Genomic DNA, 70,183 nt, shown 5'->3' with positions numbered 1-70,183 from the left:
AAGCCGGGGACTCTGGAGCTATTGGTCCAATGAGATGCAGTGGTTTGTTCAGCCTGGGGTCAGATTGGGAAGGGGCTTCTGGGTGGTCACCACTTCTCCAGAGGACAAGGGGAGAAGCTGCCTCCTTGAGAGGACAGGCTCCTCCTGGGGCCATCCCGCGTATGGCCACTAAAGACAAGGACAGCGAACACCTGCCAGCAGTGCTGGGGGTGGGAGGGCCGGGGGCTCCAGGGGAGGCAAGGGGAGGGCAGCCCCCAGCAAGGTGGGGCTGGCATGTCCTTGTGACAAAAGCTCCAGCTCCCCGCCCTCCTACCCTGTCACATTTCCCACCCTCCTGTGCATCGAGACCACAGCCTGCCCTCCCCTCCCCTTCACACGCTGGGAGCCTGGGGAAAGATGTCCACATGCTCACACACAGGTATGAAAGGGTGAAAGGAAAGACCCCAGACTCTCCTTTGAAAAACCAGGACCTGCCCGGGGCTGTTCCCCGTCCCCTGATAGATGGAGGGAAGAGGCCCTGCAGGGGACTGGGGCAGGGCTGGGGACAGTGTCAGGAGCACTTCCAGACACACACAGCCAGGGTCCCCCCGAAGTACAAGTAGAGGAGGTTCTTCACCTCATGTGTGATCTCAAACCCAAAGCCCTCGCCGATGACCACGTGCCAGGAGGAGCCGAACTTCTTGTCCATGGTCTCCTTGATCATCTTGGCAGCGCTCTGGAATGGAGAGGACACTCGTCAGGGGGGAGGAGGGGGCACAAGTCAACCTCCTCTCTGGGAAGCAGAAGTCTTGGCAAGAGAGGAGCCTGTGGCCCTGCTGCTGTTCTGCTTTGGAACCTGCAGGAAAGGTTTCCACCCTGGCTGCACCCCCGCCTCTGCCAGGGGCTATAACACAGGGACAGAAGAACAGACATGACCCCACCAGTCAGGAAGACAGTGGTGAGGGCGGGAAAGCAGACACAGGTCTGCAGACAGAGCTCTGGGTCTGAGCTCTGGCTCTGCCCCTTACGGCTTGTTTTTGGTGTCAGCACAGCCAGGCTGTGCTCCAGGCGGGTTGTCCCTGACAACCTGAGAGCCTAAGAGCACCTTGCGGATTGTATGGGATTGTATGCGACCATCCTCACTTCGAGGTGTCGGCTTTCCCTTCAGGGCACAGAAGGGCTTTTCCCTAATGGGTTTAGGGGCTCTGAGAAGAGAAGGCAGACTCCTTCCCTCAGTTATGGCAACAGCCCCCACTCCTTCCTGTGCTGGTTCTTTCAAGAAGCTTCTTATGGGGGATCCCTGGGTGGCGCAGCGGTTTGGCGCCTGCCTTTGGCCCAGGGCGCGATCCTGGAGACCCGGGATCGAATCCCACATCGGGCTCCCGGTGCATGGAGCCTGCTTCTCCCTCTGCCTATGTCTCTGCCTCTCTCTGTGTGTGTGTGTGTGACTATCATAAATAAAAAAATTAAAAAAAAAAAAAAAAAAAAAAAAAAGAAGCTTCTTATGGCACGATGTCTAGGGAGGGGCAGAGGAGCCTGCCTTGCGGGGGCAGTCCCACGCTCAGGTGTGTGCTAGCACCAGCACTGTGCCCGCACCACCTTGGCACACATCCTTACGAGTGCCCAGGGAGGATGCAGCATCTGACTCCCCATTACAGACCAGGACACCGGGGCTCAGAGACGAGAAGGGGTTTGTCCAAGGTTAAAGAGCTTGGAAGGCTGCGGACAGCATGTGAACCTGGGCCTGGCTGGCCTGAGGCCCAAGCTCTCATGGGCCGGGGGCTGCCTCCCCACTGGCTGCCATGATACTTTCTCACTCATCCCCAGATTGATGAAGGGTGTTCCTGCGTCAATGCCGACTGGCCGTACCCCCAGCACCCAGAACAGTGACTGGCACGAGAGATGGTGTCTCACATCTTGTCTGAATGGATGAATGGATATATGAATGAATGCCTGGCCAGGCGCTGTTCTCCACTGGGATGGAGCCAAGGGGAAAGGTACCCTATTCAGCAGGACTTCTGAGACGGGGACTCCAGGCAGGGCATTACGGAGAGCCCTCTGGGGCTGGGCATGACCAGCAGACCAGTGCCTGGAGACAGCACCAGCCTCTTCCCTTGCCGGCCTTCCTTGGGCTTTCAATACTTCCAAAGGTGCTAGCCAGGTCCCAGTAAAACTCTCTGGAGCTGGATGTGCGGACTGGGGCCACTCGATTCACCCACGGGGGTCACCAAAGGCACAAGAGGCCGCCTGTACCGATGGCAATACCTCGTTGTTGTTGGAGAATTTCTCACAGGCCGTGACACATAGCTCCATGGTCTCCACTCGCATCTCCTCTGGCATGTCCGAATGCTAGAGACAGGGCAGGGGGACAAACAGAGAGAGGCTTAGCCCGTGACCTGGTCTTCTGGGCTGGCCTCTCTGTCCCAAGCTTAAGGCATGGACACTGGGTAGCTGCCCTGGCACAGCCCTGGGCAGAGCCCAGAGAGTGACCCATTTCCTGACTCGGGGTGTGTGGCTGGGGGACAGAGGGCACGGAATCCAGTAGAACCAAGTGGGCTCTAATGCCCAGGCCCCTCTGCGAGGGCATGAAGCTTCATCAGCATCACATTCCAGCCAGCAGACATGGGGAAGGAGGCTAGCCCAGGCAGGAGGGGATGCCGGTTACAGAAATAGCTTATAAGCGGCCCCAGAGCACAGCTGGATCTCACCTCAAAAGTGTGAAGAGACAGCTTGGCTGCTCTTGATGGTCCTGGTTTTTCCTGCCTCTGGCTGTTCTCTCATCCACTATGCTGGATCCCCCTCCTCCTCCTGACCGCGGGAGGATCCTGGGCTTGGTCTCCACCCCCTCTCTTCCCCAGCAATCTCGCCTCTAGGAGATCCCACCCTATCCTGTGGATTTGTGTATCTTCTACATGGGGAGGGTTCCCACATTCCCAGCTATAACCTTTTTTTTTTTTTTTTTTTGGCTCCAGACTCCTATGTCCAGCTGTCTACTTGACAAGCTCACTAAGATGTTTAAAAGAGAACTCGATTTTCCCCACAAACCTACTCTTCCTCTATCTTCCTACTCTTGTAATTGACACCAATTTCTCATCTAAGCTCGGGAGTTAGCTTGACTATCGCGGGCCCTCGTACTTGGCTCCCAACGCGCCAGTGAGTTCTACTGCCTCGACCTGACTGTGACCATGTCCACCTCCACTCCATGACCTCGACCCAGTCACCCCCTCATCTCTCTGGGCCCCTGCAGTAGCATCCTCATTGGTCTCCCCCCTTCCACTCTGGTTCCCTAAAACCCATTCTCCTTACAACAGCTGGAGTGATCTTTTAAAAACCAAACAGGTCACATTACTCCTCTGTTTAAAACATCCACGGTGGGCAGCCCGGGCGGCTCAGTGGTTTAGTGCCACCTTCAGCCCAGGGCGTGATCCTGGAGACCCGGGATCGAGTCCCACGTCGGGCTCCCTGCATGGAGCCTGCTTCTCCCTCTGCCTGTGTCTCTGCCTCTCTCTCTCCCTGTGTCTCTCATGAATAAATAAATAACATCTTTAAAAAATAAATAAATAAAACATCCACTGTTCACCTTTGAACTCAGGATAGAATCCATGCTCCTCACCACATCTGTCACAGTGGCTGGCGCACCTGTGAGATCTGGCCCGCTGTCACTCTGACCCTCATGTCCTGCCACCCATCTCAGCACTCTGATCCAGCCACCGGCCTTCTTTCTGTTCCTCCAAAACACAGAGCTCACTCCCAACTTGGGTTTTCTGTGCTCGCCGTTTCTCCTGCTTGGAATGTTTTTCCGCAGACATCTGCAAGGCTATCTCCCCAACTTCATTCACATCTCTGATCAGAGAACTCTTTCCAGAAGCTAACCTCTACTCTCTAGCCCCATACACCTGCTTTATTTTTCTTTAAAGCACTAAGGACCGGAATTATGTTCCTTAAGCCTCTCTTTCACGTGGCCTAGGCTCTGTCTTGTTCCCGGCTACATCCACAGTGCCTAGAACAGTGCCCAATGCGTGGTAGGTGGCCTAAGTAAAGACTTGTTGAATGAATGAATGGATGACGGAATGAAGTGCTGTTGACCTCTAGATCAGAGCCCACGGAGCCCTTGCCTTTCTTCTTCCGCTGTCATGTGGGGAACCAGCTCCTTGCCTCACTCCGAGGCTGTGTGGCCCTGCCGCCCTCCCCTGGGGCTTACCCTGACCAGAGGGAAGGTCTGCAGTCGCTTATAATCAGCCTCCTCTTTCTTCCCTTCTGTCTCTCCCATGATCCTTCCACCGTGACCCCTGAAAGGAGGGAGTGGGGCTCTCAGGAGGTGCTGGCACTGGCAGTTACGACACGCCTGGGAGATTCGGGAAGCAGGCCCTGCCAACTGGGTGGGAGCAGAAAATGTCTTTCCTCAAGGGGTGCTGTAGAAAACAGGAAAAACCAGGAGAAAGAGTTGGCTTTAAACCTATACATCACAAATTAGAAATGTCTCACCGACAATGTGACACCTCCCCGTCTTAACTCCTCCACATCCTTTTCCAAATGGCCAGCAAGTCTGCAGACAGGAGGATGAGTCAACACGAGCTGCTGGGACCCGGTGGTTAAGAACACACTGGTATGCTGCTATAAGCCCACACTGTCATTATCAAGACAAATACTGACTGCGGGCCAGGCTGAGGATGGAGCCTTGAGCTCGCAAGTACCAAGTGCAGCAACTCTCCAGGCGCTCTAATGTACCTGGTCCTTATTTCCTAGCACACATGGTGAGAAAGTTAAATGTCAAGGTCAAGAGCGACAATCCTGGGCTTATGGACAAGCAGGTGCCTCCTTCCACAGGTCCCCGATCTGAGGAAGGAATGGGAGCAGCTCCGGTCCTCCTGGGCAGGCCAGGCTCCCAGCTCAGGGCTCCCTGTCCTGTCTGGCTGGTCCAGAAGGTATAAGGCCTGGGTGTCTGTGCTGGTTCTACTGTTCACCAGCCACGTGGCCTTGGGCCTCAGATGCCTCATCAGTAACACAGGGGTGGTCACATCTCTCTTGGGGCTGGAAGAGATCAGATGAGACACTGTATGTAAAGCGCCTAACACACTGCCCAGCACGTGGCTACATACATGAGACGTGTGTGCATATGAACAGAAAGTTATAAAGCCTAATACATATTTTTGGATTCTTTTCTTTCCAGATCTAGTTATGTAATAACAGATGGGACTTTTCCTAAAGAGATGAGCCTAGATCCTAAATGTCTGGGAGCATTGCTAGAAATCCTGGTGTTTTTCTTTATTCTACAATTCAATTTATCCTAGAACTCAAAGACTTCTTCACTTCAGAAGAATGCGTACAAACCACCGTGCAGTCAGCCCCGTTTAACCATCTATGCTGGACAAATACAACCTGGTAATGTTGCTCCAGTATGTCTCACATTTCCAATTAGGTTTGAGTCACCAAAGCTGGAAGATACTAGCAGAGTAATTCACGGGCAGTGATGACAGGTGACACCTGCTAGGTGTCCAGTCCCTAGCACTCTACTACTGCAGTGACCCCACAGGGGAGGCCTGTACAAATGGAGGCCTGAAGCTGCTACTTGGTCAGCCTGAAGTCTTGCTAGTGAGCTGCAGACCTGCGCTTTGACTCTGGGTGGGCCCTCCTCACAGCGCCAACAACACGGGAGCCACCACCAGCATGGTTCCTGTGACCCTAGCACATTTGATGTCTGACCAGTTGGTGACCATGTTCTAACGTGAACTCCGCCCTTGTGTGGCCAAGTGCTGAGCTTTCTATGTTCTTCTGGGCCATGCTCTCAATTTTTGCCCACTCTCTGATGTCTTGGAAGCCTTCTGCGCCACCCCATTTGGTGGGCTCCATCGAACAAGGTTGGAAGCCTGCCACCGACTCTGCCACCACGCAACACTGGTATTTTCTGATTGCCAGTGGACAGACGGCTCCTCTTATCTCATCAATTCTGGACATGTGGAGCACTCAGATATTAGCAACTTCTGTTTCTATGTGGAAGCTGGCAAATGACCAGGCACCACCTCATTGTACTTCCTCCTCCTCATTTCTTAGTTCACAAAATTCAGTGAATTGTTTGGTCTTTGCTCATGAATGTTAAGACCCATCTCCAATTCCATCCTGTCCTCCTGGCTTTCACAAAGGCCACTTGCTTGCTGCATTCTCCACGTTATCAAGGTGTCACAGAGGTGGTGGCCATGGCAATGACCAAAGGCAAAGGGCTTTAGGGTTTGCTGACTTGCCAAGATTTTCGGCTTAAAATGATGAACACTGAGTCCTCAGCAGCTGCAGGGGCCTCTTCCACCTAAATATTTCAATTTGATCCAATTTATTCTCAGGGCTCACGTGTGCCGGCCTGGAGTGGCCTGGGAGGGGATCGAGGCAAGTGTGCACGTGCAGGCCCTTAGGAAGGGCAGGGCTGCGGCTGCTCGGATTCTGCTTCAGTGTATGGAATCTTGAATGAAACAGGACTCAGAGGTCAGAGGTATTACCAAAGTCATTCTTCAGGAACGAAGGGGTAAAAGCCACTGGGACAGGTATATATGGGGGGGCAGGTGCGAGTGGGGAACCAGGAAGCAGAGTATTTAGGCTTGAATGCCTGTTCTCTAGGCAAAATGAATTCTGGTCTCTTCCTTACTTTGTAGTCTTGGGCAAGTAACTGAACCTGAGCCTTGGTTTCCACCTCTGTGAACTGGGATAAACCCATCTTCTCGTTCTTAGAGATCCGGGTTGAGCATCAATTATAGGCATATAAGTATTTGGAAACTGCAAAGTCCCATGCACTTTTCTCACTGTGCTGCTCTTACTACCACCCTGCCGTTAGCCAGGACTTTATCAACATCATTCAAACACGTTTATATTAAGGACTATGATTGCAAATGGCTTTTCCTAATCACTATCCATACTTCTGGGGATCCAAAAGGGAAGAGACTTGCAGAATAAAAAGGAACAGTTAAAGATGATGCGCTTCCAAATACAGAAAGGTAGGAGAATCTTTTATGATGCTGTATCATTATAGTGCAGCTATAGTCATCCAGCCGCAATTTAAAACCCAGCTGGAAGAACGCTACCAAAAATAGCCGCCCCAGAGTTTTTAATAACCTTATCAATCTTCCGTGCAAACGTGTGTGCCTGACAGCTCCAGGCCAGAAAGAAGTCGCATCAGGCCTAAAAGAGAGCCCTTTAATAATGTAAGTGTGCCCACGGCCAAGGTCCTTGAATCTGCTGGGTACCAGTCCCGAGATGTCCTTGTGCACAAGGCTGGTGGCAGTCGTGCCCTCTGGCCCCTTGCTCTCCTCCACGCCTGAGGGCCTCTCTGTGTGCTTTACACAGCCTCGCCTGTGTCTGCTGAGAGGCTTCTCCTAGGCAACAGGGGGCACAGACAGGGCCCTTCCTGTCATCACCTTGAAAAAGCCAGTGGCCCTTCGCTTTCTGTGCCCTGTTCTTTTGTGACACTGACCTCAGTCGTCATGTATTATTTTGCTTTGGAAGAATGCTTAAGGGGGTTAGGGGATGTGAGAGGGTTGGGAGGAGAAATGAAGGATTCTGGGAAATGAGGCCCAAAGTGTCTGCTAGTCCTCTGAAGGTGCCCCCAGCTGCTCAATGCCCAGAACACTCCTGGCCTGTGGAGTTCGGGGTACCCCCAGTAACCATCAGGATCTGAGAGATGGCAGGCCACACTCAGAGCAGGACATGGCGGTTATTGGGTGCAGGTTCCACAGGCAGCTCCGGATTCACATCTCATCTGGAAATTGGGATGAAGCATAGACTACCTCACGGTAAACGTCAGCTCTTGTTGCTGGTACAGTAGGAGGGGGACCTGCAACTTCTTTCTTCATATACTAGTTCAACTAAACATCTAAACATTCAGCCAAACCAATACTTACTGAGTGGTCACTCTACAAACCACAATAGTAGCATGGATGGACAAAAGTCACAAGAAAATTCTGTAGAACAAGCTGTGGCCAGCGCTAGTGGTGTAGGTACACTGGGTTTTCATTCATTGTTTCATTTTTCCCCATAACCACCTGTGAGGGCAGCATCCACTTCTCGTTCTCAGATAAGGCACTTGGGGCTCAGAGAGGTTTTGGGGCTGGCCAAAGGGAACACAGCCAGCCATGACGGAGCCAGGATCCAAACCCATACCTACTCTTCTCATTCTATCTTCTATGCCTTTTTCCCGGCCACAAGCAAGTCGGAGACAGACAGAAACGCAAATAGTTTCAATTCTCAGCATCCCAGTCCAGCCACCTGTCTAAGATGTGCCTAGCCATATCTGGGATCCACACTTGTGTACCTTGGTTATCCTTATGCCTTTGCTGGCCATGTCTACCCTCTGCCTTCTGGCAAACACAGAGCAAAGCTGGCAAAGGAAGGAGAAAGAAATCTAAGGGCCTGGGAGCATTCATCCAAGATGATGGTGAGGTTAGGAGGCAACAGGGATTTCATCTATGGATTTCATAGATCAGTTTAGAAAGGGGGGAACAAACGCAGGATTGCATTTTTAAGTTATGCTAAGCAAGAGAATTGAACACATCATCTACTATAAAGGAAGGTTTTAAGAGTTAGGAGGAGATGGTTGCAGAATAAAAGACAGTCCTCAGAAAAGACAGTTACCTTTCACACACACATGTGCGCTCACGTGCATACATACACACACACAGGAGGTTGGTGCTGGTGGTGTTGTTTTTAACACTGCCCTTATTTTTTCTCATTTTCTGAGGTCCACTGAACACTTCTGCTGTGCCTTAGACTATGCTGGAGGAGGGGGGAAGACAGATGAAGAGATCAAGACATTTTCTTTATGCGTAACCTAATACAATAAGCAATACTGACTCACGTGGTACCCTCTCACCAACATACCCAAATCTGGATGAAATCCCAAACATTTTTGTCAATATGCAAAGTATAGCAAAAAGTCAAAACCATCATAGCTATTAGCTCTACACAAGAACAGATGCTTCCCACAGACAGTGGATTACGCAGTTTCCCACCCCCCCTTTCCCACTCAAGAGAACAGATTTGAACGTAAGGGACTACGAATGACATTATTACAGAAATAAATTGGAGTTAGCACTCATTATTTATTTTTATCATTCACAATTACTAATTACCGGTGACATCTCACAACCAGTCACGACTTAGCAGCGTGTTGAGTCCAGACAATCACCTGAGGCTGAAAGACCTTATCTATTCTCCTGTAGATGTCCCAGAGCACAGAGACCAGTGTCTGGCACATGGCAAAAGCCCAACAGATATCTACATTGTGATTAAATTATATTTCATTTGCTCCCTGGGAAAGGAGCAGACCTATTAAATCCATCCACTATTTATGGGACACTGACCTTGAGCAAGGCAACAGGATAGGTGTTCTAAATCCAGGATCTTACTTACGTTCCCCCCTCCCCAATAACTCTGTTAGACAGGCACTATCATCCCTACTTTTCTGATGACCACGGTGGCTAAGAAAAGGAAAGTGACTTTCTAGCCGGCTAATAAATGGGAGGAGCTAAGACTCCCTCAGGTATATAGGTCTTCAAGATGATGCCTTTTCAACGACTCCACTATAAGCAAGAGACGGTGTCTGCTTTCAAGGAGCTTATAATCTGAGAGACCAACACACATATACAAGGAACTAACCATGGTTCACGGCAGAAAGCAGTACATGCCACAAGGCAGGTGCAGAGAAAGGGAGGAGGGGAGTTCTAGAAGGGGCAGAGGAGAGGAGAGCAGACACATCTTGGTGGCATAGGCAGCATTTGAGTGGGAATCCTGGCAAGTGGACCAGGGTAGAGAGATGAACAAACACAGTGATATCAAAGCAGAAAGCTCAAAGCATTTTCTGGAAGGTCCAGTGGTCAAATTTGGCTCGAGGACAGAGCCTGACATAGGAGAAAAAAGCCTGGAGAATAAATACTAGGGTTGGGTTGCTGAAGTATAGAAGTATTAGAAGGGCTCTAATACCTAACCTTGTGGGGAATGAGAAGCCCTTTGGAGGTCTCTTGGGGTTTGGTGACATTGCATTGTTTTCAGGCAACTACTCTGGTGGGCTGGGCAAACCCAGAAAAAAACTGGAGGTAGGGACACCAGTCAGGAATCTACGGCCCTGGCTCAGGTGACAGGCACTCAAGACTTAAAGACTTGAGCCAGGATGGTAGCTTCAGGAATGGAGATGTGAGGTCCTTGAGGACGCAGAATCAAAGCAACTTGACAACTGCCTGAGTGGGATGGGCAATGGCAGAGTGAGGCACGGTGGCCACGTGACTGAGAAAGACGGCAAGTCAGAACAGATGGACAGGTAAAGAAGTGGGCCAGTTTGGGGATCCCTGGGTGGCGCAGCGGTTTGGCGCCTGCCTTTGGCCCAGGGCGCGATCCTGGAGACCCGGGATCGAATCCCACATCGGGCTCCCGGTGCATGGAGCCTGCTTCTCCCTCTGCCTGTGTCTCTGCCTCTCTCTCTCTCACTGTGTGCCTATCATAAATAAATAAAAATTAAAAAAAAAAAAAAAAAAAAAAAAAAAAAAAAAAAAAGAAGTGGGCCAGTTTGATTTTAAAACTGAGTTTAAGTTGCTGGTGAGACATGCAAATGGAGGTGTCTTGTCAGGAGTAGGTAACTACCAAATCACGGATTGTCAGGCACGAACGGAAGCTACTGAGTCCAACGACGGCGGCAATACATCACACCCTACCCTCACCCCCACCCCCACCCCGAAGCATCCCTAACCAAGGAAGCCCAGGAGAAAAATCAGAGCAGGAGGCCTGGATTCAAGGGTCACATGAAGAAATGACGGCTGACACTAAGGGAGCTGGTGACACTTCTCAGAGCCAGAAGAACCAAGGAAGTAAGAGACAAAGGAAGTGAAGTAACAAATACTAAACCTCCCGTGGACTGGACTCCTCATACTTCAATTCCTATTACCCTCAGAATTCCCCAAGGAGATAGCCTAACGCATCCTGATTTTATATATCCTCAGCCTGGAGCCCAGGGAGGTCAGGTAGCTCCCTAAGGCCCTGTAATTGGGCATCCAAATCAGGTCTGCCAAGTTCTGTTCACTGCACCCGGTAACTTCCGTGGGCAGCACATCCTCACGGAAGCCTATGGCTGGATCAAGAATCACATTCTAGGACGTCAGAGTCCAAGAGGCCTTAGAGATTATTCAATCCGACTTCTGTTTACAGATGGGGAAACTGAGGCCCAAAGAAGGAAATGACCAGCCTGGGGTCCCCGCACGTCACCAACTGTCCCAGTCAAGCAGTCTGGGCCAAGACGAGCGCGACCACCCATCCAGCCGCGGGAGTGGGGGGATTATTTCGCGAAACGTTGGGGGAATCAAGGTCGTGGTGGGGTGGGGTGGGGAGCTCGGGTCAGGGAGGCTGGGGCACCGCGCGGCGGGCCGGGGCTTCGAGTGTGTGGGGGAAGGAGCTGCCCGCGGAGTCGCCACAGCGAATCGGTCTCCGAAATGGGAGGGTGGGGGTTGGGAGGAGCCGGGGCTGGGGACCAGCAGGCGGGAGACTGAGGTGGGGCCTCCGCGGAGGGCAAGGCCCCACCCGCCCCGCGACGCCTCCCGGCCCCGACTCGGGCCGGCCCTCCCCGCCCGGCTGCCCGCCGCGCCCCGGGGCCTCACCTGCTCCCGCGGGGGCCGGAGCCGGGGCCGCAGCTAGCGCACCCCCGCCAGGGTTGTCAAGGAGCGAAACAAGAGTGTCTTAGCAACAACAAGGAAGTCCTGCCCCCTCACCGGACGTTGACGGGGATTTCACTTTTTATTGGTGAATGCAAACGTCAATCAATGGTAAAGACCCCTACAACGTACAGCTTGTACGGGAGGGGGCGTGGCTGGAGGCCGGGGAGGCGGGGCTTCAGTCTTAGTCGTCTTGAGTGGGCCTGAGGGGCCGGGGGTGCGGGAGTGGGCCTTTTAGAGAGACAAACTTTGGAGGGCGGTGTTACCTTGAGCGCTTCTGTTAGCCACTTGAAATCACAATTTGTTGGTGTCTTGACACTAAGATACTACTTTATTAGGATCTCAAAAGCCTAGTAACGACTAGCACTACAAAAACTAGGCTTAAAAACAACAACAACAAACCCCTAGGCTTTGCAGCGAGTATTTCACCTGATTCTTACCACAGTTTTTTTAAGGTAATGGTATTCGTAACCCCATCTACACTAAGGTTCAAAGAGTTAAAGTGTGAAAGGAAAGAAAACTCCCTGAGATGGGACCAGGCGCTCTCTCCCCTGGGGCACACCCTCCTATGACCTCCTAATCCACGGGAGACGTTGTACCATCTAAAGACACGGTTTGCCCCGAGCCTGCCTTTTCTTCCCTTTAGGAGGGAAAATTAATCCGAAAGTATTAGTAAATCTAGGGAGAAGGGAAAGGGGGAAAGAGAAGAATCTTCAGATCCAAGTATTGAATTGGTGGATCAAAGGGTCTGTGGTGTGACTCCATGACTTAAACATTTACTTTATCCTGATGGGTACTTCAGGTGAAACCCCACTTCATACTCACTGGTGCTTACTGGGAATTCAGCCCTGGCTAGATGCTGGTCATTCAGAGAAGACACAGTCCTGGGAAGGGACAGCTGTGTCAACAAATAGACACAGAAGGCTATTCTACCTGGGGGGCACCTGGGGGGCTCAATGGTTGAGCATCTGCCTTCCGCTCAGGTCGTGACCCCCGGGGTCCTGGGATTGAGTCCTGCATGGGGCTTCCCTCAGGGAGCCTGCTTCTCCCTCTGCCTGCGTCTCTGCACCTCTCTCTCTGTCTCTCATAAATAAATAAAATGTTAGAGACAGAGAGAGAGAGAGAGACCATTCTACCTGTACTTTGGTACAGGTGTGGGCAAGGTGCTGGTTCTCTCCAAGGAGGGAGTGACTAACTCTCAGAGGAGGGGGTGCTTGAGCTTGCTGTGCCTAAGAGGACTGGTTGGGTAATGAGGGTGGGACAGCACAGGTCACCAGGGAACTGCCATTGACTGACTCCATGAAGCCTGGGTTTAGGGTGAATGTGGTACAGTGGGAGGTGACAGTGAAGAGGATGGGGGTGAAGAAACAGAGGGAAGTAGGGATCACAAAGGTCAGAAGGGTTTTGAATGCCAACTTCGGGGACTTGGCTATTCCCTGGGAGTGTTCCCGGTGTTCTCTTGGGTGAGAGTGGGGATAGTAGCTGTTGGACAGTTTCAAGTAGAGCAGAAGGATGGTCATATCTGAGTCATGGAAAGATCACTTGGGTGGTGAATATGGTGGAATGGCCTTGGGGTGGGTAGAGAGAAGGAGGGCACAGTGGATTTGGTTTTGAGACTTGGCAGCTTGAGGTGTGCTTGGCCCTTGCCCATTTCCCGAATCGCCTTCCTGGTGCATTCTGAAGGTCCATGGAATGTCTGACTCAGCCTCCAGATTTCCCCAATCCTCTTTGCCAAGTTTCTCCAGGAGATGGAAGTTGGCCTTTGAGGGGGATGAAGCTCTCGCCTCCGCCTCTCATCCAAACTTCTAAAAGGGGTCCACGTTTGCTGTCTTCTCTTTCTCACCTCCTATTCGGTCTTCAGCCCACTGCAATCTGGCTTCCACACCCACACTGCCACCACCGAAATTACCTCTTCCATGGTTACCGGTGACCTCCTGAAGGGCGGAATCCAACAGATCTTTATCTTGCTGGACCCATTCCCTCTGCTGGTGTAAGCCTATGGACCACACCTGTCTTCATGAAATTCTCTACCCCAGAAATAGTGCCCACAGAACTCTTTACAATGTGGATTCCAGGGCTCCATGGCATCAGAATAGTGAAGGGCAGGAATCTGTTATTTTTCACAAGTGTCCCTGGTGCACAATCACAGTTGAGAGTCACTGCTTTATCATCTGGGGCACCTCATTCTCTTGGATCACCCCAAACATCTCTTCTTTCTGGCTTCTTTTTCCTTTACTCTCTGTGCCCACCTTGACTCTATTTCCATCTTACCAAGGGTCTCAAATTTCTTCTTACCCTAGGTCACATCTTCATCGGCAAGAGTTTCCCTTGGTCACACTTCCTAGGATATTTACTGAAATTGAGGGCTGGTGCTTTGGAAAAGCCCCTCTGGTGATTCCAAACCCTCCCAGGGAGTTATGCCACCCCACACATATTTTGTTGAGAATTGCTGCCTTAAGCCATGGCCGTGTCCTTTGGGGATCTCATCTACTCCCACGGTTCCGTTGTCCAATGTTATAGATTCTGATGGTTCTTGTATTTCTCTTTCCCGGTTGGGCTTCTTACTGGAGCTCCAGACCTAAATACCCAACTGCTCCTGGCTATCTCCACCAGAATGTCACAGAAGCCCTTCAAAGTTAACGTGCCCCAATATGAATTGATCGTCTCTTTCTTTTATTTTTTTTTTTAAAAGATTTTGTTTATTTATTCATGACAGACACAGAGAGAGATAGAAGCAGGTTCCATGCAGGGAGCCCGATGTGGGACTCAATCCCGGGTCTCCAGGATCAGGCCCAGGGCTGAAGGCGGATGCCAAGCCGCTGAGCCACCCGGGCTGCTCGATCATCTCTTTCCAACTCACTCCCCCTGTATCCTTCATCTCAATAAATGGCACCACCAAGTTGCTTCCATCAGAAACCAGAGAATCGTGTCTTTCATACTTACTGCCCCCTGCCATCGCCCACCTCAAGTCAATCACAAGCCTCCTGATTCTGACTCCTAACTATGTCCTGATTACAGCCTCTCCTGGCTATCTTCACGGCACCCCCATGTACACAGCCCTATGATCCCATCTGTATTATTGAAAGGGACTTCCTAAAGGGACTCCCTGACTGCAGTCTTGGCCTTCTCCAATCCATCCTCCATGCCGCAGTCAACATGATGCTTCTAAAACCTAAATTTCACCATTGCGTTCCTGTCTTTAACAACTCCTTCCCTTTCTCCACAGTTCCCCATAACCTGTCAGGGGACGTCAGATGTCATGACCCGCCATTTGAGGCTCCCCCATGGTGTGGCCCATGGGTGCCTCCATCTCTTCTTACTGCTCCTTCCCCAGTGTTCTGTACCCCAGCTACACCAGTTCTCATGGCTCTCCACACTTTCTAAGCTGTTTGTTACCTTGCCTTTGCTCACATCCTCTTGGCTACATTCTCCCTCTGACCCTCCTCCTTTTGGCTATATGAGCCCATATACTTTTGGTCTAAGTTGTACTTCTTGAGATTCCATCACTGGCAACCAGATCTCTGTGCTCCCATCTCTGGTGCCTACTCCTGTCATTGCTCTTCTTCATGGTTTACTTCTTTCTTCTCCTGTGAGCTGGAGAGCGAGAACCTTGTCCTAATCATCTCTACAGCCCTGTGTTACACACAGGATCTAGCAGGGAGTAGGTGCTTAGTAAATGTTTCATGAATGAATGTATGAGTGAACGAATGGGGTGACAGGATCTCACCCTACTTCTTCAGACTCAGCTCTTGTCAATCCTCAAGATTCAGCCAATATTCCAGCTACACTCTTTCCTGTGCTGCTCCTGCTCCTACTGTTTAACATGGCTGATGGGGGACACCTTGGAATCAGTTAGCAATTGGATCAGCTATGAGTAATAGAGTTTGGAAAAATAGTGACTTAAAACAACATAAATGTATTATCTTTTTTTAAAAGTGGGCTCCATGCCCAGTGTCGAACCCAATGTGGAGCGTGAACTCACAACCCTGGGATCAAGACTTGGACACTTAACTGAGCCCCCTAGGCACTCCATAAATTTATTACCTTAGTTCTGATATGGGTCTCACTGGGCTAACATCAAAGCGTCCCCAGGGCTGCATTCTTCCTGAAGCTATAGATGAGACTGGTTCTTTACCTTTTCCAACTTCTAGAGACTCCGTATTCCTCTGACCTGGCTCTTCAGCCTCCCTTTCACATCTAAGGGATCTTGTGATTACATTAGGTCTATCCAGATAATCCAGGTTAATCTCCTTATCTCCTCGTCATATGATTAGCAATCTTAATTCCATCTGCAATCTTATTTCCCCTTGCCATGTGATATAGCATATTCCCAGGTTCTGGGGATCAGGATATAGACATCTGTGGGGGACCATTATTCTACCTCCTTTAGTCAGTTTGGGTAATTTTTTCACCATGTAATTGAAAAGAGTATTCTGTAGTTGCTTTGTTAGGTCAAGTTTGTTAATCATTTTGTTCACACTTTCTATACTCATACTGATTTTTTTTTGTGTACTAGCTTTATAAATTACCGAGAGAGGTGTGTTACAATATCCCACTACAATTGTAGATTTGTCAAATTTTCCTTTTGGTTTTGTCTGTTTTTATTTTATATGTTATGAAGCTGTGTTAATACATGAATCCAAATTTGTGATTGTTATATCTTTCTAAGGGATTGACTCTTTATCATCATGAAATGTCTCTTTTATCTCTAGCAGTGCTTTTTATCTTAAAGACTAGTTTGAACTAAGTATAGCTACACCAACTTCCTTTGAATTAGTGTTGGCATGGTATATATTTTTCTATCTTTTAAATTTCAACCTGTCATATAACCAGTTTGACAATATTAATATTTTTATTGAATATTTCCCTTTTAATATTCAAGGTAATTACCCACTTACATTACATTTAGGTTTAAATCAGTCAACTTATTATTCATTTTCTGTGTATCCCACCCTTTTCGTAATCCTTTTTCTTTCCTTTTGGAGCCTTCTTTTGAATTGTTTTAATTATTCTATTTTTTCTTTGATTGTAACTTGTTAGTTAAATAGTCTTTTACAACCCTTTTAGTGATTACCCCAGGAAAATAAAATATTGACCCTAGGTGTATTAAAATCTAATATAAAATTAACATTTTTACTACATCCAGGACACTGCAAGGAAATTAACACATTTTAACTGCATTTACCTCATCTCACCTGTAATTCTGTTGTTCTCATGAATTTTAAACCTCACAGGAGATAATTATTTTTGTTTTTGTTTTTTGATTGGTATTAACTTAGATTTATCCATATGCTTATCCTTCCTGGTGTGAATTTCCATGCTTCCTTTCAGGACCATTTTCCCTCTCCATAAATGATTTCCTTTAGTCTGTCCTCTGAAGAACCTCTGTAGGTAACAAAAGCCATTGGCGATGAATATGCTCTTTTTTCTCTGTCTGAAAACATCTTTATGCCACATTTTTAAAGATAAATATTTTTTTTTCTTTTTTTTTTTCTATTTATTTATTTGAGAGATGGTGAGAGACAGTGCAGGGAAAAGTGCAGAAGGAGAGGGAAAGAAGCAGACTTTGCTAAGTGCACAGCGCAATGTGGGGTTCAATCTGACGACCCTGAGATCATGACCTGAGTTGAAATCAAGAGTCAGATCCTTAGCCAACTGAGGCATGCAGGCACCCCTATGCCATCTTTATTTTTGAAGAGTTTTCAATGAATAGGGAATTCTAGAAGGGTGGTTATTTCAACACTTTGAAGCTATCATCACTTTATTGTCCTCCTTTTTCCATTCCTTCTATTGAGAAGTTAATTGTTATTCTGGCCATTGCTCCTTGGAAGGTAATGCATTTTTTTCTGTGGGATCTTGGAAAAATTTTCTTTTTGTCTTTGATTTTTGCAACTGTTTCACCATCAAAATTCTAGTTGTAGTTTTCTTTGCATTTCTCATGCTTGGTGTTCCCTGAGATTCTTAAATCTGTGGCTTCATGTCTTTCAACAGTTTTGGGCAAATCTTCAGACGTTATTTATTTAAATACTCTTTCTGCCTTATTTAATTTCTCCCCTTCTGGGGCTCCTTACTTGCTAGAACTTTCCACAATGTCCCTTATTAATCTTATGCTTCCCCCCACCCTTACTTTCTGTTCTTTTCCCTCAGTTTTTACTCTGGCTCATTTCTTTTGAGATCTCTATTGATAGAGTTCACAATTCCTTCCTCAAATGCACCTGACCTGTGTTAGACTTATTTATTGAGTTCATGAGTTCAGTTAATGTATTTTTCAGCTCTGGAATTTTCATTATTTTTCATAATTTACAGTTCTCTGTTGAAATTCTATTTTTCATCTAAATTCTTAAATATATTAACCATAATTATTTTCAGGTCTGTGTCTCACAACTCCACCATATGGATCTCCTAAAGAGATCTTTCCAAAATTATACTTTTAATTTTGAGATAATTATAGATTCACATTATGTTGTAAGAAGTAATACACAGAGAGATCTTATGCATCCTTTATCCACTTACCACCAATGGTAGCATCCTGCAAAACTATAGGATAATATTACAACCAGGATATTGACATGATACAATCTTACTCAGATTTCCAATTTTACTTTGTACTCGAGTGTGTGTATGTATTTAGTTCTGTGCAATTTTATCATATGCGTAGGTCTATTGGCCTTTAAACATTTTTCCCTCTTGATTTTTAGTCATTCAGTTTTGTTTCCAGATATGTCTGACGATGCCAAACTTGTGTAACGAAAATGTAATGTGAGTTTGGATGATGTTGTTATCCTTCCTCCAGAGAGAATTTACTTTTAGTTTTGGCAAGATGTTGGTGAAAGAGCAGACACCTTAATTCAGTCAGTGAATGAGAGGATTGGAAGCTGGGGTTCTGTCTTGGGAGGGCTGCAATATTTCCATTTTACCCTAATCTCAGAGTATAACCTCTTGGGGTCTTGCTGAAAGTCTGAGTCATTTACCTAGAGCCCCTTAACTTGACCTCCAATTTTTAGCTAGAATCTTTACCTCTATTTGTAATACAATTTCCTGGACCAATTAACCATCTACTCAGCTACTGCTCTTTGCTCAGCTTAGGCATTTGTTATAAGTAGGCAGGTGCCTCAAGAAGAAAACTGTAGCTCCAAAGTCAGGTTCACCTCTGAACTTCAACAGAAACTCCATGGGATCTGGTTAAATCTCACCTCTCTTGATGCCTCTCTGATGCCTTCCTTGAATATTTCAGATGTTTGGTTTTTCTAGTGGGAGAATTAATCTGCAATTGAAACCTCCTATATCAGCCTTTGTTTCTCAAACCAGTGTTTGATATCTCCGAGGGGTTAAGGGGAACCCAAAAATCATGATAATATAGTGCAGTGTTTGAGTGATTGTTCTGGCAGGATTAAAATCCCAGTGTTGCCACTTCCCAGATGGATAACCTTGGACAAGCACTTCATCTCTCTGTGCCTGTTTTCTAGCAGTACTTGTCCCCCAGGGTCAAATAAACTAATATATGTCAAGTGATCAGAGCAGCGAATGTCTGGTGCATAGTAAGGACTTAATATAGATCAGTTATTAGTATTCAGCAAATACATAATAAGCCCTACTCTGCCAGCTGCTGGATACACCCCATGGTGGAAAAGACAAATACAGTCCCTTCTCTCACGGGGCCGACACTTTGGTGATCCACAACTAAAAGCCGGTAAACAAGATCATTACCAAAGAGAGGTACGTACTGTGGAAAGAGTTAAAGAGGATGATAGGGCAGTTGACCCCAGCAGGTGTAGGTCCAGGATGAGTCAGTAGGGCTCAGTTGCCAACTCTGGGGTCTTGGAGGAAAAGACCCAGTGAGTGGCAAAGAGTGACCAGGCAGTGATTTAAGGCTAAGGGGTCAGCAAAACATCTGCGATTGTTACATGACAAGATGGGACCTGACTGACAGGAAGCAGTAAGTCCCTGAGAATTAGGGGAAGATGCCTGCCTTCTAGGCTGAGGGAACATGTGCAATCTCCCTTGATCTGGCATGCTTGGGGAACAGAGGGAGGCCTGCGTGTCCCGGAGCATAATGGAAGAAAGGGAGAGAGTTACTGCATGAGACCTGAGAGGTAGGCAGGGGATCAGATCACACGGGGCTTTGTAAATCAGGGTGAGCCTATGGATTTCATTCCAAGTGTACTGGCAAGCTTCGGAGAGTTTTATGAAGGGAAATGACAGTATATTTTAAAAAATATTTTATTCAATTATTCGTGAGAGACACAGAGAGGGAGGCAGAGACAGAGAGAGAAGCAGGATCCCTGCCGGGAGCCCTATGTGGGACTCAATCCTAGGACTCTGGGATCGTGACCTGAGCTGAAGGCAGATGCTCAACCACTGAGCCACCCAGGTGTCCCCAAAATGACAATATTTTGATTGCAATACGATCACTCTGGGTATTGTTTACAGAATGGATTTTGGGAGAAGCCATTGCAGGAGTACAATTGAGAGATGATACTTTGGACAAAGTGGTTGCAGACGTGGAGAGGAGTGAGCAGGCTGGAGACCCAACCTGTGTTAGTGGTAGAGTCAGAAGATGGTTGAGCAAGAGAAAGAGGGGAGTCAATGATAATTCTTACCTTTCTGATTTGAACAACTGGTGGATGGTGGACCTATTTGTTAAGTAGAAGGCTGGGGCAGAAGTCAAGAAGGATCAGGAGTTTTGGATATATTAATTTTGAGGCTCCTATCAGGCAAGGATTCATTGGGTCATTGGTTTGAAAGTCATCAGATGATAGCTAAAGCCATGAGCCTAGATGAGATTTACTGGGGAGAGTATCTAAACAGAAAGAATAAAGAGATGTAAGACTGTGGCCTGGGCTACTGCAGATTTAGAGGCTGGGGAGATAAGGAGGAATCGGAAGGAGTCTGAGAAGGAGCAGCCAGTGAAGTAAAGCAGTGGTTCTCAAAGCATGGTCCAGGGACCAGCGGCCACAGCATCACCTAGCACTTGTTAGAAATGCTGAATGTCAGGCTGCACCTCAGCCCTGCTGTCTCAGACATGCCAGGGGTGAGGCCCAGGAATCTGTGCTTTTATTGCGCTATAGATGAAACCAGTGAAATGGAAGAAAAAATGGGGAAGGTTGTGTTTTGAAAGGCAAGAGAAGGAAATCTTAAGAGAAGGAAGGACTGGTTAACTCTGTGTCAGTGCCGATGGGAGCTCAGCTCAGATGAGTACAGAGGCCTGGCCATGAAGTTTCGTAACGGGGAGGTCACTGTTGGCCTTGACAAGTGTGATCTCGGTGAACTGTGGGTGCAGGAGTGGAGTGGGTGCTGAAGAGGGAGGGAATGAGAGGGAGGGAGTGGCCAAGACCATGGACCCCCTGTTCAGTAAAGGGTTAACTCAACTGGCTTAGGGTGCTCAAACCCTGCACATTCCAAAGAAAGGACTGGGCCTTTGATCAGTGGCTGGTAGATAACTTCTGAGCCCTTCAAATACCTTGCCTAATCAGGGTGTCTTTGCATACCTTGAAGGGTCATATCAGAGAATTTATGTTGACAAAGTGATTTATGGAAAACACCTGCTTCAGTTTGACCTCTGGATGTGGAGGCTGGAGAGTGAGTAGTTAAGGCTCATGCAGGTGCTTCATGCCTCTGTGACTGACTCCCAAGTACAAACCCTGGGCACCAAGGCTCGGGTACGCTTCCCTGGATGTACCTTTTCTGTACAGGTGTCATACTTCAGTGGGAGAATGAAGTATTGTCAGTGACACTCCCTCTCCCCTGGAGGGAACACCTGGAAGCTTGCTCCTGGGCTCTCCTGGACTCTACTCAATGTGCCTTTTCCCCTCTGTTATCTATTCGCTGCAAGAAATCGTAATCATGAGAAGAACAGCTTTTCTAAGTCCTGTGAGTCCTTCTAGTGAATCATCAAACCTGAGGGTGGTCTTGGGGACCCTGACACACCTGCTTTTTCAAGAAATCTTACAATGATAGGAGCAAAGAAACAGTGAGGCCTAGAGGGGCATATTGGCTTGGGGTGGGGGAATTTGGTTTGAGGAGCTACGAGGGCATAATTGCAAGCCTGTTTTTTTTTGTTTTTTTTTTTTTTAATTTTTATTTATTTATGATAGGCACACAGTGAGAGAGAGAGAGAGAGGCAGAGACACAGGCAGAGGGAGAAGCAGGCTCCATGCACCGGGAGCCCGATGTGGGATTTGATCCCGGGTCTCCAGGATCGCGCCCTGGGCCAAAGGCAGGCGCTAAACCGCTGCGCCACCCAGGGATCCCTGCAAGCCTGTTTGAATGATAAAGTAGACAAGGGGAAGTTGGTAACTCAGGAGGGATGTTTTTGACTAGGTGAGGGGTATGGAGTCCAGTACACAAGGGCCTATGATAGGAGCAGGGATGGTTTGCTCTGAGTGGCAGGAGGACAGCCGGAGGATGTGCAGGTTTGTAGACAGGTATGGTGAGGTGATGATCATTTTGTTTCCACAATGGGCTGTGGAGTAAGGTCACCCTTGAGGGTGTAGGAAGCGGGGTGGAAGGCGCTGAGGAGGGGGGTCTGAGGAGACAGAGGGTCTGATGTTTAGCTATTTTGGAGAGCAAGCCCTCGCACAAGGAAAGTGCTAAGATTGCAGGGCAGGAAGAAACTCCCCTTGGAGATCTCTGGCCCTGAATTTAAAATGAGAGTCCACACACATCAGAGCCCAGTGCTTTTCTGCATCAGTGTTTGGCTGGGCAGGTGCTGGCATGAAGCAGGTGGATGGGGGGGATTAAACCAGGGTTGGACATTGCCAGCTGAGTGGGACAGAGGGAGAGAGGGTGTTTGTAAGTAAATCAGTGCAAGAGAGGATAAACAAAGTGTATCTGCCGGCTGCTTAATTTTGCTCCGTGTTAAGTAATTAAAAGCAATATTTTAAAACAAATCTGGATTCATTTTGGAGAATGAAGAAAGCACACAAAGTTTTAGGATAACTCGGTAGACTTCAGATTTGATTTTCCTGTTTCAAGTGCTGCTTCCAGCTATACCCCTTGGTCTTCATGGGGTGAGTTCACTTAGGTGGAAAGTTTGGGAAGCTTTGGAAAAATCTGGGAAGGCCTGTCCTACCGGCATGACTCCTTGACCCGACTGACCCCCTAGCATTACCCCCTAGCTGTCTGGGGACACCGTCCCACTATGAGCAGTAACAGTATTGGTGGAACAGGAGGGTGGAGGCCGTGTCCCTAAGATGGTGTGGACAGGGAGGGCTGAGGATTAGATCAAGACCTCCCAGGGGTAGGGTGGGTGCGGAGCTGTTGGTGGGGGTAGCACACCCTGACACTGTCAAAGAGTCTAGCCTAGAGGCCAAGCATGTCAAAGGGATCCAGGTAGACTGTGGAGCAGGGACAGGCTGAAATACAACAGAGTCCCTCCCTCTCTCCTTCCCTGTCTCTCTAGGGCCCAAGGGAGGCAACGCTCTGGGGGTCTAGGCAAGTGACTCAGGCAGATTGGGTCTCAGGGAACAAGTCAGGGACCTGGTTCCCAGAACTGGGGCACGAGGTGGGGATGGGGTGTTGGGAATGAGGCCAAAACCCAGTTATCAGAACTGGGACACTTTCCATGTGGGACTTGTGTTCTTTACATCTTTCCTGCATAAATCCCGGGGAACAGGGTATGTGTGCACCTGGGAGCTTGAGGAACTATCAGTTTGAGAGGCACAAGTGGGGAGGCTACGGAGCACCAAGGCTGCACCTCCTGTCTTTGCCTATTGCCTTGCCCCAAGTAGCCATCCTCTTCCTGCCCAGCACCCCCCAGGAAAGCACCACCCGTGCAAGAAGAGCCTCAGAGTAAACATTGTTTATTTTGAACATTCAAATATACAAAAACAATAAAGTAACAAAACCCTGGACATATCTCATACACATACACACATACACACACATGTTGCATCTCATGTCACTTTATGTACAAAATTGGGCAAGGGGGGGGTGGGTCACCAGTAGGGTGCACTAATTTCACAGTGTCAGACAGCTGCATGTGCTCACTCACTGCTCAGCCTGGGCCCACACGAGCCCCTTCCCTACCCAGCAGGGGTGAGGTGGGGTTGGGGATGGCAGGCAGCTGGGACAGAGGGGAAGAGAATAATCCCATATTTGGGAGGGACTCCTTCTCCAGGGGTCAGGGCAGGGTGCTAGAAAATGTAGAGGAGCAGGGACCCAGTTCTTGTGGTGGGTAGGGACTACTGTGTTGTGGAGAGTCAGATCAGGTCTCTGGGTGTCCCAGCTGGGTGGCTGCAAGGGCCACTCACCCTCCCGGGGCCCCGGCATCATCTATATAATGAGGCTTGGGCCTCTTGAAGAAACTTTTCTGCCCAACTGTGGTCCTAGGTCATGCATGATTGTGGCAAGGTGATCTGTCCCCTCAGGATGTTGATTTAGGGGCAAAACACACCACAAAGGGAGGGGGGGGGGGATCTGGCAGATTAGAGCTGTGAAGCACCTGGCACAGGGCTTGACTCAAAGCGGAAGTTTGAGAAATATCATTTCCCCCTTCCCTGCCTGGGACTCTTGAGTGACCATCCAGCTTCCTCTTCCCTTTTAGTTCTCCTGGAAACTCTAGCCAGTTGGAGAAGGGCTGAGGCGATGGGCACACTGTAGAGACAGAGGCTCCCTGCAGGGGCTGAGACCTCTCCCACTGCTTTACCCAAGGGGGCCTGGCCTTGGGGCCAGCCCATCCCAGGCCTCTTCCTCAATCACAAACCGTGTGAGGGCAGTGAATGAGGTCAAGCACATCTCTTTAGGGCAAAACCCACCAGGAACAATGATGCTCAAGTTCTACTCCATAGAGAGTTGGGGTGCCTATCCCTTCGGTCCTGGCTATAACCTGCCTTGGTTTGAAGTCTGGACTCCATCACCTGCCAGCTGATTAACACTGTAGGTTACTTAACCTCTCTGTGCCCCAGTTCCCTTCCTAGGATAATGGGGCTAAAAACAATCCCAGTTTATAACTGTGTTGTGAGGATAAATGAGATGATGCCTGTGAGGTGCTCAGCACAGTGCCTGACACTTAAAAAAAGATGTAACAAACAGGCCCCAGCATCACTGTTAGCCAGAGCAGCTCAGGGACACTAGTGAGCACCATTTCTAGCTCCTCTTTCCACGTCTTCTTGGCCATGCCCAGGAGCAGCTGAACAAGACCAAAGCTGGGGGTCCATACAAGCAGGCATTCGGCAAAGGTGAAGAATGATCAATGGATGAAGGAAGGGGGTGGGGGCTTTGGGGCTTTCACCTTCTTGGAATGGAAATGGGCACCTAGGCCACTCACCAATGGCCCAGACTCACAGCCTGCACTTCAACACCTCTAATTTGTTCCTGTTCCCTCTGGAGGGCTGACCAGAGTGACTCAGCACGGGACCAAGGTCAGGTGTCTCATTATCACCATGACAAAGCATGAAGGACTTGGGATGATGCCTCTGGGTGGGCTCAAGTTCTGTTACGTTCCTCCTAAGGCCCCTTCTTTTCCCCAAGGCCTCTACAAAAGCTGCTTCCTTAAAACCAATAAGGGAAATCCAATAAAGCCCAGTGTCCCTGAAATCTAAGTTCCGAATGCTGCTGTCACCCCAGCAACAGCATATGTCATTAAGAGCCGCTTGACCCAGCGCTTGGGCTGATGTCATTGGCTGTTACCAGGGCAACCTTGGTCTCAGCAGGTTCCGGCTGAAGCACGCCATCACTTCTTCTAGGGGGAGTTGGGCCCGTGGTGGTGCTGAATGGTCTGTTTGTGCTCTTGAAATGGCAACAAGGATCTGGGGGCTGGAAGCAACAAGTCTTGGAGAAGCCTCCATGGCAATGGGCCCCACAGCCTGCAGCTCTTGAATCATGCCTCGGGTTAAATGGTTGGGGAACGGGGAGTGGGGACAGGGAATGGAAAGCAGGGCAAAAGGCACCAGTACCTTCTCGAGTCAGGTAGCCTGCAGCTGCTCAGACACCTGGTAGGTGACTGACAGAAGGGATACCTGCTTTCCATTCCTGCCAGAGTGCCTGGGGTTCACCCCTCTTCCCCCCCTACTTCCTGGAGGGAGCTGGATGCCAAGATGTTTGTGTGTTTCATAAAGGAAGATGTTCATGTTGGAAAGCATTCTGACCTCTTTCAAATGTCCATCCTCTCAGGTGCAGGCCGGACTCAAAGACATTCATGGGCAGGCAGTACGGTGTAGGGGAGAAGGGCACTGAAGAGGGTGTCAGAAGCCCTGGGTTCTAGTCCTGGTTCTGCCACATTGTGCTGCGTGACCCTGTGCAAGTCACTTGACCTCTTGGAGCTCTTCTCCATCTATACAAGCAAGAGTCAGCCTGGGTGGCTTTCCTCAGCTTTTACATTCTTCTACTCTCTCGGGGGCGCTGGCAAGGACTCAGGTAGGGGAGCTAGAAGCCACCAGTCCTCTCCAGTGGGCAAGGGTGCAGGCTGGAAGGCGATCCAGAAAAGCTGGTTTTTACAATCTGTGCATGAAGTCGGTCTGCTTTGGCCCTTGCCCTTGCCCCTGACTCTCTGGAGGAGCTGCTGACCCTGACCCATGCCCAGCCAGATCCCATCTGCTGCCTTCTCTCACGATCTGTGCCTGCTATGTCCCCTGGTTCCTGGACAACTTCAGGCTTGCCCCACCCTAGCCACTTGGAATCAGACCATATCACGTTTGATCTCTCAGAAATGACCAAAGCAAAGGCGTCAGCTTACAAATGAGGAAGGCAGGCCGGAGAGGGCAGAGACTTACAGAAGGCCACACAGCAGGTTAGCAGCAGGGCTGGCTAGGAACCGTGGGCTCCTTCTCAGCCAGTGCTCTACACACCACTCCATGCTTCTCCCCTCTTCGCCCACTCAGTTCCTTCCTTCCTTCCCCAGAGGCTGCAGGGCCATGCAGAGGGATTAGGTCATGTGGCTCTGCCATAACCTGGGTCCCCTGGGCACATGCCTCTGCCACAAGCTGCTCCTAGCCCAGGCCCTGTCCTGGGCGTGGAGGAGGAAAGGTGACCTGCCAGTTAGCACACATGTGCATGGATACAAGGGGTGACTGTGGCCTTCTGGCCTCCCAGGGTCCTGGTCCCTCAGGCTGGAGCCAGGAAGGGGATATCCTGGAAATTGAGGTGGGGGTAGGCCAGGCATGGAACCAACATTCAAACCACTGCATACAAAGAAACAAGGAAAGAGGAAGGAGAGAGAGGGTGCAGGAGGCTCCATCAAGATGTCCTTCACTGGCAACTGGTGGAAAGATGGAGGATGGGTGATTCTGAGTCTCCCTATGCCTCGGTCATCCCCTTCTCAGCTGGGAGCACAGTTCTAGAGCTTGCTGTGGCTCTGAAGGGGAAGGGGCCGGGCCTGTTGCATGGGGGACAGGAGGGCAGACAGCCACGCCTGCCACTGAGATAGTAGGTCCTGCCCCCCATACACAACTCCATGAGACATGCTGTTGAGATTAGTGGATTCAGACGTGGTTGATGGGCCAGGGTGGGTGGGGGTAAGAGACAGCTCCAGTGTAATGCCAAGAGGGTGGACAGTGCTGTGGGCACTGCTACCACCCCCGACCAGACCCTAGACTCACCCCAGGCTTGACCTATGGGCTTGAGCTGCTTGTCCCCATCCAAGTGGTGTTAGGAGACAGCCATAGCAGGGTAGGGCATTCTGGAGGTGTGGGTATAGGTGGGGAAACAGGAGGCCTGGCCAGGAACAGGGCAGGAGGGAAGGCCAGTGGGTAGGTAGGCTGAGGAGGGAACGTGTGCCCCCACTGTAAGGTCCCCAAAATGGCAGGCAAGGGAGGGACCCTGGATGAAGTAGCCCCTCATGCCTTGGCCCTTCCCTTGCAGACATCAAAGGTGGCCTTTTTTGCACCCCCGAAGGCTTCCACCAGCTTGTCTTCCCAGGGGAGGACGTTGCCCAGCAGCGGCCCGGTACAGTTGGCAATGCCCAAGACCTGGGCAGGTGTCAGGGCGTGGTCCCACAGGTTAAACTGGGCGATGTCACCCACAAAGGCCTGGGTGGCATCAAAACGGCCGCCCAGGGTGTCCTAGGCCAAGAGAGCGGCAGAGAAAGGAGAGAGAGAGACATAGAGCGAGTCAGTGGAAAAGACAGGCAGACAGGCTCAATAGGGCCTCAGGTCCTGCTGAAGCCCTGCCCCCAATGCTTTAGCCCCATCCCAAGCTTCTAGCTCTGACCCCAAGGTTCCAGACCCTTGGGCAGGTCACTGCTCATTCTGGGTCTTAGTTTGCCCATCTGCAGAATGGCTGGATCAGACTGAATGATCACGGACCCCTCATTCTCAGGGGCCTTGGATGAGTGTGGTATCTACTCAGACCCCAAGCCCCCACACCACCTTAAATCTTACCTGCTCCTGGCCTAGGATAAGGATCCCATGAGGCTTGATGGGGTGCCAGGCGGCCAGGTTCTCCCCAGAGCCCTGCAGCTCCCCGTCCTGGTAGGCAGACCATAGGCCATCCCTTGTGGTCCAGGCGATGCAGATGTGGTGCCAGCTACCGTCTTTCAGGCTCAGAGGCAGCTGGGCTACCTGGACAGAGGTTCCACAACCCCAGGTCAGAGATGCCACAAGTCCCAAGGCTGGACCAGTGGGGTGGGGACAACGAGACCCGTGTCCTTTCCAGGGACTGAACCAAGGCTTGACCCTCCCCTTCCTCCAGCTTCATGTCTTTCTGACCACTTTCTCCTCTTTCCCTACAACTTAACCAGGCAGCTTCTCTCAGATCACAAGAGACTATTCAGTATTGGTTTTCAGGTGTTCCCAGGTACCTTATTCACCCTCTCACAGGCCTGTCAGGTCAGGCAGAGTGAGAGCCACATCTCACAGCCTCTTATCACTTCACACAGTGCCTGGTACACGGCTGGGCTGAAGAAGTACTGGCAGTACTGGACCAAGCCTTGGACCCAGAGGCTGGGCACTGGCGTCCAGCCCTGGCTCTGCGAACCAATCTCCTGTGGGACCTTGGGGAGGCTGCTCTTTCCTCCCTGAGCCTCAGTTCCTCATCTGTGAAATGAGGAGGTCAGGCAAAGAATGGCAAATATGTGGCCACCTCTGCCTCAACCACCCAAGGAGAACAAAGCTAATGAATTGTGAGCCCAGGCTTAGCCCCGGGATCTTTCCCATCACAGTGCTCTGGGAAGCCTCTGGTGATTGATTAGCATTGGCCTGTGAGGTGAAAGGTACTTGCTGCCTGTGGATTTGGGACTCCCAAAGGGCTCTTTCATCTAAGTTCTGTGAGATCACACTTTAATACAACATTCTCTGAGGCACACTTAGTGCCAGGCCTTGTTCAGGACACTGGGGATGTGGATCTGGTCCTGGCTATAAGTGAGCTGAGTTTGCGTGGGAAGGAAGAACTTCAAGGACAATATTATAAGACAAAATAACAGGGCCCGTTTGGGAGGTCCTGAGGAAGAGGCAGGTGTGGGACAGCAGACATGGTATTCAAACACATCTGGAAGGACAATGGAGCCAATGTCTCATTGCAGTCAAAGCAAGATGGGGGCACAGCAGGAGCAAGGCTAAGAGGCTGGAACAAAAGATGAGAACTGAGTAACCTGTGAGGTTGATGGGGTTTTTTGTTGTTGTTGTTGTTGTTTGTTTGTTTGTGAGGTTGATGTTTTTTGTTTTTTGTTTTTTTTGAGGTTGATGTTTTTTTTTTTTTTTGTTTTGTTTTGTTTTGTTTTTTGTTTTTTGTTTTTTGTTGTTTTTTTTTTTTGGAGGTTGATGTTTTAAAAGACTCTAGAGGTTCCTGGAATAAGAACGGTCTGTGCCCTGTCCAGGGTGCTGAATCCTCTCCATTGAGAGCAGAGCACCGAGCTTGGGCATGGTCAACGATGGCAGCCAGAGGGGTATCAAGGGGACATGGCAGCAGGATTGAGATGTGGTCCAACTATCTTAGTCTTCTTAGGCCTTACTGGGCTACAGGAGAAACTCATTGTCCCCTGGACCCATTTCCTTCCTCCTCCTTCTCCAGGACACCCATGAAAGATGCCTCCTGCTGAGCTGGCTTCTTTTATTTTTTTTTAAAGATAATTTATTTATTTATTCATAGAGACACACACAGAGTGAGAGAGAGAGAGAGAGAGAGAGAGAGAGAGAGAGAGAGGCAGAGACACAGGCAGAGGGAGAAGCAGGCTCCATGCAGGGAGCCTGATGTGGGACTCGATTTAGGGTCTCCAGGATCACGCCCTAGGCTGCAGGCGGCGCTAAACCACTGCGCCACCGGGGCTGTCCCTGAGCTGGCTTCTGATGGGTGACAGCCACTCCTAGCAGCTCCATGTGGCTGTGGGCTGGTCATGAGTGGCTGTGATATGTGGTATCTGCATCTCCAGGGGGTCTCGACAGATCACCATGCCTGCCAAATCCCATGCAAATCCCAAAGCAATATGGCAGGCAGAGAAGGATATTGAGGGGAATGAGGGTGGTAAGACACTGCTCAGTCACCATGCCCTTCCCACATCACTCCCCCATGTCCTTGTCCTGTCCTTCAGACAAGTCCAGGGAGGGCTGTGGGGCTGGGTGGCCCAAGCAGGGGGAAGATGGGTGGCCCAAGGGCAGAACAGTGGAGGGGTTAAAGAGGAGGTTTCTGTAGCCCAAGTCTGAATCATATCACCATTCCTTCACCCAATGTGGCCCGGGTGCATTATTTGCCCTCTCTGAGCCTCAGCTTCTCCATATGCAAAGTGGTGACAATAAGGGTACCTACCTCCCAGTGCTGATCATGTGAGTAAAGTCCTTCTCACTACAACCCCACAAGGTAGAGACTATTATCATCCGGCTTGACAGATAGGGAACTGAGGCACAGGGAGGGTAAATGACCAGTCTAAGGTCACACAGTGGGTAAGGAGCAGAACTGGGATTTGAATCCAGCATTCAGGCCCAACCATGCACCATTCTGCTCTCCATGTGAAGGGAGGGGCAGAGGGGTTGCTGCAGGGAGGGGGGGCACAAGGAGTCCACTAGTCCTACCCTCCCAGGTAGCTCCCTGGACCTCATTTATTTCTCTCTTTGTCCAGGAGAATGAGCAGGGCTCTGGGACAGACACTTCCAGCCCTGCTCCTACAGTTGGGTCCCTGGGGAAGCCCCACGGGCCTCCTCTGTAAACGGAAATGCCATCACGGACAGCCTCTCTTCAGCCTGTCCCGGGTCTGGGTTGTCTCTGTGTACCCAGAACCCACCCTGGCACACAGCAGGCACTTCCCGTGCGCTGAAGCTGCCGAGCAGCAGAATGGAAAGGGTCCACATGCTTGGGACCCACCACAGTGCAGGGTAACCCCACCCCCCACTTTCCTCCCACCCCACCCAGCCCCCATTCACCTTGTCATTGATCAGCAGTTCCATGGGATCGTGGCCCGCCTCCAGCAGCACAATCTCATTGGCCTGCCCGGGCACCGAATAGGAGAAGGGTGTGCCCTGGCCACTGCCACCCGACCTGGAGCGCAGCCACATGCAGACGGTGAAGGCGTAGAGCTCGGGCAGTGCCTTCCGCACACGGGCATACATGTAGTTGTTGCGGATGGGGATGCTGATCTTGAAGGCATCTGGGGGATTGTAGGCTGAGGTTCCTGGGGGGGAGCGAGGCGGACATGGTGGGGGTCAGTGGGCACTATCAGGGGTGGCAAGGCAGGCTCTAGGATGAGGGCTCCTGGTCCTTGGGCATCTCCCCTGTGCCAGGTGCCTTCATGGCCTTCTCTACCTTACTTCTGTATTGATGGGTGTGGTTAAAGCACAAGGGCTCTGGACCTGAGATGTCCTGAGTTCAAATCCTACCTCCACACTTCCCAGCCACGTGACCTTCCACAAGTTCAACTTCACCTTTCCAGCCCTGGTTTGCTCAGTAAAATGGTATAAATAAGACTTCCTCCCTCCCAGGCTTTTGTGAGGGCCGAGTGGGACAAACTAGGTAAAGGGCCAGGCCCTTAGTAAATGCTCAAGAAAGGTGAGCTATTGCAATGATCATTTTTCTGAGTTCTTTGCCTATTTATTTAACAAGCACAACACAGAGTCTTCAGGTGGCAAGCACTGTTCTAAGTACTTTTACATACATGATCTCTGTTCTTATGACACCGTGTGAGGTAGACATTATTATAATCCTCATTTCACAGAGGGGGAGCCTTAGTGCAGAGACATTAAGTAATCTTCTCAAGACCACACAGCTAGTCAGTGGCAGAGCTGGGATCTGAACAAGATCATCTTGTGACTCCTTGGTATCCAGGGTGTCTGCTAGTGCAGAGTTTCTGGGACTGTACATCTTGAATATCAGAGCGCTGTCTGCAGGGGGAGCCTGGGGAGTCACTACCTCCAAGGAAAGAGAGTAACACCTACCATACCCACGTCCAGGGTAGGAGTTCTCTTCCTCTAGCTGGTTGTTGAGGGCTGGACAAGGGGGTTGGGGCTTGGAATGGTGGACCCAGGTTCCCAGGTCTGGTTGGGGCTCAGGGTAAAGGCTGTTGTGCTGATGCATCATGGTAAGAGAGGAAGGGGCTCAGTGCTCCTTGAAACCCATTTCATAGATGAGGAAGCTGAGTCCCAAAAAGAGACACAACTTACCCACAGGCACACAGACATCCAGCCTAGTCGCCTGCCTCCTCTCTGCCCTGTAGCCTCTGGAGGGCGCATTTTCCCCAATCCCTTAGAAGATGCAGTCCTGAGGGGCCAGTAGCACTGGCCCTGAAACCCACCAGCCCATGCCTCGCCTTCAGCTGTGCCCTTGCTCCAGCCCCTCCACTCCAAAACTGGCTGTCCACCTCTGCTTTCAATGATCAGCTTCAGGGTTGTGAGCCTCCTTCAGGAGGCCTCTTGGATTTTCTTCTGAACTGCCATCTTACATCTAAGCCAGAAACAGACTCATGATTTCCCCTGGTAACCCTAACTTGTCGGTAAGCCTCTTGAAGGTGATCCTCACAAGATTTCAAAGATGAAAGTTCCCTTAGAGCTCATGAGTCCTACATCCCCATATTTCAGATGAGAAAAACAAGTCTGGGGAAAGGAAGCAAAATTCCAAGGCCACAGAGCAAGCCAGAGACCTCTGTGGAGCTAGAAGCCAGGTTTCCTAATGCTCAGACCTGTGCATTATCCATGACAACATGTTTCTCTGACTCCTGGCAGTGCCAGGCCAAGGTGTTAAGCAAGGAACAAAATTCCGAGTCCCTGAAGGTACGTTTTTGCGGGGTAGTTAAATGCTTGGACTTTGGAGTCAGAACTGGTTTGAGGTGTAGATCCACCACTCACTGGCCGTGTGACATTGGTCAAATCACTTGACCTCTCTGAGCCTCAATTTCCTCATCTGTGAAATGGGGATAATAACAGTACCATTCCCATGTTGTTTGTAAAGATCAAAACTGATGTGTCAAGTACTTAGCCTACTCCCAGAACGTAAGTGCCAGAAAATGCTGTTAAAAAATATTATATTCCCCAATTAATTCTCTCCCTCTTGGGTTTCGCAGCCTCCTCCCCACCCTCCCCTCTAGCTTTAGCCTCTGGAGAGCTTAAAAATGCTTTCAAGTGAATCTGCCGCCTTGAGGACCCAACTGGGAATCAAGACCCTGCTTGCTGTGCCCTCTGGGGTCCCCGGACCCACCATGCTCCAGTTCGGCTACACGGTCCTGCAGCGCATCCAGCTCCTTCTCCACTTCCTGCTGCTGCTGGTGGCTGCTGTGACTGAGAGCCACACGCTCCTTCTCCAGGGCCAGCACCTTGGCCAGCAGCTGCCCCTCCAGCTCATCCATCTTGGAGTGCAGGGCGGTGGGCATCGCAGGCGCAGGGGCGGGGGCAGCTGAGAAGTTCACACGGGCCGGGAGCTCCTGCTGCTTATGAGGCAGAAGAAAGGGCATGTGAGGTCACTTGGAAGGAGGAAGAAGAGAGACACAGGGCTCAGAGATGCCTACTACCGCTGTCGAGTGACCCCAGGTGAGCCTTGGCTTCCCCAAATGCAAAATGGGGATGGCAATACCAAATTCAGGGAGCAAATGTTCAACAAAGAGCAGGTCCTTTCCACTGCTGGTGCCTGGAAGCCGGCTGGTGCTGTGCACGCTGAAGGCAGGCTGGTTCTGCCCTCAAGAACATCTCAGCCTATGGTGGGCGGGGGACTGGCTACAGAAAGCTCCCCTTTCTGTGGTTCTAACATTGCAGTCAGGGTTACTGCTGAGTCCTTGGTAACTGGAAGCCTCTACACTGAGGGGTCTTTGAAGGGGTGGACTGTCTTAGTCTTCACTCATTTACTCCCTGGGCTTCTCTATGATGGTGCAAGGCTCTGTGTGGGCGCTGGGCAGATGCAGGGGCACAACCCAGGGGCATCTGGAATAGGGCTGCAGGGGGTGCCCATTCCAGAATAGCATGTGGGTAAGGTCATAGGCTCCTAGTCAGACAACCCAGGGCTCAAATCCAGCTCCAGAATTAATCTGCTGTATGACCCTAGGCAAATGCCTCCACCTCTCTGAACCTCTGCTTCCTCACATGCAACAGGGGACAACTATTTAGAAGGGTTGGGGGATGGTTAAGTAGTAGGTGCCAATGAAGAGAGCCTGGTTATTGCAATTACTGTCCAGGGCAGACTGTTCCAAGCTGGTCTCTGATACCCTCATGCTGCCCACGATGAGGACAAAGTGTTTAGAGGCCCCCTTTTGTTGTCATATGACCCTAGTGGGCAGGAGAAGTGGGGCAGGAGCCTCAGGAGGCCTCTCCCCACCCCTCCTGCTGGAGGAAGCCCCTTCTGGGGTGGAAGAAGACAGGCAAGGCTGCCAAGTCTGGACTCTGGGAGGGGATAGTCTCTGGCAGACATTAATAATTCAGTGAGCTGCTAGGAGCCAAATTAGACCTTCCCTGTCCCCCTGGCTCCCTCCACACTCTCCAAGGGCCCAGGCAGCTCCCGCTGTCAGCCCTGGGCCTTGCTCAAAGGCTTAACCCCAGACCTGAGCTCACTGAATTCTCAGGGTTCCTTCACTGAGCAAGAAATTGGGGAGCACCGATGATGGGTTGGGCCATGCATGCGGCACTGAAGAGACAGCTGAGGGCAACAGAGAAAACCAAGAGTACAACCCTGAGGGCCCTGTGCCTCTCAGGATGGCCCCTGGCTTGGGGCACAGGAGACCCCTCCCCAGCCTCACTGGCCCTGCCCCGGTCCTTTGTTGGGTGAGATTGGGCAGATCGCCTCTGGGGCCTGTTTTCCAGCTGTGCTGAGGGGATCAATGCGTGTCTGTCTCCGAATGCTGGAGGCTGGGGCAGGGAGGGCAGCACCTCAGAAAAGCTCCCTCAGGCTGGGGAGCTGGTTCTGCTACTCGACCTGGAGAGTGGGAGCGGGAGGCTCACTTCGCTGCCGTCACTTCTCATCTATAAAATGAGGCCTAGGGATCCCCAGGTTGCAGAGCTGTAGCTGTGGTCAGGATTAAATGGTGGTGTGCAGAAGGGCCCAGGCCAAACCTGGACCACAGTGGGCCACCTTATTTTTTTTTTCTCAAACATTTATTTTTACAGAGAGAGCATGAGGGGCGCATGGGTGGCTCAGTGGTTGAGTGTCTGCCTTTGGCTCAGGTCATGATCCTAGGGTCCTGGGATCGAGTCCCACATTGGGCTCCCTGCATGGAGCCTGCTTTTCCCTCTGCCCGTGTCTCTGCCTCTCTCTCTCTGTGTCTCATGAATAAACAAATAAAATCTTTAAAAAAAAAAGAGAGAGAAAGCATGGGCAGGAGGGGGAAAGGGAAAGGGAGGGAGAGAGAACCTCAAGTAGACTCCCCACAGAGCACAGAGCCCGATGGGGGGCAGCTCCCTGAGATCATGACCTGAGCCGAAATCAAGAGTCAGATGCTCAATGGACTCTGCCACTCAGACGCCCCCACAGTGGGCCACCTTTGTCCCCCCCTCACATCCCCCCCACCATAGCTACCCATCCATGCAGCCCCCTGCTTGCTCTCCCAGGCCAGGGCACGGGCCAAGCCAGGTGGGTGGGGCACAGGCCAGTGAGCAGCTCCGTACATCTGGCCCCACCCCTGTTACCCTAACCTCCGATACCCTATCTGGAGGGCTCCTTCTAACTCCCTGTGTGCCTACGAATCCTAACCCCGGGGCTGACTAAACACAAAGCCTCAGTTTCCCCTTCTGTAAAACTGGCCCCGCTCTGGTAGACTATAAAAGCAGAATGCAACCTGTGCACCTTGAATACATCAACCAACAAAGAACTGGCAACCTCCAGAACCTTTCCTTGGCCACTTATGTCCTTGGAGTGACAGGGCCAGCCGCCCACTGCCTTTAAAGGGGCTGAACTTCCAGGAAATCTTGGGCTGAGGCAATTACCTCATAAAGTGCATCCTGTCTCAATGCCAGGGGGGCTGTGGGTGGGTCTCCTGGGCTCCGGCACCCTCTACTCTGTTCCTCTCTTCCCACAAGGCGAAGCTTGGCATGAAGGGCACACGTCTGAATGAGACAGTGTGCCCGGCCCATCCTTGGCACTGTCTGTGTATTTACTCTTCGATCCTCACAGCCGCTCATTTTGGTTGGTACTCCTGGGGCCCCCATTTCACAGATGGGGGAACTGAGGCAGAAGTCCTTTTTGGATCTTCTACAGCCATGGGGCTGGGCAAAGCCAACACCCCTGGAGCTCTCTAGCAAAGCGCTCTCCTCCCTCAGAGGGAGAAGGGCCTGGCAGGAAGGAACAGGACGTCTAGTGCTATTTACACAGACGCCATGGTGAGGAGAAACCGTGCAGGCTGAGGGAGGCGGGCGTGCAAGCTGTTCTTTTGTACGAGGCACCAGTTCTGCCACCGGCAGGAAGGCTAGGGAGGAGGTGGGCTCTCCAGATCGTGTGCGGCCCCCTCCCCACCCCAATGTCTGAATCAGAAGAACATGACTCCCCCCACTTTTCCATCTGCTGCGGGCACAGGCTGTGCCGCGTGGGCTCCTGTCTGATGCCAACTGGGCCCCTCGCCCAAGATGGGGGGGAGGGATGGTGATGCCATCACCCCCACTCAGGTCCCGCTGAGGCAGGAATGGCGGGGGGGCTTCGAACCCACAGACTGTTGTGCTGGGCGTCTGTGGGGTGGGGCTCGGTGTGAGTGTACAGGCCCTGAGCCAGAGCCGGGGGTTCCAGGCCAGCTCAGCGCTAGCGTGCTGGGCTCATTAGCGCTCAGCAATAATGCGACAGTGGCAGCTGTCCCCATCGTCACATACTGCGTGCCAGGTCCTGCACCAGGGAAGCCTGTGCACACATTTCACAAGCCCTCTCGACCATCTGGGCAAGTGAGGAGGCCCACTTTCTAGAGGAGGGAATGGAGACAGTGAGGTGAAGTTTCAGGAACCCCAGCCCAGGCCCTTCTGGTTCCAGAAGCTATTCTTGTTCTTCTGTCCTTCCCTCACCGTGGGCCAAGCGGGCACAGTGCCAGCTGCCCTGCCTGTCTGGGACAGTGGGGGTGCTGGGGGACAGTGGAAGACCTTCCAGTGGCCATGAAAAGGCTGGGAGGGTCCGGCAGGCCAGCAGACCGTGGTAGGGGGTGGCCCCATAGAGGGACCTGGATAGGAGGGACCTGCCTGGGCAGGCTGGCTGTGAGTCTGGGAGGATGTGGGGAGGACCCAACCACCTTGCCCCCAGGTGGGGTCTGCTCCTTTCCTTCAGGGAGCAGAGGGAGGGTGCTGGACCTCAGTGCACAGCTCACCCCCCACCCTGCCAGGACAGTGTAGGGCCCAGCTCGGGGGCAGCCGGGCAGGGTGGAGGAAAGGCGGACCGTGTGTGCGGTCTCCTCACCTCCCCATCTGACCACCCCCAAGTCCAGCTTGAATCTGCTGGGTTCACAGCTCGGTTCCAGCAGCCCAGCAACCTTGTGTATAGCCACTATACCTCAGTTTTCCCAGCAAAAAGGGGGCACAGAAATAATAGCTCATTGCATTTTAGTGAGAAGTGAGTTACATCTGTCCCGAGGGCAGAGCGGACACATGAAGCGCTCTGTGTCAGTTATCACCACTATTTAAATATCTCTTGCAGGGGCCCATACTTCTCCAACTCCAACGCAAATCTTTTTGTTTCATCATCATATTGAGAGCAAAAGCAAGTTACAGAAGAACTGTTAGATACTATTTGTATAAAGTTGCAAAGATTCAAAACTAGATCGCATATTTGTAAAAGCAGAAACACATGGGTACAGATGAATACGAATTCGGGACAGTGGTGACCCTCTCTTGGAGGAGAGTGGTCTGGGCCTGGGAGCTGGGAGGTTCTGAAGGGCATGAGCTGGTTGCAAACGTTCTGGTTCTTGATTCTGGGCTCCTACCTGGATGGCATTCTTTATGCCTTTGTGTATATCTGAGATACTCTGTAATGACTTTCTTTTAAAAATGGAAAAATCCAAAAGCAGAGTCTCCGAGGGTAGAATGGAGCCCTGAATCTTAATGGTAGGCTCACCTGGTTCCTTTGGCCCTTCCCAGTCCAGGCCCCCATCACCTGGGCCCCTACACTGGCCCTTCCTCACCCGGCAGCCAGGGGCGGCTAACCAGCTAATCCAACCAGGTTGCTTAAAATCCTTTAAGAGGGGTCACCTGGGTGGCTCAGTGGTTGAGCATCTGCCTTGGGCTCAGGTCATGATCCCGGGGACCTGGGATCAAGTCTCGCATCAGGCTCCCCGTGGGGAGCCTGCTTCACCCTCTGCCTGTGTCTCTCATGAATAAATAAATAAAAATCTTAAAAAAAAATCCTTTAAGAGCCCTCTCCCCACCACCCATAATGTCCCCCTGATCTCAGCCCTCACTCCCCACCCCAGCAGGCTATGCTTCCTTCCCACTTAATGTTCCCAACTGTCCCCAACTCCCTTCTCACGCCAGGGCCTCCGTACATGCTGTTCCTGCTGCTAAGAACACACTTCTTGCTCCCGCCACACCTTCCCTGGCCAGTGCCTGCCCGCTCCAGATGGCAGCTTTCCGGACACCTGATCTAAGATGTTCCAAAGGGAGAGGAAAGAGGGCTTCTGTGGGGGGGACTGCAAAGTCTTCCTTGCTCGGTCCCTCCCCCCATCACTCATCTGTGCATCCACACATGCTGTGGCCACTTGATGTACTCGATGTCCAAGTAGAGGCACGACCCTCACATCGGACAGGCCAGCGTCATTTCCAGGCCCCTCACTAACTAGATCTGTGGCCCTGGGCAAGCTGCTCGATTCCTGTGACTGTCGGTTTCCTCAACTATAAAATGGGAATAATCGTCTCTACGTTTGGAATATGATTAATGACAAAATGAAGGAACGTGTATGAGGGCTGGCATACCTACGTGGCTGATAAATGGGTATGACCATGATTATTATTCGCTTCTACGGAGGGGCAGGAGAGCACCGGGAGCAGTAACGGTGTAGGTGTGAGCGCTGGAGCCAGCTGCTGAAAGGCAAGGCCCAGCTGCAGGACCTGGTAATCCCTCCAAGCCTCTGTTTCCTCCCTGTGAAATGGGGACAGTAGGAGTCCCATAGTTCTTGGGACTCAATTGTAAGGCCCCTAGAACAGGCTGGCACAGAGGGTGCCCACAGCCCTGCTGGCCCAGCAGGCCCTGTGTCTCCATCCCACCCTGGCGGGGAAGGGAAAGGAGCAGGAGAGTGAGCTACAGAGGCCGGACTGATCTTGGTCCTGGCCCCCAGTGCCAATTCGGAGCTGTAGGGAAAAGTAGACAAATGGGTCTCTGTGCAGCGGAGTGGGGGACCAGGTCAGGGCACTCAGTGTGTGGTGAGGCGAGGAGAAGGCTCAATGAACATCTGTCCATACACCCTCTTGGGCTCCGAGGCCCCAGACTAAGTGATAGGACACCCCCAACTCCAGGCCACTTGCCTCTCCTTTCAAGCATTCCCTGTTGAGCTACTGCATTGAGAAGGCCACAGAATTTCCTCTCAGGTCCTACTTGCCCACATACTTCTGGGCCCTGGTCAAAAATCTGCAGTAAAGACTGAGGATCTCCCCTACCCCCAGCCTGTTTTTATAGAAAATCCTGGTTGTGAGCTTAGCTTAACTTCTGCTGTGCTGTGTGGCCTCGGGCAAGTCGCTCAGCCTCTCTGAGCCTCAGCTTCCCCTGGAGTCAAATGAGGGGTATGTGGGGGCACATAAGTGCTTCCACTCTGGGCTGGTTGTCTCAGTGCCTGTCCCCAGAGTTCTATGGGGACACCGGGTGCAAGATTGTCCTCGGGTAACCCCACCACATTTTCACTTGGTGAGGAGCCCCAGCCCCTGACCTCTTTCCACCTCCCACAGGCAAAGACTTTACAAAATGGCCAATAAATATAAGAAAAGGTGCTCCATATCATGAGTCACCAGAGACATACAAATTAAAACCACAGTGAGTTCACTACACACCCACCAGAACGGGGAGGGTTTTAAAAATAACCGTACCGAGGCTGGCAAGCTTCACACACAGGTGGGCATGTAAGTGCTTACTGCCACTTTGGAAAAGTGTTTGGCATCACCTCCTCACGCTAAATAAATGTCTCTCCTGGGACCCAGACACCCACTCATGGGGATGTAGCCAGGAGAAATGAGGGCTTATTGCCACCAAAAGATGTCACAAGAATGTTCGCGGCAGCCTTATCTGTAATAATGCCAAACCCAGAAACAACCCAAATGTCCATCTGTGGAGGAAGGGTAAGTACACTTAGGCACAGCCACGCTTCGAAACACTACAGCATGCAAAAATAACAAACCACTGACACATGCCCCCCGATCAAATGTCAGACATAACATACAACAAAACAGCAGACACACAGAGTGCAGCTGTCTGAGAACATTCGTATGAAGTTCAAACCCAGACAAACCAGATCTGCAGAATAGTGGCACCAGAATAGTGGCACCTCTGGGGAAGAAGGGATTTTAGGGGTCACAACGGAGGCTTTGGGGGCACTGGAAATGTCCTGTTCTTGATTTGGGTGGTGCTCTCATGGATGTATCCATATGTACATTTTCATTGAGCTATACACTTAAGATCTGTGTCTTTTAAAGATTTTATTTACTTATTCATGAGAGACACAGAGAGAGAGACAGACACGGGCAGAGGGAGAAGCAGGTTCCATGTGGGAGCCCGATGTGGGACTCGATCCCAGGACCCTGGGATCATGCCCTGAGCCAAAGGCTGACACTCAACCACTGAGCCACCCAGGTGCCCCAAGATCTGTGTATTTTACAAGTAAGATATATAAGCTTTTCCATGTCTGGAATGTAAGGTATACCCCCCCCCCAAAAAAAAATCCCCCAGGTAAGGCCCTGACTTCTGCCTCAAGCAGCTCCCGCCAGGCTTGGAATAGCAGGACAGGTCTCCTCTCCTGGGTGAAGGACTCCTGGGGATGAGAGGATGCAAGGGTGCAGGATGACAGGGCAAGAGGGCTCCTCAGGGGGTCCTGCCCACCCCTCCTATCTGACAGATGGGGACGCTGAGGATCGGAGAGAAGAAGGGATTTCCTGAGGTCACAGCAAACAGGTGGCTGAACCAGGGTTTGAAACACCAGGTTTCTTGCAAGAGCAAATGTGTCACACTGACAGGAGCAGGGGTTAAGGGTTTTGGGTGTGAGTGTCCCCCCAGAGATGGGGGGGGAGGCCAGTCACAGGGAAGGGGCCATCAGGTGGCTGGTGGCCACTGAGGTTCCACATCCTCAAAACAAAAGGCCAATGGGCAGAACCTCTCTCTCTGCACCCTGCCAGCCCCCTTCATGGCCAAAGAGGCAGGGTGAGGAGAGCCAGCTGCCACAGAGCAGAAGCTGCCAGGACGGGCAGCAATATCAGAGAAAAGCAGAAGCCACCAATAAACTTCAGAAAAGGCACCACTAGAGTCTCCCAGTCTCTGTGTTTATCTGCAGATTTGCCTCAGAATTTGGAGGTCTGGGAGTGGATGGCTGGGGACCTGGCCAGGGCTGCACACACATGTAATCCCCACCCCCCTACACAAACACACACACACACACACACACACACACACACACACACACACACACACGCTATTCCTAAGCTGGAGGCACCTGCCCAAGAACTCCCAGTTTAGAGCCCAAAGGGCCAGGACCAAATCTAGCCCCTCCTTGCACCTATTTTAAAGATAAGAAAATGGAAAAAAAAAAAAAAGACTGAGGGAGGTGAAGAGCTTAAAATCATAAGAACTCCACTTTATGCCACCAGCCATCCTATTTCAGAGGATATTTAGAGCTGTAAGGTGTTTAGAGAACATCTGGCCCACCGTATCATCTTCTGGAGTGGAAACCGAAGCCGGGGGGTTGGGGTGGGGTGGTTTGCCTGGCTCAGCTTTCTCTAGATACTCTGAGCCTCCACGTCCCTGCCTGTAAGACGGAGACGTGTGCAGCCCACTTCTCAGGGCTGAAGACTGATAAACTAATAAATATTAGTTGTTATTGTTATCTATTATCAGCCAAGCTCCCACGTGAGCCTTCTGATTATTTGGCCAGCCAGCAGCACAAGCCTTTGAGGACTGGCCCTCATCGCTTTTGCTCTGGGTGCTCTAGGGCAGAAATAGTCTGGGGTAACATCTAGCACGAGTTACTGTCCTCACTTCTTTCTCACTCTCCTGAAGGTAGGTGAGGTCTGAGGTCTCCAGATGGATCTAGAGGAAATGATGAAGAACAAAGAAGGGCTCTGGAGCCAGACACTGACAGGGTCAAATCGAGGCCCCGCTGCTGTGTGACCTCAGGCCAATTTCTTAATCCCTCTCAATGTCATGGTTTTTTCATCTGTAAAAGGGGAACAAAACAGTTACCTCCCTCGTGAAGATTTTATGAGGATTAAATAAGGTAATGCACAGTGTCCGGCACATGGTGAGTGCTCGCTCAGTGAACATGAGCTATAATTGTTATTAAGTCCAGAGGCCTCTGTGACCATCATCCGGGTATTCCTTATCCCCATCTTCCCACTCCAAGATAGGGGTAGGCAACCAGCTTGCCAGGCCGGGTTAGGGATGTGGTTTATGTCAAAGAACTACTGATTAAATCCATCTTAAAGTTTCATTTTACACATATATTAAATTAATGCAAAAATGAAACCCTGGAACATGCATATGTGGCTGGTTGCCATATAAAGGGTTCAGCCCTTTTGAAAAGTGGTTCTTGGCCACAGCCATAAAAGATCAATATCCTCTGACCCAGTAATACCACCCCTGGGAATTCAGCCTAAAGAAATAATTCAACAGACTTATAAAGGAAAAAAAAAAAAAAAGCCAACAACAACTATCTGCATGAAACTGATCCTGCAATGAGCATCTAGAAGAAAAATAATTAGGAACAACCTACATCTCCAGCAACAAGAGACCATCAGAGGATTGATGGATGGTAGAGGCAGAGATGGATTCCAGCATATTATGGCCATCATTAAAATGGTAATTACCAGCAACGGTAAGTCTGGAACAATGTCTACATCTGGATAAAAGACCAAGAGGGGCTGCAAAAATGGATACAATGGTGGAATTTGATGCAATTTCTCCCCCCAAAACACCTTTTTTTTACCTTTTTCAAATAGCAGCAACAGCAATAACAAAAATAAGCACACAGGAAAGAAGACAAACAATTTCTCCTAAGCTCTCAAACGTGGCTCTCATTTGAGGCCTCGGGTGGAGGCCTGGGCCAGTGTGCCCTTCCCACCCCTTTGGAAGAAGGCTGGTGGGGTGAGGGAGGGGGTGATGCAGAGAAGTGCTGGTGAGGGGCGGCGGGGGTGGGGAAGACTGGCAGGGATGTGCCCAGGGTTCTGGGAGCAGGAACGGGGCTAGGAAGAAGACAGTGTGTGATCAGAGAGGGCCTCTGGGAGGAGGTGTCCTTAAAGCAGACTCTTGGATGCTGAATATGGATACTCTGGGGGTAATCTGAGCAGAGGCAAGAAGGAACTGGGAGTCAGGCCAGCTCTGAAGTTACAGCCTGGGAGTAGGTTGGGGAGTTTGCACCATAAGGAAGCCCCATGATGGGCTTAAAGAAGATCCCTGGGGCTGCCTGAAGAAAGATGGGTGGAGGGGGGTGCCTGGTGAGTTGAGGGGGCTGCGGCAAGCATCCAGAGAGATGAGATCAACTGGAAGGAGGAGGGCAAGGGAGGAGCTTCTCAGAGCACACCTGAAAAGCAGGTTGGTGGGGGACCGGAGTTCAGGCTGGGGCACCCTGAGGGCAGGGGGTCAGTGCGAAGTCCAGAGGGAGGTTCTCAGGAAGCGACTGGACCTATCCTGGAGAGAAACCTGGGCTGGACGAAGTTGGTTGGGGCACCACTGTAGAATGGGTGTTGGAAGCCGTAGGGTGTAGCTGAGTTCACCCAGGGAAAGGGAGAGGAGAGCCAGGAGGGGCGTGGCCATTAAAGCAGGAGGACCCTGAAAGGGGACACAAAAGCAGAGAGGGAGAAGGAGCAGGAGAGAGGTGTCTAGAAGCCAAGGGCATGGAGGTCTGTAGGAGGGAATGATCGACGCGGTCAGACATTGGAGAGGCATTCAGCAAGATAAGGACTGAATCATTCTCGTTCAACTGATCAACTTTGGTGAGGTCCCCAGAGCATGTTCAGTGCGCCATAAAGGGAGAAGAAGGAGTGGCGAGATTACAGACCTTGAGAATCTGGGCGCGTCCTTTTGAGGATATTAGATGAAAAGAGAGAGGAAGAAGTAGGCCGAGGCTACAGGATGCACAGGGTCCTGCTGAGATGGGGGACCAGACCCCAGCCCCTCCCAAAGGCTCCACAGAGACTGGCTCTGGCCACTGCCAGGCTCAGAAGGCTGAGCTGGTGGGCAAGCTGACCCCCACCTTTCTCCCTCCATGTCCACTGCACTCAGAAAGCAGGAGGGGGTAGGTGTAGGGAAGCCAGGGCTCTCCCAACCTGGGAGGCTGATCTGGTGCCAAATCCCAGGCGCCAGGATCCCCGCCCCCCCAACCTCAGCAGGCTAACTGGAGGGGAGCCCACCCTGCCAAATGCACAGGTGCTGGGGGAACAGGTCCAGGGCAAGCCCAGCCCTGCCAGCCCCAGACGTGGGAGGAACCACAGGTGCCATCTGGGTGTGGAGGCAGGCACTAGGGCAGGCAAGAGGAAGTTTACCGAAAACCAAATCTCTCTCTTTTCTTTACATTAATAAACTCTTATTCCCAAAAGGGGGGTTTCTTCCCATTTTTATTTCTGGCTACTTAAAAAATTAGCAATATTATAGCTTAATGATAAAAGTAGCCATCGCTCAAATTGATGGAGCACGTGGCTGCCAGGCACTGTTTTGGGCCATTGACAAAGACTAAGTCATTTCATCTTCCTAACACCCCAACGAGGTAGTGTCCCCATTTCACGGGTGAGGACACTGAGGCTCCTCTTCACTGTTGAATTTTTGTGTTTCCCTGATTATCTTCTTGCTCTTGGCTCTCTCACCCTAGAAATGCCCTCAGAGCTGAAGGAGGAAAAGAGGATGCTGCTGGTCTGGCTTTCCTCCTGCCTCTGCCACTCACCCAGGAGGGCCCTGAGCCCTGGGTTTCTCAGCAGTAAGGTGATGAGGTTGGCTGTGACGGCCTGGCTGCACTCGGACACCCCCTGGGGTGGGTGCTGACACCAGCACAGACTTTATGGAGGGTGACTGGGGCCATGGCAAGGGCCAACCTTCCCCACACACATCATTGCCAGGCCAGAGGTTGATCTGAAGGAGCCATGAGGAGGGGGGTTCCCTGCATTTCCTTCCTCCCAGCCTCTCCTCCCCTCTGCCTTTGCCAGAGCCACTCAGGGCAAACTATGGGAGGGGGCTTTGGCCTCCATCTCCTCCCTCTTTCCACAGCTCTATCTTGGTGCTAACCCCCTTCCCTGCCATCTGCAAATCATGGATGGCCGTGGGGTGGTCAGGGTCTTGCAGACCCGCCCTTCCACCACCGCCCAGCGCCCCCAGGAAGGAAGGGGTCTGGCAACCTGAAAGGAGAAATGACTGGCCAGGGGATCACACCACAGCCAAGGGCAGATTCCCCCTGTGGGACCCCCTGGGTCTGACCTGAGCCAGGGACGGCTGAAAAAAAGGTGAAGGAGGAGAAGGAACCCTCGGGAGGCCCAATCCTCGGTCGGTCTCCACCCCAGAGCTGGGCCAGCGCCACGTCAGCGGCTGCCCTTAGGTGTGTGGTCTGAGCCCCAGGGGGAGGGACCGGGATGGGAAGCGCTGAGGGGACCCGGATCTGGCTGATGGGACAGCTCTGTTCCCTGCTCTTCAGCAGGGCAGCAGCTCCCGGTCCCCGGACAGCGCTTCCTGTCTGCGGGCCGTGGGAAGCGAGAGGGACTGCAGCTGCTGTGGGGGCGCCTGGAAGAAACAAACGAGGCGGACCTTTCACGAGGCCCTACTACGTGCCAAGCATTTTCACACACACCTGCAATGACTAAACCCTCACCACGAGAGCGGGCACTGCGACGCCCGTTGCACAGACGCGGAAACTGAGGCTTAGCACCCAGGCGCCTGGAGCGGACGCGAGGGGAACGCGCCTTTCCCGCCGCGCGGGCCCCGCCGGCCGCCCCGCCCCGCCCCGCCCCGCCCCGCCCCGCCGACGGCGCTCACCTCGATGCGGTCCAGGCGGTCCCGGAGCGCGCGCACCGCGTCCTCCAGCTCCAGGACGAGCGCCGGCGAGTCCCAGGGCCCGTCGGCCATGGCGTCGCGGCGGGGCCCGGCGTCCTGGAGGCCGCGCGGCAGGCCGCTCTCGCAGCGGCCCAGCTTGCCGGTGAGCTCGCGGATGGTGTCCTGGTCGGCGCGGATGCGCGCCTCCTGCTGCAGCGCCGTCTGGCGCAGCTGCTCGGCCGTGCTCTGCAGCAGCAGCAGCTCCTCGCGCTCGCCGGCCGCCGCGTCGCCCTGCTCGGCCCCCGACGGGCAGGCGGCCGCCAGCGGCGTGCACAGGAAGCGGCTGAAGAGCGGCGCGGGCGGCAGCGGGTGCGCGCTGGCCGCCGGCGCCCCGGGCAGCGCGGGGGGCCCGGCCGAGCCGCCCGCGCCGTGCAGCGCGCTCAGACTGCGCTGCGGGCCCGGGGACGCGGCGGCGGCGGCGGCGGCGGCGGCGGCGGCGGCGGCGGCGGCCGAGGCGGCCGAGGCGTTGTCGGCGCCGCCGGGCAGCGCCCGCGCCGGGCTGGCCGCCAGGGGCACGCTGGCGATGATGCAGATGACGGCACCGAGGAACGCCAGCATGCCCGCGGCCAGCAGCACGGCCAGGAACTTCAGCGTGAGGCGGGCGGCGGGGGCGCCGAGGCCCCCGGCAGGCGCGGCGGCGGGGTCGGGGCCGAGCGGGGCCCGGGCGCGTGGGGCCGAGCGGGAGCGGGAGCCGCAGCCGGAGCGGGAGCGGGAGCGGGAGCGGGAGCCGCAGCCGGAGCGGGAGCCGCAGCCGGAGCCGGAGCCGGAGCGGGAGCCGCAGCCGCAGCCGCAGCCGGAGCCGCAGCCCGAGCTCTTGCCGCGGCCGCTGCTGCCGCCGCTCTAAGCCCGGGCGGCGCGAGGAGGAGAAGGCGGCGGGCGGCGGGCGGCGGGGAGGGGGAGCGGGCGCGGCGGCCCCGCCCCGCCGGCTCCCCCGGGCCGGCCGTGGCCCAGCCCCGCACCCGTTCCGTGCCGGGCGCCGGGGCCGGGCCGCCGCGGGGAGCGCGATCCCACCGCCCGCGCCGCGCCGGACCCCGGGGGACCCCGGGGGACCCCCGCCGCGCCCCCTCCCGCCCCGGTAAGGCCGACAGCCACCTTGCGGGCCGCTTGTCTCCGGGGCGGGCTCAGGGCCGAGCGACAGCTCCGAGCTCGCGCACGATGAAGCCTCAGGCGGAGATGCGAAGCCCGAGGCCCACCGAGGTCAGGTCGCTGTCCAAGGTCACGCCGCTAGGGTGCTTTGGAGCAGCGTTTGAGTTCAGACCCTTCTAGCTGGACTCAGATTCCGGCGTGGAGCTGGGGGGTGGGGGTGGGGGGTTGTGGGTAGAAGAAAAGAGGTCAGTGTTGGGGGCAGGGCACTGGGGATTTGGAGCCAACTTCTGCTTACACTAGGGCCACCTGCCTGTCATCTCCCACCTCCAATCTCCTGAAGGAGCAGGGTTCACTTCCCTCCACACTCATCAAAAAGAAAACCCCAAGAACACACACACACACACACACACACACACACAGCAGAAAGACAAAGAAAAACTTCCAGTGATCTCAGAGGGTAGCAGAAGCTCCCTCCTCTGAAGCCCTAAGGGCAGGAAACATCAGGGGTCCCAGAGAAGACCCCTCTCCCCACCACAGTCTACAGTAGGAAGGCACAACCCTGCATGTGGACCAGAAGGAACCAGAAGGAATGGGAGTGCGCTGTGGTGTGGGGGTGGTTGAGGAGACTTACTTTCTCTTTTCAAACATGTCTATATATATTTTGCTGCAAATTAACTTTGCAATTAAAAACTTTAAAAAAAAAAATCCTACCATCCTCCACAATTCAGGTCCAGCTTCAGTTTTCCACGAGGCGTTTTCTGACCAGCATGGGTTCCCGGTGCTGAAAGGGCCCTTAGAAGGCTGCAGATGTTGGGATGTTCACAGCCTAGGGTGCAGAGAAAGGCTGTGGCTCCTGGGATTCACTGGCCAAGGCGACACCCAGGCCAGTCTCCCTTCCAAGCCTTCATTCTTGACTGGAGGGGGAAGACACAAGCTGGCTCTGAGGCACCACGGCTGCGGTATGGTCTCTGTGTAGTGGTGGTTGTGGGGAGAGACCCACAGCCCTAGGGGACCCTCTCTGACCATTGGGATCCTGCCCAGTATGGTCCCTGAGCACATGCTGCGCACACCCCACCCAGGATGATGCCCACCCTGCTCACCAGATCTCTGGGAGTCAAGGATCATGAGCTGTAAAGTGGGAGCCAAGCAAGTACAGGCTGTGGACATGATGAGCCCCCAGAGCCTTATGCACACAGTTGTGAGTTAGTACTCACTGGAGCAGTGACCTGGAGACCCTGCCAGGTGGCACAGCTTGGGGGAAGCATCTCCGCGATGGAGAGGTGAGCCAGGCTCCCTGAAGGCCAATGCAGGCAGAAGGGGACCCAGGAAGTCCAGAAAGTGCATGAGGCATCGGGACTCCTGACGCAGCTACTCATGTTCTGTGAAGACAGAAACACACACAATATCCGGAGGAGAAACTTACAGAAAATCCAGGGAAGGACAGGGGAGGCTGAGAGAGGGGGCTGCTGCGAGGGCAGCAGAGCCATTGTGGCTTGAGCACCAAATGATGCCACTTTTATGTGAGCTGCCCCATGAGATTAGGGGACAATTGGATAAATGGGTCCACAGGCTGGCGTCAAATCTTTTTAAACTGGTCTGTTTATCCTGTGATAGGAACATGTGAATTCCTGCTTCTAAATCCATCAGTGGCTCCCCATCCCTTATGGAATAAATTCCAAACCTCTTAAGAGGCAGTACCTTCTAGTGGTCAAAGGCATGGGCTCTCTGAGAGCCAGAAGGCCTAATTCTAACCTTGCCTGCCCCTGTTTTCAGTTGTGGGACATGGTTTGCCAGGAGGGTAAGGTCTTAGGCCCTTCCCAATTCTTGACACCCTCTCTGTACCTCAGTTTTCCAAATTATAAAATGGGGAATAGCAATAATACGTGGGAAGCCTCAGTAAATGACAGGCCTGATTATGCTAACTTCTCTCGGTTTGTAAGACTGTTAGCAACCTGGACACTGCTCACCCTTCCAGCCTCATCTCCTATTCCTCACTGTCTGGAGCAATATCACACTGCGCATAATTCCCCAAACACACCAGGATGTTCCCTCTCTCTGCTTTTGTTCATGGTGTCTGCTGCCTGCCATGCTGCTCCTCTCCTTCTTCCTTGGCTCATCTCTATCCCCAACATCAGCATGGAGCCCCCACCCAGGATGGCTTCTTGGTAAATGTTTGCAGAGCTAGTTCCCCTACAGGCAACACTGACTGCTGCTGGAGTGGGTTGGGGGAGGGGAGGCTAGGACAGGGAGGTCCTGACACTCATTTCTCAGGGGCTGTGGAAGAGACTCCCCCCCACACTCCTAACCAGAATTCCTCCAGAGATGGTCAGAAACAGATTCTCAGGAGAACTTCGCTCGGATTTGTCCCTACATTTTCCCTCTAAGTGTCATGCCTCTTGGGCTTTTTATTTCTTCACTTATATCCCATTCATAGGGTAAGGGAATTCTCCCCTCAATGAACAAATATAGTTATTCATTCAAAATATATGTTTTGAGACCGACTTTGTGCCAGGCATAATGCCAGGCACTGGGGAGAGCTGGAAATAAGACAAGCTCGCAGTTTATGTTCTAGTGGGGAGGCAAGCAGTAAACAAATGAATAATTAAATAAATGAGTTAGTTTATAAGAGTAATGAGAACTACAAAGAAAATTTAAAAAGTAATATAGAAAATTGTAGGCGGTGTGTGTGTGTGTGTGTGTGTGTGTGTGTGTTGGTGGGGGGGTTTGGGGGGGGTTGGCATTATTTATAAGGTTGTCAGAAAAGTCCTGCACATGAGCTGAGACCTGAAAGGCCTGAGAAAACAGCCATGCAGAAATCTGGGGAAAGACTGAGTGTTCTAGGCAGAGGAGACAGCTAGTGCAAAGGCCCTGAGGCAGAAATGAGCTTGGTATATTCCAGGAACAGAAAAAAGACCACTGGGGCTAAAGGAGAGTGAACTTCAGTGGAGAGGGGAAATCTGGAGAGAAAGGCAGATAAAGTCATTTAGGGCTTCACAGGCTATGGGAGGAGAATGGGTTGGATTCTAAGCCCAATTGGAAGCCTCGACGTAGGGAAGTGACATCACATGGTTTGTGTTTGTTAAAGATCACTCTGGTAGTTGTATGGAGACGGGGTCATATCAGGGTAGGAGGGGAAGACAACTAGAAGCCGTGCAACCATCCAGGTGAGAGGAGTGGAGACTTGGAAGACTGAGAGAATTGGATGGATCGTTTTAGAGGTAGTTTGCCACTTAGGTCCTCCAAGCAGACACTGGGATGGGGATGGATAAACAAGTGGTTGATTGGGGGCTAAGGGCTGTGAGAGCCTCAGACCCCAATGCAGATCTGACAAAGTCTTGGCCAACCCGACAGGGAGCTCTAGGGTCAGGATTGACCAGTAGGGAAGTTTTGTATTGGGCGGAAATGCCCAGTCCCTTGGTACCCTTTTCATGCTCCATCCTTAGTTGGGAGCTGCCTCAGAATAAGGCGGCTTCAGCTCCGAAGCGGAAGTGATGTCCACAAAAACCTGCACGCGGATGTTTAGAGGAACTTAATTCATAATTGCCAACACTTGGAAGCAGCCTGGATGTCCCTGAGGACGTGAACAGATAAATAAATTGGTGTATCCACACAATGGAACCTTATTCAGCATTAAAAAGAAATGAGCTATCAAGCCATGAAAGGACTTGGAGGAACCTTACATGTGTATTACTCAGTGAAATTGGCCAGCCCCAAAAGGCTCCATGCTGTATGACTCCACCTAGAAGACATCTGGAGAAATAAACTATAAGAACTGTGAAAAGATCTGTGATTGCAGGGGTTATGGGGGAGGGAGGGATGGATAGGCGCAGCACAGAGGAGTCTTAGGGCAGGGAGACTGTCTTCTCCAGGATACCATAATGGTGGGTATGTATCATTATACATTTATCCAGATCCACAGAATGTACAACACTAAGGTAACTTAAGGACTTGGGGTAACAACAACGTGTCAATGTAGGTTCATTCATTGCAACAAGTGTGCCACTCGGGTGGGGGACCTTGAGAGTGAGGGAGCCTATGCATGTGTGGGGGAGGGAGCATATGGGAAATCTTTGGATCTTCTGCTCGATATTGTCATGAACCTAAAAAGGCCCTAATGAATGAACAAACAAAAGCTGGGAAGGCTCCGGAAAGCACCGCAGCTGGAGGATGTCTGCTAACTACATGGGGTGCAGCCCTGTGGCAAGTTCGTTTTTAAACAGGGAGCTGGGCAGTGCCCATCCATGGCTGCCACGGTCCACCCCTTGCGTGAAGATCCACTTCTCCACGCAGGTCAGGAGGCAGATCCTCCAACGGCCCCTCTGGGCCTCTCTTCTTGGGGAGATATTTAGAAGTGGGGGGTTGGTGGGATGAACCATGGGCTCCATCGCTCCAGTTGGTCTCAGGGCCCCAAGAGGTATCCACTGTCTCCCTCCTCCACTGCCCATCATAAATTCCCCTTGCCTTCTTATTACCTCTGCTGAGAAAACGTAGGATGAATATTCTTTCCTTCTCCTAGACTAGCAAAGTCCACACAAGCTCAATAAATATTTATTGAACTGAGATATGTTTGTTTGTTTGTTTGTTTGTTTGTTTGTTTGTTTGTTTTTTAAAGCAGAGGAGGGAGGGAGGACGATAGGGATAGGGAAAACCTTCAGACCACAACATAGTCACGTCTAAAAGAATGGGAGAAGGCTGCTAGTTTGGGACCTGGTAGTTTTTGCCACAGGCACATGGCACACTCAGATCTTGAACCCAGGGCTTCGGGTGACCAATTCATATCAGCTTAGCACTGCAAGTCCCGGGTCCTGGGAAACCTCTCCGTCCTGGGAAGATCAGGCCAGCTGGTCACCCTGACGATCTCCAAATCACACTCCCCCCAGGTGCTGGTCCTTAAGGGGTATCGAACAGCACATGAGTCTCCCTGCCTTCCTCAGCCACTGTGCTTCCCTCCAGGGCAGCATCTCCCACTTTACCCACTTTACGGTCTGGGTAAAGTACCGACTGGGACCAGCTGCGACCGCCTCATGCCTGTGTCTTTGGGGGCCTGCACCTGTGGATGCTCAAGCTCCCAGCGAAGGAGGACAATTCTTCGGGTGTGCTTGTGAGCTAAAGAGCTTCCTTTCCCTGGAGAGTGGGGGCTGCCAGGGTCCATCCTGGACATCTCCATCCTGAGAGTCCAGTCTCCGCCCAGGGATGGACTGTGCCAGAACCAGAGCCGCCTCGGTCTCCTCGTCTATAAAGTGGGGTTGTGGTACCTACCGCATAGTGAGAACAGGATAAGAGCAGATGAGATGCTGTGTGTAAAATCTCCCGAGGACTCAGGGGCAATGACCATTTCTCACCACGTTGTTTGGTGTGCCCAGGGCACAGCACAGTGCTGGCACTTAGTAAAAGTACCCAATACATGCTATCCCTTATTATTTCTAGCCCATAGTAGGTGCCCAGTAAACGTTAATTTCCTTTTTTTACTTCTTTTTTAAAATTAAGATTTTATTTATTTATTTGACAGAGCGAAAGAGAGAGAGAAAGCGAGCACAAGCGGGCGGGGGGGGGGCGGGGAGGCAGAGGAGAGGGAGAAGCAGGCTCCCCACTGAGCAGGAAGCCCGACAGGGTACTCGATCACAGGACCCCAGGATCATGACCTGAGCTGAAAGCAGATGCTTCACCAACTAAGACCTCTAGGGACCCCTCATTTTTAGTCCTTTACCTTTATCCCCAAGTGCCTACAATGCCTTCCTCTGTAGGTACACCATCCTTCCCTGTTTCCCCTTCCACCCCTTCCCAGAACAGAGTCGGGGATCGTGCAGACTAAGGCTCATATATGCATTCAACCAACGTCCCCCAGCCCACGACCTTCCAAGGGGAAGCAGGACTCAGAAATGTTTGCATCTTAGCAGTAGATTCCAGGACTAGGAGCCTGACCAGAGAGGAGGAGCAGAAACCAGGGAGGAGAGAGAGCTTTCCCCTCTGGGGAAGCCCAGAGATTTCCATCCAGGGTTTCTGCTTCCCTGGAAGCAGCAAAAAGAGCCAACCCACCTTTCAGGCTCAGGCAGGAAGCGAGGACATCTGTTCCCAGCTCAGGAGGGGCCGAGAACCAAGGAGGAAACGGGTGTCCTCCTTGCAGGGGGCCTGGCAGTTGGCTGGAAGGTGTGTGCCTGCAGCCAGGCCCAGCCAGGAAAGACCAGAACAAGTGGCCGGCCAATGAGGCTGTGTCCTCCCTTGGTGGCTGTCAGGGCCGGGGTGCTCTCACCATCCAACCACCACCATGCCGCCAGCCCCTGGGGTTCAGTCCATTCCTCCTCCCCACACTTCTCAAACTGTTACTCACCGTGGCAACCCCGGCGCTCCACATTATAATCTTCCCTGTTTCACAGATAAGAATTGAAACTCAGAGAGGTGCTGTAACTTGCCCAGGGCCCCATGCTCAGTGCAGGCACACCTGGGATTAGAACCCCGAAGTTTCAGACTCCACATCGCACATTGTTCTTGCTCTCTCTCGAGTCGATGAGCCCCTGAGCAATGAGGTAAAGCCAAGTACATCCTGGAGCCTCACTCTGCCCTGGGCTCAGTCCATCTCTTTCTCCAGGCCCTGCCCTGACCCCAGGGGCCCATCTAAACCCCTCAGCCACTGTGGCCCGCCCCTGCCCTTACCCAGGGGTCCCCGCACTGCTTGCTTTTGCATTGATCTGTGACTTGCGTTTCCCCCACGAGACCTGAGAACTTCTGGCAGTCTGGCTCCGCGCCCGTTTCGTATCTGGGTCACTGGCACCCAGCGTGTGCTTGGGGTGTGTTTACTTCACACACGATGGAACCGAAGGGCTAATGCCCATTTCTCCAGCTCCTCTAGGAAAGGTGATTTTCTGATCACCCCCAGGACTCTGCAGACACTCTACTTGGAGGCTGGAAAGCCGAGTTTTTAGGGCTCCAGGAGTCTCCCTTTCTTTTCTTTTCTTTTTTTTTTTTTTTAAAAGATTTTATCTATTACTCATAGAGACAGAGAGAGAGGCAGAGACACAGGCAGAGGGAGAAGCAGGCTCCATGCAGGGAGCCTGACGTGGGACTCGATCCAGGGTCTCCAGGATCACGCCCTGGGCTGCAGGCGGCGCTAAACCGCTGCACCACCGGGGCTGCCCCAGGAGTCTCCCTTTCTTAATCTGTAGAGCGGGTATGGACAGACCTTGCTGTGTACGGATATGATGGAAGGCCTATGAAAGACAAAAGGTCTCCTTAGGAAGGAGGCTTAGGAACAAGTGGCTGCTGAAGAGTCAGAGCAGAGGCTTGAGATGGGCCTGGAGGCAAGGGGGGTACTGGGACCTCACCGGACGACTGCTCACATGTATCCAGCAAGGAACCAAGGGTGTCTGGCAGCTACTCCTCAAATACCATCTGTTTCCTGACTTAGCTTGGGGGACCCAAGGTGATCCCTAGGGGAAGTGGGGGGCAGGTTAGGAAGACTCTCCCAGAGGCTGGAAGAAGGGACAGTGCAGGAGAGCAGGGTGGAGTGGGCAGTCCTGCTGGCGGGACCCCCGCTCCTGCCCATCAGCCTGCCAGCCTTCCTCTCGGTCCACTTCGGGATGGGTCCCACCTTAGGTCTCTCTCTTCCAAAGTTGGCCTGTCACCAGCCTTAGCTGCAGCCACTAGCAGATTGTACCCACACACAGTTTATTTTTTCAGATACAGAAGCAGAGATTCAGGGAAGGGAAGGGATTTTCTCCCGATTACACAGCAAAGAGGAAGCATTTGATAATAAAGATGAGGTGGTTCTTGCTCTGCTCCTAAGTGCATGATACGTAATCATCTAAAGCCTCACAAAGCCGCAATGGAACAGCCATGCCACCTTCACCGTCCCCATGTGATGGCTGGTGGCACTGAAGCACAGAGAAGGTAAGCAACTTGCTCCAGGTCACTCTGCCAAGGTAAGGAACTGGGATTCAAGTTCAGGTGTTCAAGTTCATGACCACTAGGTTGTGCAGACTTTCTGGGAGGAAGCCCAGTGCAGGGAAGGCACTGTTCTGCACCCGATGGACTGGGAGGGGCTTTAGGAGTAGGGCAGGAGCCTCAGGAGGGAGGAAAGAGGGTCTGTGTGGAGGCTGAAGCAGGGAACACCCAGAATGAGCTGCACTTGGCAGGCTGTAGGCAGAAATAATTTTACTTTCTCTAGTGGCTGTCTTGTCGACCTATTCTGTTGACCCAATCTTTTTCACTCTTGGATGAAATCTCAAGCATATCTCATAACTTTTTCAGTTACTCTTAGGTTTTACCTCATTTTTTTTTAAAGATTGTATTTATTTATTTGACAGAGAGAGAAAGCCAGAGAGCACAGGCGGGGTAGGACGGGGGCGGGGGTGTGGTGGTGGTGTGGAACCGTAGAGGGAGGGGGAGAAGCAGGCTCCCTGCCAAGCAGGGAGCCTAACATGGGGCTTTATCCCAGGACTCTGGGATCATGACCTGAGCTGAAGGCAGACCTCAACCTACTGAGCCACCCAGGTGCCCCGATTTTACCTTGTTTTAGGTATTAAAATAGTCTAGAAGCAAAGCTTTAAGCTCTGTTCAAACCTTCTCCTTTTCTTTAAATCTGCTTTAAACTCAAAGACCTGTATAATGAGGAAGAAGGCACTCTTTCTCATTAGGGGTACTTCTGTGGGTTCTTCAGAGACCACCCCCCACCCCATCACTAGGGATCTGTCGTTTCTACCTGGGCAAAGCCTCGCCAGGCTGGCGGGGCTTACAGCCCCCTTCAGCACCTGCCTTCTGGGGGTCCAGCCCAATATGAGTCCTTCTGATAGGATCTTGTGTCCCTTCCCTGCTCAACCAATCCTCTTGAGGGCAGGGTCCTAATTCAGAATAACCTCAAACCAGCCACATTCTGCAAGGTTCTCTCGGGAGCCCTGGGAAACACTTGCATTCTGGCCCCCAAAGGCTGGGAGTGCAGGCTGTTCCCGGAGTAGCTGGGTCCTTGCCTCACAGAAACAAGGAAGCCTAGCCAGCCTTCCCCCTTTGTCACTCATGCTCAGAATTCCAGGGCACACATGCCATGCTCTTGGGTTTTCTTTTTTTTTTTTTTTTAAATATTTTATTTATTTATTCATGAGAGACACACAGAGAGAGGCAGAGACACAGGCAGAGGGAGAAGCAGGCTTCATGCAGGAAGCTCAATGCGGGACTTGATCCCTAGACCCTAGGATCACGTCCTGGGCATGAAGGCAGGCACCAAACCACTGAGACACCCAGGTATCCCCACTCTTGGGTTTTCTGAAGCCTCTTCACTTGCCCTGAGGTTGGGGAGCACCGCCAACTGTTTCTAAAGAGGGCCCCCTCTTCAATCCTCCCCCCATACTCAGCCATGCAGCCTTGGAAGGTTGAGGGATCAGGAGCACTTTTGGCTCAGCCTCACTGCAAGTCTATGCTTTGGATTGGAGGTACTTGGTGCCCACTGTCCTTGGCTCTGGGGGTCTGGACTGGAGTAGGCAGCAGGGCTGAGGGGGAACGGAGGGATTAGAGTGGTATTTCTACTCAGGTCCCTCAGTCACAGGGTGACAGGCCAGAAAGGGATGAGTCAGAGATGAGGTGCAGGGTTCAGGCGGCTCCATCAGTGGAAAGTAGTGAATCAGGCAGCCCATGGGGGCCAATTTGGAGTCCAGAGGCTGGTTTTGAACACGGAGTTTGAGGGTGACACATGGGGGTGGAGCAGAGAGGTTGAAAGCATGGACTTTGAAGTTAGGGGGTTTGGGTTTCAATTCCAGCTCCACAGCTTACCAAGGTGCCACCTGGGGCAAGTGAGTCAGCCTCTTTCTCCAGTTCCCTGGGCTGCACCATGGGGGCATTAACCCAGAGTGAAACTTGAGTGTGAACTTCAGAGCCTAGCTCAAGGGGCCTTCAGGAGGGTTCCCTCCAATCCCATGAGGAAGGGAGTATTACTCTCATCTCCCATTTTACAGATGGGGAAACTGAGGCACGTCGAGCTGAACAATATATCAAGGCAGGCCCACACTGTCAGGCAGCCCAGCTCCGCTTCCTGCACCCTCACCTACCATGCTCCCCGGGAGGATGGTGGCACAGTGGGAAGTATGCCTGCATGGGTTCAAATCCTACCCCGAACACGTTTCTACATGAGCTAGTTACTTCACCTTTCTGGACCACATGTCCCTCGTTGATATATTGTGGGCACTGAGCTCTCTGGGTTGTGAGGATTTAAGAAGTTAATCCTTGTAAAGTCCACTCCATATGTGTGAGATGTCCTTCTCAGAGCAATTCTGGGTTGGAAGGATAATTAGAGGAAGCCCCTCTCCTACATCTTACAGAGGACACAGGGGGGCCCAGAGAGAGTGATTGACGGGCCTGAGATCACACAGGGGGCAGAGCTGGGACTCATCCACTGTTTCTCAGCTACCCTGAAGCCGTTAGAAGGGAGGAGGGCATCGAGAATTGGGAGCAGACAGCTGAATACCCGGACCAAAAGTCAGAGGAATGGTCAAGTCTGGATGCATAGATCTGGAAGGGGTCTTCTCTTACCCAAGCTGTGCTTGAGCAAAACCCGTTGGGGCTCATCACCTCAGGCCTCCCAAGGAACCCTGCCAAGTAGGGGCTCCCATCTTCCAATACAGCTGAGAAGCACCAAGGACTGGAGAGGGGGAAGTGACCCGGCCACCTGAACCCGGAAGAGGGTCTCTTTATGATGACTGAGGTGTGAAAGGCAGACAGATGGAGGAGGGATGAGTATGGGGGAGCGGTTCGGGGCTGATGAGGATAAAAAGCCTCCGCCAGGACCCTACGACATGGAAACTGTGCCACGGGGCCCTGCAGAGATTGCCAAGGGAAGACGCTCACTTTAATGAGTCCCTGTGGGGGACAGTCTAAAATTGCCTTTTCCAGAGTGTGTCCCGTTGCCTTGCTCACAGACGAGAGCATCAGAGCCTTAACAGAGAGCCCCTAGGGACCTCCCAATCCACCCCAAAAGAGCGTGTTGCTCGTGCTGGGATTTCACACCATGAGATGAGGTGGGCAGAAGGCTGGTGGGGGGCCTGTCTTTATGCCACAGCACCAAGAACCCCTGCCACCTGCTTTGTCCCATTTCTATCAGCCCATCGTGGCTCTCATAGATGTTTCCTTCTGGCTCATAAAGGCTGATCGCCAGCAGCTGTCATTTAAATGGAGGCTTGTGTCTTTGTCACATTCTGAGCTCAGCCTTTGGAAGAGACAGAGAAGACTTTGGTCTTCTGCTCTAATGAAGGTCATATTCCGTCTAGAGGGCCCACAGGGGACCTGTTCCCATCCAGCATCAACTCCACTTGGCTGTGCACCTCCTGTGTGTCCGCCATGTATTCACACTTCCACATTCATCTTGAGTCTCATTGTTCTAAAGAGATTTCAGAAGTTTGGGGAAGGAGCAAGATGCCAGGGAATGAGATATGTGGGTTACTATCCAAATACATGAGGCTTAGTTTTTCAGTTCTCTTTTAGCCATTGATTTTTTATTTAATTATACATGATCGGGGACACCTGGGTGGCTCAGCGGTTGGGCGTCTGCCTTTGGCTCGGGCCATGATCCCCTAGTCCCAGGATAGAGTCCCACGTCAGGCTCCCTGTGCAAAGCCTGCTTCTCCCTCTCCCTCTGCCTGTGTCTCTGCCTCTCTCTGTGTCTCTCATGAATAAATAAATAAAACAGAAAATAATTATACATGAATGGTGAGGACAATTTCTTGAGATTTGTTGGGATTTGCTTTATATCATGTCGCATGATACACATGGTAATATCTGGAAATCTTCAGCGTGTGCTTGAAAATGACATGTCAGGTGCAGGATTCTATACATGGCTGTCATTCTGCTGCGTGTCTCTGTGGCTTGCTTCTTTGTATGTCCTATAATTTTGGATTGCAAGCTCAAGTTAAGGGTATCCCATTGTGGAAATGTCCCTCCAGAGAGGCTTGCATTTACTATTGCCACATGCTCGGTGGGTGTTACACATCCCACGTTTGCTCAGTATGTTAATTACCAGACCTGGCAGTGCTGAGACCACGTGGGTAATACCAACTCAAATCTCAAATTTGTGTTAGGAAGGTCTTGAGTCAGAATTTCTCAAGAGAGACTTCATTTTTTAAAAAGATTTTTTATTTATTTACTAGAGAGAGAGAGAGAGAGAGAGAGAGAGAGAGAGAGAGAAGCAGGCTCCATGGAGGGAGCCTGATGTGGGACTGGATCCCAGGTATCCAGGATCACACCCTGGGCTGAAGGCGGCGCTAAACCGCTGAGCCACCGGGGCTGCCTGAGAGACTTCATTTTTATTTTTCCAGCCAGAACCAAAAGTGAGACAACTTCTCTGATGACTTTTTTTTTTTTTTTTTACCAAAGAGTTTTTTTTCTTCCACTTGCCTTTTCATTGAAGATATGCTTTATTCAGCTGTCTTGGTTTCACATCTCTTTTGGCAAGTGTTCAAGACCTTGTCTCCCATCCTTTACATAGATGTAGAATCCAAGCTCCTTGGTTACCAAGATCAGCAAAGGCCAATGCTTCCCCACACCTGTCCCTGTGTCACCCAAAGACCTACCCTGCAGGGCAAAGGATTGGCATCTGCATATCACTCTGATTTTGGTTTCCTCTTTGTTTATGGTCCCTAGGGATTTCTTTACTACCTTAGAAAGTCAGCTGGGTATATAACAGAATGTCTGTTACACTTTAGCCAGAATCTCTAGGTATTGGGTAGCATCCCATCAGAAGGCTCCATCCACCACGCCCAAGACCTGGGTTCCCCCTCCTTCAGCTTCTGAGTGACCCTGGGAAGTGCTTAGGGAGTTCATTGTCCCCAGCCACCTGCTCCACAACCTCACCCACATGAAAGGCATGAGATTGTGGAATGAGTGACAGGCAGGAGCTGGATATCCCAGGGGCCCCTGGAGTGAAGCACCTAAGTCCCTAGTGACCCTTTCAGGGTATCTGGTGACATCTCAGAGCTGAGGTGCACCTGGGGACAAAAGCTCTTCAACAAAGGGACAGATTTCTCTAGCAGTGCCTGAGTGAGCAGGAACTTGCTGCTCCAAGCCTCAAATCTATGGGTCAAAATCCCTCCTGATTCACACCCATGGGGTCACACCCAAGCTGCACTCCCCCTCCTCACAAGCTGACTCCTCCACCAGGCTCCAACCCTATGAGAGGCACCAACACCCATTCCTTTGCCCACCAGGTACCTGGGAGGTTTTCAGAGGTTCCCTCTTGCAAGCCCTGAAAGCCAATCACAAACTTCAGTATTTCAAATCTCTCTCAATTCTGGCCACTTCCTACCATCCCCACTGCCTCTGCTGTGTGCAGGTCTCATTATTGCTCACCAGGGTTATTTCCATCTTCATCCCTCCTGTGATGCAGAGGCATGCAGAGCCTCAGAGCCTGTGGTTGTCTGGAGGGTGGGGCCCCTCCCCTGCTGCTTCCCTTGCAGACCCCCTGCATGGATCAGGATCCTTCAGCTCTCTGAGCCAGAGCTCTCTTTGAAGTGTGAACTGTCAGAAGCCAGCAGCCTGAACAAAAAGGGTGCAGAATGGGCACACAGGCCTGTGATCTGGCTTGGGGGGGGGCTTGCCATTAGGATGCAACCACGCTGAGCCCCCCCTCTCCACTTCAGGCAGAGCTTGACAAGGACAAAAAACCCCACTGCGTTTAGAGATTTTAAAAAATGGAGTAATTTTACAAACTTGTCATTCTCACCCATCCCAACCTCCATCCTTCCCTTGTCCCAGCCCTGAGCTTCACCCCGTGGCTGACTCCCACCCCTACCCCTGGTGAGGCCCAGGAAGAGGAGGTAAGGGTGGGGGCTCGTTCAGAGGTACCACTTGGTAGATGAGCCCCGTGACATCAATGACCGACGCATTTCAGACAGGGCATCCTGCTTTCTGAGCTGAGTTGTGTGGTCCTGCCCAGCCCCCAAAACAAACCCTCCAATCCTCCTTAAAGAAGCTGTTGTTCATATTCACTCATGGGCAGCAAATACACAGAAGTTGGTCCTTAGTAAAGGCAGGATTTGTGACCAAGGACAGTAGTGACTCTAAATCTCTGAACACACCAGCCTCACAAGGGCAGTCCCATGTTCCTAATCCCAGAGAGCGTAGGGCTTGTGGGCACGAGCCAGGCCTGGAGGGCAGCCCCCCCACCACTGGGAGCCGTGCGGCTTCAGGCAAATGCATCCAGCATCCATGACTGCTTTAACTAAGCCCCCTCCCCCGTGACACTGCTCCTCACGTGAGGCTTCATTGGGCACCAGTGAGGGGAGCGAGGAGGGGGAGTGGGGGGAGGCCAGGGAGAGAGGGGGAGGGGGAGGGGATGAAGAGAGACAGTAAAGTACTCTTTGGTGTTTGGCTTGTAGTAGGTGCACTGAGCTCAGGGCTGTTTTCTCAGTAAGTCGGATTAAGGATTTTTGGAGAACAAAACACAGAACTTGGCAAGATGACCAGATGGAGGAGGGGTAGAGGTGGTATGGAGTGGGTGCCGTGGCGGAGGGCCAGCCCTGACTTCACAGCGGGACTCCACATCCCTCGCCCACCTTCCCTCCCTGCCCACCTTCCCTCCCTGCCGACACTCCCATTTGTCCTGCTGTTCCAGGACCAGTTGGATGAGTTGCACTGGGGTCCCAGGCCTGCTGCTCAGCTACTCCTCAGCTTCACTGACCCCATCAGTAAGGGGGTGACAGTAAGGGGGAGAAAAGCTGAAGGGACCAGCCTAGCGTGTGTCAGGCACTAGGCTGTCAGTGGGGAGATGCAGCCGCCCCCTTAGGGGCCAGTAGGGACAGGTGCCCAGGCGGCACTGTGGGCCATGGGAGGCACCTGGAGAGAACTTGAAGAGGGTAGGTGGGGACAGCACTCCCGTGGGCTCCCAACAGGCTTGAGGCAGTGTGGCACTGGTGGGGAAGGGCAGGGGTGGCGCAGGCAAAAACGAAGCCTGGCCGACCAGGCAGCTTTGCAAAGACCTGTCAGGAAGGCTGGGGGTGTGCAGGGTAGGGAGACAGCCGAGCAGGGAGACACTGGGATTTCAGGCTGAGGGGGTGGGGGTGCCACGAAGGAGAGGATGTGGGGTGACACCTGCTCGAGGCCTGGCAAGCAGTTGCTACGGATGCACACAGGTGTGGCTCAAGAGCAGAGCAGCGGCCCCTGAGGAAGGTGTGGGCTTGCCTGGGGCTGCAGCTTTTGAAGCCATGAGGTCACCCTACATGGGGAGAGGGCTCCTCTAATCAGAGAAGGTGCCCAAGGGCCCAGAAAACGGGTCTCTGAACCGGCCTGGTCTCCCAGGCTTGGCAGCGAGAAACTTGTTAGGGATCCAGCCCCACAGGCCCCACCTCTGCAGCGGCTGTGACTCCAAGTGGGGAAAAGGAGCCGTGCCCCCTCTCCCCCCACCACCTACTTGGCCTTTTTCAGGGTCAGACAAGTGGAAGGACCTGGGTCTCAGCTGTGCAGGGGTCCTCACAATGGGCTGGCAATGAGTCACAGCTGGAGGGACAGGCCACCCCCCCCCACCCCCCCCACCCCCCAGCTCTTGCAGCGGGAGGGGCCTGGCCTGATGCCTGATGCTCCTACGGACCATGGGGACGGTCGGGAAGAAACGAGACAGACACATCCCTACCCCAGGGGCTAGGCCTTAGCTTCGGAATGTGACAATTTATTTGGGGGGGCAAAAGAGGCTTTTCACTCCCCCTTCCTGGCATTGATACAACATTGAAGAGCAGCAGAACTAAACGTACAAGACGAGAGTATTCGGCACAAACCCTCCCTCCCCCGGCCCAGAAACAACCGAATCCAGAACAGAACCAAAACCCACACCCAACACGAGCCGTCTTCTCCACCCTCGACCTCTGGGAGGGGGCAGGTGGACGGGGGCAGAGGGGACCCACCCCCACGCTGGGGAGGCATCTCCATTCCTGGTCTCCTGCCAACCCAACTAGTTCCCTCTCTTTAAACCACTGGAGGCAAAGTTTAGCCAGCTGGGAGCTGGATGGTTGAACCACAGACAAAGGCAACAACACTTCATTTTCAAAATGAGAAAGAGAAAAAAAGAGACAGTGCCCCTCCCCAAATATAGAGCTATATATGTATATTTTATATATATAGAATTCATTCGTGCACAATTCATTAAATGAGCTTTTCAAAAATTAAAAAAAATTATAAGATACATTTCTTTAGGCCTTTGTGTTTTTTAAATTAAAACGAACAAAAAGTGTCCATCTGCACTCCACTCGACAACAGGGGCAGGCCCCAGAACCCTTCGTTCCTTCTACCTTGGCCTCTTGCGAGGGCCCCCCCCCCCTTAGACCATCAGCCCCACTTTGCCTAGCTGAAGCTCCACATACAGTAGGCACTCACTCACTGCTGGAGTGGGGTACTGACTCCTTCAAGGTGCAGCGGGGGGACCCTGCGGGCCTGGGAGGTGGGGTCCTCCATCCCCACTCGGCCCGGCCCCCTATCCTGGCACCTTGTTGACTGTCACAAGACGGAGTCAGGCTAGGGAAACCCTCTCCTGGAGTTTTAGCCCCTAAACTTCTTTCTGAATCTGAGAGGAGATGCAGATTGAAAAAAACTTAAACCTTTAAACACTTTCCTTTTCTTTTTAAAAGTGATTCCTTAAACCATACCAACCTCCAAGAGGCTGCCTTGGGCTAGTGCATGGGAGCCCGAAAGTGGAACTGACCACGTGGGGCTCCACTGTCCGGCGTGGGCCAAGTGCAAAAACAAAACAAAAACAAAAAAACCACAAACCCAACCCAAACAGCCAATAAAAACCCAAAAAGCTGGGAACGGTGGTGTGTCCACTCAGGTCCCATGGAGGCTAAAAGGACTGGTGACGGCCCAGCCCCTCAGACCTAACAGTCTCCTCCTCTGGGCTGACCCCTTACCCACGACTGCCGGGCACAGGCTGTGGGGGGGGCAGAGAGCCTGTCAGCTCTGTGGTGGCTTCAGCACCCGGGCCCCCACCTTTGAAGGGGCTTTCCCCACCTTTGAAACGCCAGAGCAGCTGGGCTCTTCACCCCAGAGAAGCAGCTTTGCCTCTGAGCCCCAGTTCCCTGGTCTTTTATATAGGGTGATCCCTCTCACTCTGCCCACGTCACACTGAGGGTGGGCCTCGATCATCACTTCTTTCCAGAGCAGGGGAAGGATGGAGCTTGTTCTGCCCCAGACCCCTGTGCAGGCAAGAATGAAAGGGGGCTGTGGGAGGGAGGCTGGAGGCCCCAGTGCCAGCACCCTCCACCAGCACTGAATCCTAAGCAGCTGTCTGGACACCAGCAATGCTTTATGAAGAGGCCCTGCACCCAATACACCCATTTCATAGAAGGGCACACTGAGGCTCAGAGAGGGGGATGAGACCAGGAGGTGTCCCAACTTCCCACCTCAAACCAGAGACACCAGACCTCACCTGTTTCCTATGACACGTGGGTGGGGAGGGGGTGGCATTATGGGGAGACAATCGATGCCCCAACCGATACTGAATATGGGAGGAGCTCGAGCTTTGGGGGTATTTTACATATAAAAATAAAGCAAACCAGAATGCAACTTCTGCTTGGTAATTAGGCAAACGGAAAAGCAGCAAGGGGAGAGGAAGGGCCCATAGGAGGCTGATTCGTGCAAGAGTGTGGGGGGAGAGTTATGGGTCCCCGCTCAGAGCCACCCTGGGAGAGAGGTAAGGAGGGCTCTACTTGCTCTTGCCCCTGTGCCCACCTAGGCCTCCCAGGGGAGGTGCCCACCTCGAAGCAGTGTGCATGCGTGCCTCTGTGTGTGCTGAGATGGGGTGGGGGCCACATGGCTGAGCATCAGGCACAGCAACCCACCTGTGGAAAGAGAAGGGATCCCCCTCTCCCCGTGGTTACCCCTGATCCCCTAGGGCCACCACCTAAGATTCTCCCAGAGTCTATAGCTCCTGTCTTCCTGAAGCCTGTATCCCCACCTGGCCAGGGAAGCTCAGGGGTGTCATGGTCTTTGGGGTGATGAGGAGGGAGGGACCAGACGACCCGACAAGCTGGCAAACGAATTGAAGAGAGCAAGAAAACCCAACTCTATCTGCTCACCAGCCTTCCTGGACAAAGTCACCAATGATGCAACAGTGGGACTCCCGCTGACCACCCCCCCAACACACAACCTCCCCCTAAATCTCTGCTCCATTTGCCTGGCCGCTGCAGCTTTGCCTAGTTCCCTCAGGGCCAGTGGTCATCCTTCCCTTTGAAGGAGGGTAGGTGTGGGGTCTGGGCCCAGGACAGGAGGGAGGTCGTCCCCTGCCTGGGGCCAAAGAGAGCGAGCATCCGGCCAGATGCTAGGGCCCCACCAGCCAGGCCTAGGCCTCCATCCCCGTTCCTAACACCGCCACCTCACCTGTGCAATCATTGCGGTACTAGTTTTCTTTAAATATCTCTTTCTCTCCCCCCCACTCCCACCCCGACCCCATAGGAATCCCACAATATTTTTTCTATTTCTTTTTTCTTTTTTTTCCTCTTTTTTTGTTTTTTGTTTTTTTGCAAAACTAATTCTTTCACTTTCCTGTCATAAAATCACCTCTGAAAACACAACTTCTTTACAAAAAAAGTCACGAATGACACGGACTCTCAGGAAAACACATTTCTATGGTCTCTGGAAACACCTGTAACTGGCACCCAGGTGGTCACTCACCTGGGGTGAGGGGTCAGGGGGGAAATCCCCTCTAAGGACAGAGGAGAAATACCAGCCCTTATTTGGGGGGAAGCCAATTGGCACTTGGACGGCCACAGAGCCAACACAAAGGGCAGGGTAGGGAGGGGTCTAGGAGTACCAGCCCCCCAAACCCTGTGAGGGCCCTTGTTCTACACCCTGGGGTGGGGAGGAGCAGGGGCCATGCCTCAGCCCCTGGCAGGGAGATTTGGAAGAACAAATCCTCCTATACTTCGGACAAAGGCATTTGTTTACAACGGGGTTCCCTTTCTGCCTCCTCCTACCTTTTGCCATCATGCTTCTGAGTTGTGACCTCTTGCAGCACACGCCAAGAAGCTCCCTGAGCCATGCTCAGGGACGTGCCACCCATACCAACTGAGACCCGGGGCTAGCAGGGGCGGAGGAGTTCCCACAGTGCACCAGAGCCCGGGTCCCGTATACCTTCCCTCTCCTGAAGAACACAGGCCCCCTCTTTGGTCACCCCCTTTGGCCTCCCCGCCCTCCCAGTGCCTGGCCTAAGACTGGGGCCTTGGTCTCTGCTGGCATGGACACCTCAGCTCCCTGGCAACAGAGAGAAGGAAAGCTGCCCTGGGCGCCAGGGCCTCCCACTGCTTCAAGCAGGCTGTGCTGTGAGAAAAGCCTCAGCGGTCAGAAGCAAGAGAGAGGGGGGCTGGAGAGGCAGGAGCCCCCTGCCTGGGAATGGTTTCCAGGCTTCCTCCTTCCCCCAGACACCGAGGAGGAAGGAGAAGGCCAGGGCTGGGGCTCCCCTCTCCACCTGGGTCTCCACCATGCTGTGTCTGCAGCAGAGGCCTGGCTGGTGGGGCGGACCGCCCCAGGGAAGGGTGTGGGGGCACGCACCCCAGCACGGGTGGGCCTTTGACCACCTCATTCTGAGGAACCTTCAAGGAAGCCACCTGGAAAGCCCTGGCGGGCCCTGTGCACATCCAGGTACACGCACAAACATGCCGTGGGGCGGCAGGTAGGCACGCCAGCTGGAAGTTTCCACGGCAGGTTCTTGTAGCACCTTTGGTCAAGAACTGAAGGGCCCTTTAGATGCTGGGAGGCTGTGGCAGGTGGGGGGGCACCCTGCCAGCCCCTCCAACCTTTGAGACGGGGATGAAGAAGGAGCTGGGTTGGGGTGAAGCTAAGGGGACCACCTTAGCTGGGTCTGTCCAGAAGTGGGAAGACCCAGGCCTCTGGCCCCGCTCCTGCCACCTTCACTGGCGTTGAGGGAGGGGCCGAGGCCGGCCTCACCTCAATCTCTGACGGGGCTTTGCCATCCCTGGCCCTCCTGCCCAGGCATCCAGGGGAGGGAAAGGGACGGTGCCCACGGTGGGAGGGGGTCTCCTAAGGGGCCCCACAGCTGCCAGGTTAGCACCGAGAAATCAGATGCTGTGTGCGAGAGCTGGAAGCAAGCCGGGGAGAGAGAGTGGGATGCGGATGAGGCAGCTGAACCCCAGGCTTGGGGGCTCCCCAGGAGCCACCCAGCAGGCCCCACCATGCTCGGGCAAGGAGGATGCCAAGAGGCAAGAGGGAGGACTTCCAAGTGCCCTCGCCCCACTCCAGCCCTAACCTGTTCTGGGACTGCTGCTCCCACGGGGCCTCGGGGCTCCAACTGCCCGGCCCCATCCCGGGGTGTCAACACCGAGCCATTTGAAACAAGCAAAGCACAGGCAGAGGTGTCTGAGGGCAAGGGCGGGGGTGGGAGCAAGAGTAGGACTTTGGGCAGGAGGGCCCCCCCAAGCCCCCCTCCTCAGTGGAGCCCCCTCACTTGCTCACCCCACCGCTGCCACCACCCACACTGCCACCTGCTACCCCAGTAGCCACCTTCTCGAAATCCTCAGGGTTGCAGAATTCCTTGATAGTGACTGTCAGAAGGTTGCTGGTGACATCGGTGACAACCACATTGGAGCAGGGTGACATCTCGGGGCGCCAGTCCCCAGCTTCAGGCTCGGAGGAGGCACTGGCAGGCTCAGGGGCCGCGGGAAGTGCCTGGCCCACGGCAGCAGGGACATCGGGAGGCACCCGCTTGCTGGTGGCCGCGGCCTCAGGAGGGATGGACAGGTCAAGCACTTCGGGCTCGCGCCAGTTGGGAGCAGACGGGCTCATGGTCTCAGGGAGCAACTTGGGGGGCACGTCATCAGGGTCGGAGGAGGACTGCGGTACTGGTGAGGGACAGCCAGACGAGCTGGAGCTGCGGGCATCGTAGGGGGCAGCAGGGGCAGCCAGGAGCAGCCCGGGGCCCGGGGAGGCCGCCGTGTCAGCCTTGCCCACCGGCGGCGGAGGCAGAGGGCCAGGCGGGGGCTTATTGTACAGCGAGAAGGTGCCAAACTTCATGTGGCGGATCTGGGTGCGCAGGATGCTCTCGCTGAACTTCTTGCTCTTGCCAATGACGCGGTTCCTGGAGGGGACTTTGGGGCGAGCGAGGGCTCCGGCCCCCTGCCCGGGGCCGCCCCCGCCTGTGCCCTTGTCGATCACCTTCAAGTTGAGGATGATGCGGTTTCGCTTGGGCTCCCGAGGCTTGACCTTGCGATTGATGATGCGCACCGTCTCGGAGAAAGGCGAGATGGGGGGGCGCAAGCCAGGGCTGCCACCCTGGGGGTCTGGGCGGGGCAGGGGGCGGCGGGACATGCGGTGGCAGCGGCGGATGTCCTTCTTGAGCCGGTGCACGGCTGCACTGGAGTGCAGCTTGGGCGAGGAGGCGCTGGGGCTGGGCTTGACCGGGAAGTGCACATCGCTGATGCGGAGGGCCTCGGCCTGGGCCCGCGCCTGTGGGGCAGAGCGCGGGGTGAGCAGAGCCTTGGCTTGTGGGCGCCAGCCACCCACAAGTATTGTGCCCTTAAACCAGCCCGAGAGCATCTCGGAGCATCTGCGGAGCTCCCAAGGCAACGGGGTCAGACAGCTGGAGCAAAGTGCACAGGTCTGCGGGCAGGGGTACCCTCAACCAAGCAGGGCTGTAAGATCCATGGCTTTTGCTAGCTTGGCTGTGGGCCCCGGGGACAGATGGGTTGGTAGCTATACTCGCTGACACCAAAGAGTATAGCCATCAGGTCACTGCGTGGGAAGAACAGCCCTTTGCTAGAAGCCCCTACCTAACTGTTCGTTGGAGGATCCCGGCCTAGCCTGGCACTCCTCCTCGCACCAATTCTTGGTGACAGAGGAAGACGGAGGCCCCTCCCTGCTCCACCCCACCCCCCAGTGCTACTGACCTACTTGCAGGGTCCCAAGGGCTCTGTGCTCTCTGCTTTTGAACAGGCTGCACCTCCAGCTTGGACTCCCTTCCTGGCTGGTCATCACCTCTGGGACAGACACTTGGCCCTCTTGGCCCCTCCTGTACGCTCCCAGCCCCTTCCACTTCCCCTCTTGGGTCTGATTCATGTCTGCCCCGGATGTGGCGCAAGGCCTGGGTCTGAGCAAATCAGTGCCTACAGATTCCAAAGCTGGCACCTAAAGCCTAGGTTGGAATCTACCCCAGTGAGACAAGGGTCTGGCAGGGATAGGCCAAGGGATGGGACCAACCTCATATGGGAGCCAAGATAGCCTGCAGGGTGGGGTGGGATGGCTGAGCAGGCCTGTGGGCAGCCAGGGGAATTGTCCCAGGCGCCTGGGAGCTGCTGCACCCCCAGCTGTGAAATCTGTAAAGCCCCTGCACTCTGTAGAAGCTCACCTACCACCTCGTAGAAGATGGGGGGTGTGGCAGGGCCCTGAGAGACCTTGCCAAGTTCAGGGCAAGGAACTCTCAAGGCCACATAAAACGTCCACCATGGCCAGTCCTTCCTTCACTAACAAAGTAGTAGAGTCACAAGCTGCTTGGTGCTACGACTATGAACACACACAGGGGCTGCCCTCCATGGAGGAGACAAGGGACAGGCGGGGAGGATGCTGGGAGCTTCGACATAATAAAGGACGAATGGGGCCTAGAGGAGCACAGCTTAGGGGGGGCAGGCCTGTCTCAGAGGATGAAGCCTGAGGAGGGAGCCCTGGTCCTTTCTGAGCCAACCACGCTTGAGGCTCTGGTGGCCTGCCACAGGGGTGCCACGAAGACAAACAGTGGGGATGAAGAGCCCAGAGGCGGTCAAGGAATTAAAAACAATGACTGGACAGAGGGTAGAGGCAGTGACTGATCTGTCATCTACAGACAGCCTGGCTCCTGGTGGGGGAGACTTGCTAGGCGGTGTCTGGCTCAATCCACATGGGAGACAGAGGCCAAGAGGACACATGCCCACGGACAGTCTGTAAGCTCCCCGGGAGTGGGATCTGCAGTCTGGGGCCTCTCCATATCCCACCCCACAGCACTA

The 70,183-nt window shown here is 52.8% G+C and overlaps 3 protein-coding genes across 3 annotated transcripts in view; all 3 read right to left on the bottom strand.

Moving 5' to 3' along the window:
* Positions 1 to 11,720, bottom strand: part of DNAL4 (dynein axonemal light chain 4) — a 12,097-nt gene extending 377 nt beyond the window's left edge. Inside the window, exons 1-4 of the mRNA XM_041757518.1 lie at positions 11,601 to 11,720; positions 4,181 to 4,391; positions 2,245 to 2,328; positions 1 to 715 (exon numbers count right to left, since the gene is read on the bottom strand). The exon at positions 1 to 715 is cut by the window's left edge and continues 377 nt beyond it. Coding sequence (XP_041613452.1) covers positions 551 to 715; positions 2,245 to 2,328; positions 4,181 to 4,249 — 318 coding nt within the window. The 5' untranslated portion in view covers positions 4,250 to 4,391; positions 11,601 to 11,720 and the 3' untranslated portion in view covers positions 1 to 550. The remainder of the gene's footprint in view (positions 716 to 2,244; positions 2,329 to 4,180; positions 4,392 to 11,600) is intronic.
* Positions 11,721 to 23,451: 11,731 nt separating this feature from the next.
* NPTXR (neuronal pentraxin receptor) lies at positions 23,452 to 46,850 on the bottom strand (the record flags this gene model as incomplete). The annotated part of the gene is made up of 5 exons (XM_041756927.1): positions 23,452 to 27,652; positions 27,971 to 28,150; positions 30,941 to 31,188; positions 33,204 to 33,429; positions 46,098 to 46,850. Coding segments are annotated over 5 exons (1,632 nt in total), but the record flags the coding sequence as incomplete, so codon positions are not given.
* Positions 46,851 to 62,858: 16,008 nt separating this feature from the next.
* CBX6 (chromobox 6) overlaps positions 62,859 to 70,183 on the bottom strand; it is an 11,079-nt gene continuing 3,754 nt past the window's right edge. Inside the window, exon 5 of the mRNA XM_041755089.1 lies at positions 62,859 to 68,654. Coding sequence (XP_041611023.1) covers positions 67,653 to 68,654 — 1,002 coding nt within the window. The 3' untranslated portion in view covers positions 62,859 to 67,652. The remainder of the gene's footprint in view (positions 68,655 to 70,183) is intronic.

This window comes from Vulpes lagopus, chromosome 5 (genome assembly GCF_018345385.1).
Source record: "Vulpes lagopus strain Blue_001 chromosome 5, ASM1834538v1, whole genome shotgun sequence".
Lineage (NCBI taxonomy): Eukaryota > Metazoa > Chordata > Mammalia > Carnivora > Canidae > Vulpes > Vulpes lagopus.
Note: the sequence above shows the minus strand (reverse complement) of the source record. Positions and strands in the feature narration are given on the sequence as shown.